Source organism: Lycium barbarum, chromosome 9, assembly GCF_019175385.1.
Source record: "Lycium barbarum isolate Lr01 chromosome 9, ASM1917538v2, whole genome shotgun sequence".
NCBI lineage: Eukaryota > Viridiplantae > Streptophyta > Magnoliopsida > Solanales > Solanaceae > Lycium > Lycium barbarum.
In genome coordinates this window covers 94,499,396-94,571,484 of record NC_083345.1, presented here as the reverse complement: position 1 = coordinate 94,571,484, position 72,089 = coordinate 94,499,396, and the positions used below count along the sequence as shown (strand labels likewise).

The following is a 72,089-nucleotide window of genomic DNA, read 5'->3' as shown; positions in this document are numbered from 1 at the left end:
TCCTAAGGTGTTTTACACATCAAGAAGGCAGCAACCTAAGGGTGTCGAAGTGCGGGAGACGAAGTGGTGCGAATTGAGCAAGTTATTATAGGATCTGTCCTAATCAATTCAAGGTAAGATTTCTTCATCTTGAAATGTAATTGGAGTTAAAGATGTTGTAATGGAGAGATGAATTTGTATTATATGTAATTGTTGAAATATGAATTGGATTAAATGTTCATAAAGTGGTGGGCTGTTCTTGTTGAGCTGAAAGATTAAAAGTGTGGTTTTATGTTCATGTGTTGTTGCTCTTGTTGTTGTCGTGTTGTTGATGATGTGGCTCCTAAATTTGGGGGAAAGAAGTGTATAACGTATCGTATACAAAGCGTATGTTGATCTGTTTGGTGTATAATCTTAAATATTAAGGATTTGGATTGGAAAACGATTAAGAAAGGTTATTGGGTTATTTGAGTTGTTTATGGGCTGGATTGTAAGGATTTGATATGAATATTTCTATTACTATTGTTGTTGGTATTTCTGTGTTAACAGGAGGATAATTGAAAATTCGGGTTAGGCGAATATATAGGGGAAATGCTGCCCGATTTTCGTTAAGTCTTTAACTAATGGAAAACCCTAATCGAGAAAGTATAAGTTATAGAATAAGTTCTATAGGCGATTGGTCATAGATTTATGAGCTAGGAAGTATAGTTTACTAACGATAGCGTTACTTTTATATTAAATAGGTTAAAGGGGCGACGAAGCGAATGAGATTACGATTAATCGTTGACGGGTATGTAAAGCTGTCCCTTCTTTCTTTTGACATGTCTTAGATTTAAGTGACGAATGATATGAACTTTGGGGTAATTCTATTCATAAGTCTCGAGTGTGATTCATGATTCCTATTCACTTCTTGATGTTAAAACTCTTGAAATGATTGAGTCTCTCTCTCAAGTTTTCTATCGTTGGATAGTAGTCAATATATATGAGCTCTTATTCTTAGAAGACTCTTTGATAACTCATGTCCTTGACTTCTCTAACCTATTTCATATTATATTGATACATGTCTATGATTCCTAAGGCTCATTTGATATAATTTATAATGACATTCGAGGGATACTTGATATGATTGTCGCTATTGATACTCAGGTGTTAATCCCTTCTTCTTATTCTGTTTGAGTGTTGATAATGTTTTAAATTGCATATGGTTTCTCACTACTCTACTCGTGCATGCCTCAATATGTCCTTCACCGAGTCCCGGGCCGGGTATGTTATCGTGCATAGTTTCACTGCATTGTTCACCGAGTCCCTCACTAGAGGGCCGGGTACGGTATACAAATATATATATATATATATATATATATATATATATATATATATATATATATATATATATATATATATATATATATATATATATGATGGCGTTATGATGTGTTTATGGAGTTATGCTGTGTTAGGGCGCCAAAGACGGGATGGCGACCATGTTCACCGAGTCCCATAATGGGCCGGGTATGATATATGATATTGACATGCATTATTTATGTTTCAAAGGGAAAGTGTTTTGGTACTATGGACATTGTACTTGTTTTCTGTACCCTCTATTTTACTTATGATCCTTTTACTGTATTTCATGTTTTATATACTCAGTGTATATTCCGTACTGACCCCCTTTCTTCGGGGGGATACTTTTCATGCCCGCAGGTACAGATAGTCGGTTTCGTGACCCTTCAGCATAGGACTTCTACTCAGTTATTTTGGAGAGCTCCGTTGTTCCGGAGTCTAGACTTTTGGTACAGATCTTATGATATATATGTATATGTTTATCCAGGGGTACGGCGGGGCTCCGTTGTCCCGTCATATTTCACTGTTAGTACTCTTAGAGGTCTGTAGACATATGTGTGGGTTGTGTATAAGTTCTGTTCAGCTGTGTCTATACGTTGTGCTATGTATATGTTCGTCTGTATTGGCAGCCTTGTCGGCTTGCATATGACATGATATTGACGTGTAGTGGCAGCCTTGTCGGCTTGCGGATCATTTTATGATTTGATCAGTTGTGACTCCTCAGGAGATAGTTTATCTGGACATATATATATGACGACGTTGTGAACCTTGGAGTTCCTATACAAGTTTCCATATAGTTCTTAGATTCTGTATGACTATATTTAACAGGTACGTATACGGGTGTCCAGGTCGGGCACTAGTCATGGCCCACGGGGTTGGGTCGTGACAAAAGTGGTATCAGAGCAGTTCATCCTCGGAGTGTCTATAGACCGTGTCTAGTACAGTCTTGTTTATCGGTGTGTTGTGCACCACATCTGTAAACAGGAAGCTACAGGACATTTAGGATGTTACCTTTCCTTCTTACTCTAAGATCGTGCGATAGAGCCCAGCCGTAGGAAATGAAATTCCTTATACTAACCTTTGATTTCAGCTGAACAACGACATCGACAGAAAAAAAAATGTCGACTGATGATATTGGAAGCTACACAGTACACAGGTAAGCAATGGTGCGAAAGGGGCATGTCGGATAAGGTAAGAATATTGAAATATGCTTGAAATGTAAAGTTGAAGGATGAATGAGAAGGTAGATAGGAAGGCATAACAGGACAGATCATTAAAGGATCAGGTACGTCTCGAGGTGTGATATGTGAGGTAAGTTCCGACACCTTTATACTTTTTACTGGAAATTGGGAGCCCTGTGTGGCTATGATGCAATATGATATATACCTATATATGTTGGCCCTGTGAGGCATTGTTGGTATTTCCTGCATGTAGGTTTTGGGATAGTAAGAAATACAGAGGATACTCTGCCAAAATTTTCTTAGAAATAAAAAGGGAATGAGATATAAGTTTGTAACATGTCTTGAAAGGTCTTGTCGACAGTAATGATAGGATTTGACCAAGTTGCGAGCCTGACTTCGAGAAATGAAGTTAACTATTGAATTGATAGTAATAGTAAGTATGAGGTCGATATCGATAGGGTAAATTTATCATGTTGGATTAAAGCTTTAAGAGATACCTCCCATGTCATCCGTAAGAGGCATCATTCTTATTTGGGAAATTTTGCTTCAAAGAAGCATATATGAGCAGCAAAGTTTGGAATTCATTTGAACGGACCAGAATACTTTCCAGCCACATTTTTACCTCAGAAAAGCTCATATTGAAGGGCAAAAACGTCCAGCAATTAAGTTTCACTTTTATTTGAAGAGTACAAAGCATACAATAAGTAGTTTGTGAACTAAATTATTAGTTCACGACTCAAGAATAAACTTGGAGGTAAACCATGTGAATCAAGCACTAGAAGTCCTGTGGTGCTTGTCGGATTCTAGTTTTTCTTCTGGTGGTGGTTGGAGAATGCCTCATGGTGACATTTTATTAGTTATTAATAAATTAATTGGAGATGGAATTTGTGGAAGGAAAACTCAAACTTGGGGGTTGTCTAGGATCATGTGTTTCATATGTTGTTGATGAAATGCTAGAATAATTCGGAAGGGCTTGTGGTACTAAGGGATGATGTAGAAAAAGGTGGCAAGTCTTAACTGAACGTTTCATTGAGGTATCGAGTGAACTGATAAGTAGCGATAAATTACGATGAGTTACAGTTAAAAGGAGTAATAGTATGATTGAGATAAACGTACGGAGGAGGAAGAATTATGACAAATTATGAAGGTATTGATAAGGCAGCTTGTGAGATAATAAGGGTATGGTTGATCAGAAAGGATGAAGGGTTAAATACTCCTACTCCACAGAGTGCAATTAAAACATAGTAAGAATCGTGAATAAGGTTAAGAAGTGTTACGTTATAGGATTGGTTACGAACAGGATGTAATGTGAATACCGTAAGGATTGTTATGGAAATGAGTAAAGCCTAGAAAGAAAGTAACTAAAGGATATGATGTGATCAGTGTGAAACGGAAAAGAAAATATAGAACAAAAACAACTGACAAAGTCCTACAGGGAGAGTTCAGAATAGAGGTCAAGTGGTAACGAAAGTGAAAGAGAGCACAGGAAGAGAAAGGAGTTAATAGAAAGAAGAAGATAAGAAGAAAGCGAGTGGAATTACGGTGTAGCGATGTGTTATGATGTGTATAGCTGAGAAAACGAGTAATATAAGCGATAGAATTGTGAAAGACCGAACTAAAGGAAGATGAACAACGGGACAGAATGAATGCCAGAAATAACTGGTATGATAAGAACAAAAAGGGATGAACAAAATATGTTTTGAAAATGAGAAAGGGGTTGCGTAGAAGTAGTGTTTTCCGAAGGATACAAGAGTAGCATGAGATTCCTCGTGCACAAAATAAAAGATGGACATAGACTGGAGAAATGAAAGGAATACTAAAGGAAGCACTCAAGATTGACGTAATTAATTGAGTATGAGTATGGGATAAAAGGGAAATATATAGCTACGAACTTAAGGTGTAGTACGTTGAGAAGGTGATAAGACAAGACCACTATTAAGACGACATTTATATGATTTTGAGTAATTTAGAAGTTAGCGTTGGGTATACAGCAAGAATGAAAGAGCATGAGGCATAAAGGAGCACTGCGTGTATGTGACTTCACCTCGGAAATAGTGAAATCCTTAAAGGACAAGGATTGCGAATTTGCGAAACAACTGATGTATAGTGAATTTATTAAAAGAGACAGATGGTATCCGTTGGGATAAAGATAGTGTTATAAGAAAGCTTGGGACACTTATCATCAGAATATATGTGCTACCTAATTGAAAATTTGAAATGACTATAAGCACTAGCTAATTACTGATCAGAATAAATGGAATGTGGCTTTGGATAAATTGCTATATTAGTTGTATTACTCGAGTACCAACCATCAGATAAGATTTTGTACTATATATTGAGAGTTCTCATCGCCTCGGGATTTGGTTAAGGTTTAACACGTGGGGAATCAAAGTTATAGATGATAAGGAAAAGACCTGGACATGGTATAAATACAACCTCAAAGGGGGGAAGCGGGTGAAAGCAAGGTAAGTACAAATGGAAACAATTGACGCTATAATATATCCAATATGGATACTCAAACTTCAAGTGAGATCCTATGCTGAAAAAAGTTGGTAAGATCTGAAAGCCAGCGATAAACGAATAGTAGCCAAGATGGTATTTGAGACAGTGCTGAGAATTATTGGTCAAGATCTTGGATAATATGACATTAGAAAGTAGATGCTTATAAAAGGAAGAATGCGACAAGAGAATGGTAACGAGTAACTTAAGAGATATTGTGAAAGATAGCGATGCTATGCTAAATTAGAGGCTAAGATATTGGCAATAGAGTTGTTTGCTAATGACATTGTGACTTACAAGTAGCAAAGGAGAAGGGACAGAAAAATCTCCTACAGTAGGATATGAGAAAATCAAAGGGTGAATAAAGGAAGGGAAACGAGCATGACAAGAAACGACATGACATAATATGCTTAAAGTGTTATAAGTTGGATTAAGGGAAATTGTGAAATGGTTTAAGCGAGACAACCAGAACGAGCTGGTTAAGATAGTGAATTCATATGTCAAAAATAAAAAATTCTTTCAGAATTATACCAGTTACTGATAGACAGAGCACAGAGCAGCTATGTAAAGTTATTATAGCTCTACTTGGTAGCGAACTCTAAAGATTGAGATTAAGAGCTAAAAAGTAGAGTGACAGTTAAAGTCTTTTAAAGAAGTCGAGAAGTGATACGTGAGGCTAAATATTCAAGGATAGGGGTGCTATAGGGAAAACTACCTATACAAGTGTTCACTCACGATATGAGACGGGTACTTACCTCAAAAAGAGTGTTCTCGAGGGATTCATTCTGGGACATGACTAACATGAGATTTAAAACCCCTTACGATCATTATGTGTTTTAACCTTTATTCAGATATAAGTTAAGAGAGAAGAGACACCCGGAGAGGATGATAAAGATAAGAAGAAGGTTCCTGATTATTAAGTAATCGCAAAAGGTTAAGAGATGACATGGTATCAGTATGTAACAGATGATTCACATGGTTGACTTAAAAATGTGGGTATAGAGGTAATGACTATGCGATTAAGATTGTGGGAAGGAGTAACGATAAGGACGAAAGGTTCCTAGACGAGTTGAAAAAAAAAAGAGGTCGACGAGTACAAAACGGGACGATCCAAAATAGCACCAAGAAGCAAGCAAAGAAGAGTGTCGTATCTGAACAAGGGAATTTGTTTAATATTAGAGAAGATTGAGAAGCCCATAGCATAATAGCATGGAAATCAGGAACTAAAGGGGATGACAATTTCGAGAAACTAATCAAAGCATCATAAGCTCGCAAGGAACAACATTCGAGGACGAATGTTTCAAAGGGGGGAAGGATGTTATATCCCGTATTTCTGTACGTTGGATTATTCGTAAGCTGAGGTGGGGTCCAAATGTCGAGATTTTTTTTAAAGACATATGACAAGTTATATGGATAATATATGTGAATTTAAACACAACTCAAGAAGGACCCTTGAGCCAAATCAAAGTGGAAGTCCTCCAAAAAAAAATGTGTGTGTTTTTAAGTTACGTTTTTGGGTGGTCTGACTTCGGGAGGCCATAAACCCATCATTATTTGGGAATTTGGCTAAACTCCCAAAATGAAAGTTGTAGATAATTGAAATATCTTTCCAACCATAGGTCGTGGGCCTATATGCGACATCGGGATAAGGAGATATGGACGTTTTAAGCCAGAAAGGTCAAGCTGGGCAGTGGACTCGGCCAAACCCGTATTATTAATTTAAAAAGAAAATATATAAAATGATGACTCATTATGATGGGCACGTGGAAGGCTTAGGGTCAGCATATATATATACATGGTTCATGACTAATTTTAGTCATATAATTCATTTGTAGTTGTCATTGTAATTGAGAAAGAGAGAGAGAGCTTTCATGCCATGGCAACTCAGGGCCATGGCAGATTTGGAGCAGCTCATGGGCAGTTGCTATGGTGAATTTTTTTTTATAATCTCCTAATGTGTTTTACACATCAAGAAGGCAGCAACCTAAGGGTGTCGAAGTGCGGGAGACGAAGTGGTGCGAATTGAGCAAGTTATTATAGGATCTGTCCTAATCAATTCAAGGTAAGATTTCTTCATCTTGAAATGTAATTGGAGTTAAAGATGTTGTAATGGAGAGATGAATTTGTATTATATGTAATTGTTGAAATATGAATTGGATTAAATGTTCATAAAGTGGTGGGTTGTTCTTGTTGAGCTGAAAGATTAAAAGTGTGGTTTTAGGTTCATGTGTTGTTGCTCTTGTTGTTGTCGTGTTGTTGATGATGTGGCTCCTAAATTTGGGGGAAAGAAGTGTATAACGTATTGTATACAAAGCGTATGTTGATCTATTTGGTGTATAATCTTAAATATTAAGGATTTGGATTGGAAAAAGATTAAGAAAGGTTATTGGGTTATTTGAGTTGTTTATGGGCTGGATTGTAAGGATTTGATATGAATATTTCTATTACTATTGTTGTTGGTATTTCTGTGTTAACTGGAGGATAATTGGAAATTCGGGTTAGGCGAATATATAGGGGAAATGCTGCCCGATTTTCGTTAAGTCTTTAACTAATGGAAAACCCTAATCGAGAAAGTATAAGTTAAAGAATAAGTTCTATAGGCGATTGGTCACAGATTTTTGAGCTAGGAAGTATAGTTTACTAACGATAGCGTTACTTTTATATTAAATAGGCTAAAGGGGCGACGAAGCGAACGAGATTACGATTAATCGTTGACAGGTATGTAAAGCTGTCCCTTCTTTCTTTTGGCATGTCTTAGATTTAAGTGACGAATGATATGAGATGTGGGGTAATTCTATTCATAAGTCTCAAGTGTGATTCATGATTCCTATTCACTTCTTGATGTTAAAACTCTTGAAATGATTGAGCCTCTCTCTCAAGTTTTCTATCGTTGGATAGTAGTCGATATATATGAGCTCCTATTCTTAGAAGACTCTACGATAACTCATGTCCTTGACTTCTATAAGCTATTTCATATTATATTGATACATGTCTATGATTCCTAAGGCTCATTTGATATAATTTATAATGACATTCGAGGGATACTTGATATGATTGTCGCTATTGATACTCAGGTGTTAATCCCTTCTTCTTATTCTGTTTGAGTCTTGATAATGTTTTAAATTGCATATGGTTGTTCACTACTCTGCTCGTGCATGCCTTAATATGTCCTTCACCGAGTCCCAGGCCGGGTATGTTATCATGCACAGTTTCACTGCATTGTTCGCCGAGTCCCTCACTAGAGGGCCGGGTACGGTATATATGTTTATATGATGGCGTTATGATGTGTTTATGGAGTTATGTTGTGTTATGGCATAATGATGTGTTTATGGAGTTATGCTGTGTTATGGCGCCAAATACGGGCTGGTGACCATGTTCACCGAGTCCCATAATGGGCCGGGTACGATTTATGATATGGACATGCATGATTTATGTTTCAAAGGGCAAGTGTTTTGGTATTCTGGGCATTGTACTTGTTTTCTGTACCCCCTATTTTAGTTATGATCCTTTTACTGTATTTCATGTTTTATATACTCAGTATATATTCCGTACTGACCCCCTTTCTTTGGGGGGCTGCGTTTCATGCCCGTAGGTATAGATAGTCGGTTTGGTGACCCTTCAGCATAGGACTTCTACTCAGCTGTTTTGGAGAGCTCCGTTGTTCCAGAGTCTAGACTTTTGGTACAGATCTTATGATATATATGTATATGTTTATCCAGGGGTACGGCGGGGCCCTGTCCCGTCATATTTCACTGTTAGTACTCTTAGAGGTCTGTAAACATATGTGTGGGTTGTGTATAAGTTTTGTTCAGCTGTGTCTATACGTTGTGCTATGTATATGTTTGTCTGTAATGGCAGCCTTGTCGGTTAGCATATGACATGATATTGACGTGTAGTGGCAGCCTTGTCGGCTTGCGGATCATTTTATGATTTGATCAGTTGTGACTCCTCAGGAGACAGTTTATCTGGACATATATATATGACGACGTTGTGAACCTTGGAGTTCCTTTACAAGTTTCCATATTGTTCTTAGATTCTGTATGACTATATTTAACAGGTACGTATACGGGTGTCCTGGTCGGGCACTAGTCATGGCCCACAGGGTTGGGTCGTGACAACATGTCCTCGAGTCAGAAGCATTACAGGTATGTTGGGGACCTGTCTCAACTTATGTTATGGTAACTTGGTCCTTGTAGAGGCTTTTGCAGACATTGTCCTGTGAATAGTGCGTCGAAATGTCGACAGTTGTGTAAAGCATCCATGTAGTTAGACGTATTCATATGCATTGTTTTAAATATTGTTTTGTGACCAAAGTCTTCTCTGAATTAACGACAAGGGAGAAGTTCCTGACTTGGTGAATGAGTTTTATTAAAAGGTTTTTCATGTTTTACTTGACGGAAGCGTCTTTTTATAATTTGAAGGTTCACACAAGATTGTGAATTATGAGTATAGTCATAGTAGGGCGCTCAGCTGAGTAGGGTCTTGAGTGTCAGTCGTGGCCCTCTGGTTTGGGTCGTGACAATATATGAGCAATGAAATCACTTTGCAACAACCTTTCCCTTTCACAATGCCTCAGAACGTTCAAAGTCTAGAAATCATAATGTTAAGTAAGCAATGGAGTATTAACTCAATAATAACAATTTGGGGAATACAACCCCTCCACTTCTACCCTTAATTAATGGTTCACTTTTCTTAGGAACATATTCATCCTAATTCTAGTCTCAACAATCATATTAACTCTATTTATGGGTTTTATAATCAATTCAACCCTACAAATCTGATTTTAGCCAAAGTTCTCATTTTTATTGGAACCCTAGGTCTCAACAAGCAATTTGCATCATTGAATATCCTGTTCTCATCCTAGGAAGTGATAATCTCTACTCTTAGATGATTAAAAAAGAATCTAATATGAACATTAAGCGAAGAAAGTTAGTGATTAAGGCTTACCTTTGAGGGAGAATAGTGCCCTAGCCTTAGAAATTCGCCTCTATGCTCTTGGGAACTATTTTTGGGATTATGAGAAGTGTGGGCACGAAATAACTACTTAAACTCATCATTAGACTTAAGTGGGCTTCATTGCAGCGACCAAAGTCTCCCTGTAACGGACTCGTTGCAGCAAACGGGGCCTTCGCCGCAACGAACCCTGGGATTTCCCACCCTTCGTTGCAGCGAACCCAGTCTTCACTGCAAAGATCTCACTGCAACAAAGAATCATCGTTGCAGTGAGGCATTGTGAACCAGTGAGCACGGAAATTTCAACATTTTTATACTTAGTCTCTCAAAATCATTCTACGGCCCTATGAACACAAGCCAACAAACAAACCAAGTTAAAAACACATCACAGAGTCACTTACAAGTCACAAAACACAACATACAACACAACCAAATTATTTAGGTCCACTTAATTTTAGCCTCGGGAAAGAACTAGCATGGATAGAGTGGTTAAATCACGCATAACGACCAAGCGAGTAGTTAAAATAAAGACCTCTTGCAACCATAGTATCTCCTTGAATCATCACTAAGCATGACGTAAACAACTATAATTGTCATAATAACTGATCCTGGTAAAATATCATCAAGTCTAGTCGCAAACCTTGATAAAGTTCGGTAAACCTTTCATACCTTAAATCTAAACAGTAACCCATCGAATCCGTGAAGGTGATTTACTAGGAAACCCATAAGTCCCTCTGGAAAATATATCGAGTCCATCAATCTTAATCCGAACAATTATGACCCTGAATGAGTGCACAACCCTTGAATACGACCAGTAGTCACTCAAACTGACTCCAAACTTTTTGAAACTAATCACAGTCCTATAACCCATATGGGTGACTAATTATAGTCCTTTAATATTCTAAAAATGCTCACTCAAGCTATCCGATTAGTAATACCCACCAGATAACACACTACCACGAATACGGTCTCATCTCGAAAATACAACTCTAACTTTCACATTATAGGGTTCCAGAATTCCTTTCCTTTAACGTCATCCATTGTAGAGTGTTACTAAATTATCCAATTATGTATCACACAAGCCACTTCTGTGGGCCTTAACATGTTGGTTACCTGAAATTTGCTTCTCACTAGTCGCTGATCACGAAACCTCTCGAAACTTTGTCATATCACATAGTCCATTTCTGTAGACTCCCTTCTCTAGGTGTACTCACGATCGCACCTCATCTAAAATATGTAAGGCGACATCTCTACAACCTATACTTGACCTAAGTAATCCTGAAGATGTACCTTATTTTTACCGATTCTCAATCAACTATACCTCTTCCTGACTCTTCAAATCCCCAATTCTAATCAAATCACAATCACCAACACCGTCTAACCATTTCTTTACCCACTCAATAAAATGCCGCATAATTATAAGTCTTGAGCCGAATCAATCCTGGAGATAGTAGCATGTCACACTCTCTACACCCTAGAGTTCCCTTAACTCACTCAACTCTAAAATTGAAAACTTTCTAAATCCAGCATATCACATGCACAATCCTACTACTTCTCTGATATATATATCCATCAAGGTGCCCTTGCTCAAATTCCCTTAGCTCAAATTCTGAAATGTTCTCTACAACTCGAATTAATTCGAACCTCATTATTAATTTTCCACTTCAATGCCTTTAAACGCTACTCACTCGCGAAGAATCACCTCTTGCCTCACTTGTCGAACTGGAAAACCTCTAACCATTCGCGCGATTATCCCTTCCATTCAATCGACTCAATCGAGTAGTAACACCAGTAGTAGTAGGAACTAGCCGAACTTACACAATAGTTACAAGGCTCACAACCCTAATCCAATATTATATGCAACAACCAATAAATAGTTTCTTGAGTACTATAAGCTTCACACTTGACCAACACTAAAGTCATTCTTAGTAGTCAACCATCGACTCCCATTGGCCCACGGCATAACCAAACATACCAACTCGACGTTGAACCCTTATGTCTATTTTACCATGCATGGCTGCAACATAAACCTCAAATCACTAGCTCTCAATTTCACGATATCCTTATCATTCCTCTAAACACAAAGAACCGGTGAACATACCCTTTACTGAAGGACTAGGACCACAGTTGCCGCACATCTTAAGTCTCCACTCGTCACAAGTAACATTGCTTTCCGATCTAAAATCGATAACCACCTTCCTGAAAGAACCCACAAACCACTACCATATAGTCACGTCGAAACCCAACTTAACTTTTCACAACCAAATACAAAATCCACTCTCGTACAAATTGCAACATTAACCTATCGAGCACATCAGATACCAATTATTCCCTTCTTAATGGCGGAGATTAATCTATTCCAATCCTCTTTCTGACAATTCCATCCCATTAACATGAAAGTGCTCATACCCAAATGCCCTAAGAAATCTGAATTTGCTACGCGTTTCCCACAAAAGTCGTCCTTCATGTCCTTATTCTCAACTTCTCTCGTGCCAGGCACACCATTATAATGACCTGACGAAGTTGAAACTTATTCCCAACACTGAAAACATGGAGATCATGTGACCCTTTGTACCATCCCTCCCATTACTCAAGACAGCCCCCACAATGAACGAGTCTTAACCACTGTTGACACCTAATATTTGACCTCCCATAATTTATTCTAATTACTCAAAGGACTTGAATATTAAATGGAGTAATATATGTCTTTCTTTTTAGAAAATCGGGATTATATTATAAACTATGCAGATAATATTTTACCTTTATTGTTTGGTAAAATAATTTCTATAATAAATCATTTGGAAATTATTTCACAGCAATTAATGATGTATTTTACTAATTTCAACCAGAAAAATAGTATAAAATAGCTATTTACTTAACAGTGCAATGATCAAAATTAATCAGCAAATATTTACCCCATTTTAATTCAAGGAAACTTTATTTGATTGAAGTAAATAATCATTTTTTCGCCCAAAATTGTATTTCTGCACACACCATTATAATTAATTTAATGATTAATTATGGTTATATTTGTAAATTGTTTATTATATGTTTAGTTATGGCTGCAATTGAAATAATCAATTAGTTAGTCAAACATGGCTACGATTAAAAATAGCAAATTAATACTTTAATTCAATTAATATCAGGCCTGTAAATTTGATTTTGTGATTTTTTTAAGTTAATTGATTATTTAGTTTAAATTAAAATGCTTGGTAATTAATCCGTTTAAATTTTTTGCCTACTCATTAATTTGCATATTTCGTCCCTAATATATATATACACACTCCATATATATATATATATATATATATATATATATATATATATATATATATATATATATATATATATATATATATCGGGGCCTGCCCCTTCTTTTTTCTAATGGACCAAGTCCAACCCATTAAGGCCGACCCGACCCAAGTTTGCGTTTAAAGAGGTTAAACCCCTTACTCTTTCTCATTTTTCATAGGCCAAAGGATCCTTAGCGTGAGAAGCGTTTCCCTCTTGAGGAAACCCTAGCCGCCATAACAATCCTCGTCTCTCTCCTTGTCATCTATACTGAATCTAGCAAAGATGAGGGTCCACCTAGGTTTTACAGTTTTAAGATAGGTCGAGAATGGCAAGAGCATTAAATGCTCTGCCATTTCTCACCAATCACCACACAAAGGTTCACCTCAAACACGGTATAGTTCCCTTTTCTCTTTGCTTTTTGCGAATCAACGATCAAAAGATCTGAAAATCCGTAATGGTTTTTGTTTGCATGTGTTTTAATATCAAATTTTCATTGGTTCTTAGAGAACCACTTGGATTAACCTCAAGTAGGTCGAATATGGCCGTTAAATCGTGGGTGTATTTGTTTCCTAGTCATTAGATGTGGTGTTGAGAAAACCAAACTTCAGATTTGCTATACTCCCACATCGTTTGGGACTAGGGTTAGAGAATTTGGGAGTCCTATATAAAGAACCCCAATTCTACCGAAAAGGGGAGAGGCCTGAAATCTGAAAAATCTCACTTTTGCAAAGGAACTCAAAATACTTGGGGTTTTGAAATATTCGAGACCCTTAATTTTTTTAGTCAGAGTTTAAGTTTAAAATTTTAGTTTTTATATTCTTGTGCAGTGAATATTGGTTAATTTGAGCTTTTAGGGAGAGCATTAGAAGTCTTCCAAGTTCCATTTCGACCTAAGGCTGCATAAAAAGAATGTAATCTTCCTATCTTAGTATTTCAGTTTCTCTGTATTTTCGTTCTTGTTTAAGTTGTTGTGTGTGTTAGATTAAGTTTTCTAAGGTAATAGATTAGGATTTAATCATGAAATTGCTCTGTCTTTATTGAAGTGATTGCTTAGGGTATATTTGGGTCTGTCTACTGCTGTTTAATTACTAGTCATTATGTTTTAGTAACATTTTTTTGAAGACCCATGTCTGTTAGTGATGAGTGAGTTCATTAAGTAATGTATGATTAGGGTAAGTTAATCTATTTGTTTCACATGATTCTATAAGACTGATGGAAAGCTTTGGAATCCCTTGAACTTGCTTTCTGGTTTAAATCATGATATAAACTTGAAAGCTATAGATTATTGATCATGCACTAGGTTTGATTTTAGCTAATATGTGTCTTGACTGATTGATTATTCTATATTAGCCTATCATAATTCCTCTGTCATCAACTTCTTATTGTATTAACTAGTTGTATGTGGTAGTTTGCTATGAAGTTCTTGATTGATGTCTGTGACTTGATAATTCATGTTAATCCTTAATTGAATATTGATAAAGATTTCAGTTAGATCTCTTAATATGATTGAAACAAATATTTGTTTATGTGAAATTTTTTTTCTTGAATAGTATCATGTTTGGAACACATTAAATGTTAAGTTGGTGTGCGGTCACCAAACGGCTGACAATGGTTCACCCCAAGTAGTCCGCTCGGGTCCAAGGTCAATTAGGATAAACCCACTCTTGCATAAGCCTAGGATAGAGCTAAGCCAAATCTAAATGAGAAGTAGACTGGGTGATTTGGAAATTTTAGACGTATCCAAGCCCGATAAGGAGACTACCCCGTGTCAAGTACGTTCTATGACCCGAAAAACACCGCATATCATATTATGTGCCTAGTGGAGGGGGGGATTAACATTGGGTTTTGTTTTGTAAATTCAATCAATTTGAACTTCGATATGGTCCTGACTACACCCGAGTTGCTGCGGATTTGGCGGGGACAAATGTCCCCTGAAGAGAAAAGAGGAATCTCATGTCATTTAGGAAATTTGACATCCATCATGACTATGACCGGTTGTAAGGATTTGATAGAAGTAATTACCAGATTTTGGGATAAAGACCGGATGGTTTTCATATTTGGGGACGACATCGAAATGACGCCGACACTAGAGGCGTTTAGGGATGTGTTAACTAGCATAGGCTCGGGGTTGAAAAGAAGAAAGAAACCTGACCAAAATGCTTTGATACCAGAAAAACCTACCTACTCCCAAATTTGTAGGATGCTTTCTTTAAACTACGCCAATTGGGCCCATGGCGTCACCATACCCTTTAGAGAATTACACAGACAGTTTGGGAGCCCGAGTGGATTCGCAGAACATCCCGAAGAATTCAAGACTTATGCTGACTTGACGGCTACCAAACCCTGGGCCTTCGCCATTTGCCTTTTGAACTATGGTTTTCCCCAATGATTGGTCCTTAGCCATAGATACCCGAGTCATTTCAGTCACCCATGATATCTTCTACTGCATACCCAAAAAAAAAACTAAATACTTTGATGGAACCCTAATCATATTAGCCGATTTATACCGAGCCCTGAGTCTCTGCCAGAATCATTACAAATATTTCCAAGGTTGTAATTTGCTCCTGCAATGGTGGATCCTCAAGCATATAGTCAAGGTTAGGGGTGAACAATACCTGAGTAGGCCGGTTGAAAGGGATAGTCTTCAGGATTTTCGCCCAAACTTCGGAGAACAAAACAGGCAAAGTTGGATATTCACCTTCTCTAGGTTGAAGGAAAAAAGAATTCAATGGATGTTCCATGACTTCGTGTCCACGAAGATTATAATTAAAGGAAGAAAGTGTCCATTCGTGCCACTTATGGGAATTTGAGGGTTTCGCCCCTATGCTCCTGCCCGGGTTCTAAGACAATTTGGGAGAATCCAGGTCGTACCCAGATTGGAGGCATTGGAGATTTCATCATTGACTACGACATTGACAGACCAACAAGGGCATTGGATTGTGTCCGGGAATGGAAGGGTCGCATGATTTTGGTCCCGAAACTTTAGCCGAAGATTGGTTTCATCCGGGTTGTGTCATAGAGTATAAATATCGGTTGAGGGCCGACTTGCAAGGCACGCTTCCTTCTAGACCTATTCTCTATAGTTGTGTCCAAGGCAAGGATTCGCAGGCCGAGATCTGAGTCCGTTTTATTCAGAGGAGAGCTGATGACAAGGATGCTAAGTATTTGGATAAAATTGAGAATAATAAGGCCGTCATGGAGAGTTTGAGGCATAAGTTGAAGTTTACCAACGATTGTTTGGTTGAGCTAGATGACCGAATGAAGAAGATTCTGGATAACGTTGCTCCACTGACCTTCACATAGAAAGGGTTTCTTAAGGTGGTGACTTTGACGTCAGCCCATCTGCACATCCAGACTACCTTCCGGAAAGCAAAGAAGGCCAAGACTGATAAAGATCGAGCTTCATCATCCACTACTGGAGGACACTTCTGCTGATTTATTTTGTGCACTGTCTTTATCTTTTGTACCCCTGCGGGGTGGAATATTGTTATTAATGATTATGGGGCAGTGGTTTAATTCAACTGGCGCATTTATGTTTCAAACGTTTAGTTGTGCTTAAGAACGCGCGTAGTGTAATCTTATGAACTGCTTTGTGTGACTCTATTTGCTTCCATATGTTTCGTATTAAATTCTCAATTGATCTCGAATACTGTCCACCCAAAGAAAAACAATGAACAAAAATACTTGCACTAAGCCTAATGATTTTCTCAGAATCTGAAGATGAACAACAAGACTGTTCTCGAGCTTGAGATCAGAAAAAGAATAAGGTCTCTCTACGATGAAAGATTCAAGATCTCGAGAAGCAGATCCGGATAGTAAAGGCCAAGATCAAGGAGGCGGATGAACTGTTAGATTCAACGGAAAGCTTGCCCGAAAAAACTGTCGAAGCTCAAGGAGAAAATGTCCTTGACAAGGGAAAAGGAATTCTTCCCGAGTACATCCCGAAAATGGAAGAGTATGAGGAAGATGAAATAGAGTCAAACCCACAGGAGCCCACATGGCCATCAAAGAGGGCTGCCTCCGCTGCCTCTTCAAGCATAAAAAGGGAAGAAACCTCTGCTGCACTATCAAGCCCTAAAGGGGAAAGAGCTTATATTGCGTTATCAAGCCCTGGAGAGGATCCCATAGAGCAAATGGAGTATGCTCGACTAGCTTCACCTGAATGGTGGGCCATTGCGGTCAAAGCGTTGGATTGTCCCTACTGAGTCTCGCCTTAGCAGGTTATGAATGAGGAAATGATGATCAAGTTTCGAAGCAAAGGAATAGTCAGTGTTTGCTTCGACAGGTTGCCATCTTGCCCTCCGGTTTTCACACATAAGAGGTACCCTTATCACCAGGATCAGGCAGGGCACACTATCAATGAGTGCTTAGCCTTCAAAAGGAGACTCTATCAGGCTGATAGTGAGAAAATCATTACGAAGATGTGGGGACCGCATTCATTTTGGGTCCATGACAACGTCATCCCAACTGAAGGGATTACTCAGAACACTCGTATTTGGCATTACGACTTCACAATATTCAGAGACTCTGATGCCAGCATCTTCCAGAAATTGGTTAGTATTGGGAAGATTCGCCCCATCAGAACTAGAAGGGCCCAAACCGAAGGAGTTGGCCGCCGAAAAATGTGTCTGTACCATTCTGGAGATTTAGGGAATGACATAGAAGAATGCGATGCGTTCAAATTTAAGTTGGAAAATTTGGTCCACAAGGGAGTGCTTTGGTCGGTGCTCCCTTCTCAGTATTAGGATTTGGGAGCCTTAGGACCAGGAAAGGTTGAACGAACAAAAACCTTATATTTAACTCAAAAGAAAGGTCACTTTTGGGTAGTTTTAGGGGATCCCATTTTTTGTATTTAACACAGATTTGTCCCCCTATTTTGTGTAAACGAAACAACGTCGGCCTGATGTCCCAAGAAGGGATATGCAGGAAGCCTATATCAGGCCTGGTCACGGGTAGGTTTGGGATTATTTTGATGTAAGCCGAACTACGGAAGGGCCTGACTTCCCGCGGTGGGATACGTAGGCAGTCTACGTAAGACTCGGTCCCTATATATTATAAATATTATATCACCCTCACTCAAAAAAAGCCCAAGTACCCAAAACCCAGTACGAGAGATCAATTGAGCATTTGAATTAAACATATGATCTTTTCTATGCTAAGTGTTTTAAACTGCCATTTATATGTGATATCTTGCTTTTCTTTCCTTTATTCTGACGAAACTAACTTTGTTTACTTTTGAGTTATTCTTTTCTTATAGAAAGAGAAGTTGATTTGTGTTCACACTGGCATACTTCAAAAGGTCTAAAGCTGCAATAGCATCCTTATCCTTACAAGACAAAGTCAAAGAGAAAATGACTGGTACTTTAAGGAACGAAACTACCTTACTGATATCACTCTCAGAGAATAGCCTATGCGAGAGCTGCCTGAGTCATCACCTGCTAAAGACGTCATGAAAATGATGTTTGAAAAGATTACCCACCTTCAAAAGGTCTAAAGCTGCAATAGCATCCTTATCCTTACAAGACAAAGTCAAAGAGAAAATGACTGGTACTTTAAAGAACGAAACTACCCTACTGATATCACTCTCAGAGAATCACCTATGCGAGAGCTGCCTGAGTCATCACCTACTGATGACGTCATGAAAATGATGTTTGAAAAGATCACCCAACTTCAAAAGGATCTGGCACGAAACAAAACTGCTAATGCTGCCCGAGAGGCCTTTGCTAAAGAAAGAAGGCCACCACTATTTTTTCCATCTCTCAATTCACCATTACCTGATTATTTCCCCACTAGATCGGTTGTGACCACCATGCCATTTACCCCGATTGATGGACATATTGGTGTTTCAAGCCAGATCCCACTACCACTGAACACCAACCAAATTCCCGAGACCGCCCACTCTATCCTCTCTTACCCAACACCAAAAAATACCTACCCTGGCATCACTATACAAATAAGTATCACCCCACTACCCACTGACAAAAGCACCCCGATTACCCGAATTCGCCTTGCTGTTTCTTTCCACACGCTTGTCACAACGTGTACCTTCTCCCCTGATAAAGAAATTGACTACTATGAAGAGATGAAAAAGGCTTGGAAGGCCGAACAGGAAAAACAGGAAGAAAGGATTGAGCAGAAATTACTGCAATGAGTACTACCCTCACTGGCACAGGTCTAAACTATTACAATTTGTGCATGAATCCCAATTTGGATTTACCAGAAAGCTTCAAAGTACCCCGATTCGAATTGTTTAACGGGATAGGAAATCCGAAAGCGCAGCTGCGGGCCTACTGCGACCAGTTGGTCGGTGTCCGAGACAATAAAGCGCTCATCATGCGGTTGTTCAACTGGAGTTTGACCGGGGAAGCCTCGGAATGGTTCACGGCACAGGATATACACTGTTGGGTCACATGGGAAGACATGGCTGCGGTTTTCATGGAAAGATTCCATTTTAATATAAAGACAGTACCAGATCGGTATTATTTTGAGAAAGTAAAACAGAAGTCCACCGAGAATTTTCCCAAATACGCAAGTAGGTGGAGAACAGAGGCCGCCCGTGTGCAAACTCCTATGGGCGAAGAAGAACTTGTGTCAATTTTTATCCGTTCATAAGAAACAGACTTCTACAATAGAATGCTTTCAATGGCGGGGAGACCTTTCTCTGAATTGGTCAAAATGGGCGAGGCCATAGAAGACGGTCTTAAAACCGGCCGAATCATAAGCATGGCTTGAAAATCCGCTGGTTCAAGTTCAGCCAGGTTCATGCACAAGAAGAAAGAATACATGGCTAGCATATCCGACACACCTAAGCCCAAAAGAAGGGAAGATTTCCCGATGGAAGTATATGTTTCACCGCCTCCAAATACCTATGTACCCGCCCCTTACAACATGGTGCCCGTATATTACGCGCAACCAACCTTCCAATCACCACCCCAAAACTACCAAGCTCCACCAAAGGCCTTCCAATCATCCCCACCCATTTACCGTACCCCACAAAATAACCAACCCAATACCTACTAGAATTAACTCCCACCAAATGTCTACAATGCGCCACGTCCAAATTTTGAGAAGAAACCCCCTCGGGTATTCACTCCGCTGATAGAATCTCAGACCGATTTGTTCAAAAGGTTAAGTGCGGCTGGAATGATTCAAGTACTTCTGCCAAAGGCCATCGATCCAAAGAACCGATTTTACCGAGCTGACCAAACATGTGCCTATCACTCCAATGGTATAGGGCATAGTACTGAGGATTGCATTAATCTCAAGTACAAGATACAGGATCTGATTGACCGGAAGGAAATTTTACTCCAACCGGCCCCTCCAAATGTGAACAGCAATCCTTTGCTAAACCATGGCAACAGTGTGATTCACATGATTGAGAGAGAACAAGACTGGGTCACAGGAAGGCCCACAATCCGCGACTCTGTGAAACAATTAAACGTACAGTAGTGTCAATGTCCCTACAGGAACGCCCGCAATTCATGGTATTAATCCCTACGCCAGTGACATTACACATTGCCCAGGTGACTGCAGCGCCTCCTCGAAAAGCGTTTATAGTCCAAGTGGCTGCCCTATATGGTATCACAAGATCAGAGAGATGTTATACTCCTCAAAACCTAGCCCAAGGGGCACCCCGAAGGGAGGGTAATCAGAAAAGGATCATCACTGAAGGTGAAGCCGAAGACTTTTGGGGCCGAATGCAGCCGAAAGAATACTCCGTTGTTGAGCATTTAAAGAAGACACCGGCCCAAATATTGGTGCTGGCATTACTGCAAAGTTCACCTCAATACCGCCTGGCTCTAATGAAGGTGTTGGAGAAAGTGTATATCCCAGCTGGAACAAACAGTGAAAACTTGGCCGAAATAGTCGCTCATGTTATGGAGGAATATCTAATTGCCTTCACAGAGAAAGAGTTGCCCAAGGAAGGCATAAATCACAAAAAAGCATTGCACATCACTATCATATGCTGCAATAAAGTGGTAACCCGAGTATTAATTGACAATGGGGCAGGACTTAACATTTTCCCCGAATCCACCTTGACTCAGCTAGGGTATGACCTCTGAAAGATTCGTCAAAGCCACACTAATATAAGAGCATTTGATGGAGGACGTTGTGACACCACTGGAGTAGTTGATTTGGATATTCAAATAGGACATGCTAAGTTCACCACTGAATTTCAATTCATGGAAATACCAACCAATTACAATTTGATTCTAGGAAGACCATGGATCCATATGGCAGGGGCAGTAACATTCTCGCTCCATCAATATGTGTCTGGGAAGGAGAAGAAGTGGTGATCCACGGAGAAGCCAGCATGCACAATTAGCTAGACAATTCCATACCTGTCATTGAAGCCACAGCCAAAGGAACATATTTTCATATCATAGAGTTAGTAAGAGAAACTCACAAGAAAGACTCCCTGGAAACTCCCATGCCAGAGGTTTATAAAATCATTGCTTCCACTATGATCCTGAACGGGTTTGAACCCGGAAAAGGTTTAGGAAAGAATTTGCAGGGCATCACTGAGCCCATTCCTATCCTTTAAGATAATTTTCGCTTTGGGCTTGGCTACATCCCCACAGAGGAAGAGATACCTACCAAGAAGAGACAAGAAGTTGCTGATCTCTGCAAACCCATTCCAAATTTGTACCAGTCATTCCCTCACAAAATGCATTTACCTGACGATGCTGACATTGAAGAAGGGATAATGATCCTATTCCAAGAGGAAGATTTCTTCGTGATTCTAGAAGAATATGCCGAAACACCCAGCATCAGAGAGGCAGAACCAGGCGAGCAGCTGTCCAACTGGACCTCTACCCTGCTACTGGCTCTTAGGTTGAGAAAGATGAATTTATTTTTTGGGCAGAATCGTTCGAGGCCTGCTTACTCACCCTCTTTGTCACTCACATACCTCGTAATATTTTCAAAAATGGAAATGGCTTGACCTAAGCCAGGACCACGGTTTGTACTCCTAATATTTTTAAATTAATGAAAGACTCGATTTATTAAAACTGTTTATTTGTTGCATGTATGTTTTATACTAACATATTTCGCTTTGAATTTTTTTCAGTAATAAAAACAATAAAGCAACCTTAAATGTCATTACATATTGCGAAACGAATAAGCCGGGCAGCATAGATGAAGAAGAATATGAGGAATACGACGAAACCATAATGCTACCCGAGGGTTTCACAAAGGAAGTGGAACAATTGGAGAGTGAGCAGAAGCCAAACCTGGATGAAACAGAAGCCATAAATCTAGGTGATAAAGAGGATGTCAAAGAGACGAGGATAAGTGCACACATAGATACTCCTCTCAAAGAGGAATTGATAAGTTTACTAAGGGAGTACGTGGATGTCTTCGCATGGTCATACATCGACATGCCAGGGCTAAGTACCAGCATAGTGTCTCACAGGTTGCCCATCAATGAGGGTTTTTCTCTAGTAAAGCAGAAAACCTAACAATTCAAATCGGATCTTAGTATCCGAATCAAAGACGAGGTGGAGAAACAGATTGAGTCTGGAGTAGTGGAAGTGACATCCTACCCCACATGGCTAGCCAATATAGTCCCGGTACCCAAAAAAAGATGGCAAGATAAGAATCTGTGTGGATTACCGAGATCTAGACCAGGCTAGCCCCAAGGATAATTTTCCACTCCCCAACATCCATATACTCATAGCTAATTATGCCAAGCATGAGTTACAATTATTTGTAGATTGTTTTGCCGGCTACCACCAGATCTTAATGGATAGAGAGGACGCCGAGAAGACAGCTTTCATCAGCCCATAGGGAGTGTACTATTATAGGGTAATGCCCTTCGTCCTCAAGAACGCTGATGCAACATACATGAGGGCAATGACTACCATTTTCCACGACATGATCCATAGAGAGATTGAAGTATATGTGGACGATGTTATTATCAAGTCAAGAGAAAGTTCGAAGCATACCACACATTTGAGGAAAATTTTCAACAAACTCCGGAAGTTTAATTTGAAATTGAACCGGCCAAATGTGCATTCGGAGTACCAGCTAGAAAGTTACTGGGATTCATAGTCATCCGAAGGAGCATAGAGCTAGACCCAACAAAGATCAAAGAAATCCAAGAGTTTCTGCCTCCCCAAACTAAGAAAGAAGTCATGGGTTTCCTGGGAAGGCTAAATTACATCGGGCGGTTCATAGCCCAATCCACCATCATTGTGGAGCCCATCCTCAAGCTTTTGAAAAAGGACGCTCATACAAAATGGACGGAGGAATGCCAGGAAGCATTCGACACTATCAACAGATACTTGTCTAATCCACCAGTCCTGGTACCACCAAGGCCTCAGAGTCCTTTGCTGTTGTACTTGTCTGTTGCCAAAAAGAAATTCGGGTGCATGGTAGGACAACACAATGAAGAAGGGAAAAAAGAGCGTGCCATTTATTATCTGAGCAAAAAGTTCAAAGCCTGTGAGGCAAGATATACGCTAGTGCAAAAACCTTGCTATGCTCTAACTTGGGTAGCTTAGAAATTGAGGCATTATTTGTCTTCATATACCACTCAACTCATACCCAAGATGGATCCGTTGAGGTACATATTCCATCAGCCTATGCCCATCGGGAAGTTAGCCAAATGGAAGATGCTGTTGAGTGAATTCGACATGGTATAAATAGTCCAGAAAGCCGTCAAAGGACAGGTTTTGGCTGACTTACGAGCCGCAATCCCGGTGGATGAAAAACTTGAACCACTTCGTACACATTTCCTAGACGATGGAGTGTTGGCTATAGATAAAGGAGCAACGAAATCCTACACTGGCTGGAAATTGTTCTTTGACAGAGCGGTGAACTACAAAAGTTCTGGAATCGGAGCGGTTTTGATATCAGAGAATGGGCAACACTACCCCATGGCCGCTAAACTCAAATTTCGTTGTACTAACAACATGGCTAAATACGAAGCATGCATCCTAGGTCTCATAATGGTACTAGACATGGACATCAATGAATTATTGGTCATTGGAGATTCCGACTTGCTGATTCACCAAATACGAGGCGAATGGGCCCCTAAGAATGAAAAGATCTTACCATATGTAAACCTAGCACAGAGATTGTGCAAGAAGTTTAGAAAGATTGAGTTTCAACGTACGCCAAGGGCTCAGAATGAATTTGTTGATGCACTGGCCACACTAGCGTCAATGATCCAACATCCTGAAAGCAGTCACATCGACCCGCTAAGGCTAAGCTTGAAAGAAGAACACGCTCACGGTTGCCTTGTGAAAGCTGAGCCAGATGGCAAGCCATGGTATAGCGACATAAAAATGTATCTGGAAGGACGAGAATACCCCGAAGGCATTACAAATGGACAAAAGAAGACCATCCGAAGAATGACAAACAGTTTCTTCCTAAATAAAGAAGTACTATACAAACGGACGCCGGATTTGGGTCTGCTCAGATGTGTAGATGCCGGCGAAGCCATCAAACATTTAGAAGAAATACATGTGGACCCCATATAAATGGATTCATACTAGCAAAGATGATTCTACGAGCCGGATACTATTGGATGACTATGGAGAGTGACTGCTGCAGATATGTGCAAAGGTGCCATCAGTGCTAGATCCACGGTGATCTGATCAAACTCCTTTCGAGTGAGCTTAATGCTATGAGCTCACCATGGCTTTTCGCCACTTGCGGTATGGATGTTATTGGACTCATTAAATCTACAGCCTCAAATGGCCACCGGTTCATCTTGGTTGCCATTGACTATTTCACCAAGTGGGTGGAAGCAATGTCTCACAAATCAGTAACAAAGAAAGTGATGGCAGACTTTGTGCGAAACCACATCATATGCAGATTCGGTGAGCCCGAGTCTATCATAACAGACAATGGAGCAAATCTGAATAGCCACCTGATGAATGATATCTGCGAGCAATTCAAGATCACCCATCGAAATTCAACAGCTTACTGGTCGCAAATGAATGGAGCCGTAGAAGCAACCAACAAGAATATCAAGAGGATATTGAGAAAAATGAATGATAATCATAAGGGCTGGCACGAGCAGTTTCCTTATGCTCTACTGGGATGCTGTACTTCGGCCAGGACTTTAACAGGAGAAACTCTATACTTGCTGGTCTACAGAACTGAAGCAATCATACCCGCCGAAGTTGAGTACGTTCCCTGAGAATCATTTAAGAAGCAGAATTAGACAATGCTGAATGGGTCTAAGCTTGTTATGAGAAATTTTCTTTAATTGACGAGAAAAGGATGGTGGTTGTATGTCACGAGCAATTGTACCGACAAAGGATGGCAAGTGCTTTCAACAAATGAGTCAGAACCAGACTCTTTCAGATCGGTGCTCAAAAGGATTTTTCCACATTAAGAGGAACATAAAGGGAAGTTCACTCCCAACTGGCAAAGGCCTTACGTAATCCGCAAAGTACTCTCCAGATGAGTGGTAGTATCGGTAGAAATGGACGGTCAAGAGTGTCCGAAACCGATCAACTCAGATGCAATCAAGCGCTACTATGCATGAAGAAGGTGCTTCTTAGTTGTAATAGTACTCTCTGCTTGTAATCATTATTATATTTCCTTGTATTAGTTGCTTTATTTTTCTTGTAACCGTTATGTAATAGATAGGTTAAATAAAACATCTTTTGTAATATGAACTACGTAATGACCTGATTTCCCCACAGTTGGATAAGTAGGCAGTCCATTTAGGACCCGATTACTTCATTAGTAAAAACCAAAAATCCATTGTTTCATTTATGAACTAAGTTCGACCTGAATTCCTGCTGTGATAGGGTACGTAGGCGCTCTTTGAGCTCAGTCGCATTCGAAGAAAAACCAAGAAAACCCCTAGGAGGCCTTAAAGTTAAGACTTCACAAAGAAGTAGGGACTGCAGCACGCCCAATTAGGGAAATTTTTTTGACAGGATCTTAAAAATATGCCTCGTCGATCCACTACAAAAATCAGCCAACCCCGAACTCTAAACTAGGGTAGAAATCCTGGAAGACTCGGCATGAGAATTTGTAGACCGAAATTTAAACTAGGGCAGAATTTTTAAGAAAGGGTCTCAAAAATTTTGCATAAGGAAGCAAAAACCCCAATCACGGAAGAAAGGATCTCTTTCATCCAAAGCGCATGTCATGACAGTTAAAAATGCTTTTATCTTTCCACAAAATAGATACCCTTATTATAGCATTATAAAACGATTTTTTTTGCATAATGAAAATAAGTTTATCTTTTGAAATTCCGGGGCTAAAGGGGTTTCGTGTCCAAAAAGATGAAGATGCGACAGCGCCGGTAACACGAATCAACTTAAAATAGGAGAAAACTAACCCCGTTCTGATGCAGGTCTCCAGGACATCGAAAGACGATTCTTTTTCTAACCTTGCTTCATGTGTAGGAAACATTTCGCTAAAGAAGGTCCAGACCGCTGTTGAGATCCGGCTTTCGAAGTATATGACTAGCCACAAGGGCTGCGAAAGATTTTAAACACCACCAAGGACAAAAGCCACAAAGGTTAAGAAAATCCGAACACCATGAGGGCAAAATAGTTTAGCCACGGGGGTTTTAAGGTTTTGAATGCCAAAAGGGAAAATATTAAGCCACAATGGCTACAAAATGACTGGAAGTTGCCACAATGGCATATGTTTGTCCAGAAGGGTCATAGTAAAACAATACAACATATCTGAATGAGAGGGTCAAAGCCAAAACAAAGGATGGAAGAAAGACGATTCGGCCGAAGGTGCCATATCTGTCACTTGCATCATTTCTTCTCATTTTTCCAAGAGGGCCATTGCACGTTTATTTCATGCTGCCAAGAGGGCCATTCATGCAAACTGCCAAGAGGGCCATTCATACAAACATGCTGAGAGGGCCATTGCACGTTTATTTTCCTGCTACCAAGAGGGTCATTCATACAAACTGCCAAGAGGTCTATTCATACAAAAATACCGAGAGGGCCTATGCACGTTTATTCTCCTACTGCCGAGAGGGCCATTCATACAAACTGCCAAGAGGGTCATTCATAAAAATTACTGAGAGGGCCATTGTACGTTTATCTTCCTACTTCCAAGAAGGCCATTGTATATTTATTTTCCTGCAGCCAAGAGGGCCATTCATACAAACATGCCGAGAAGGCCATTTATTTTAATTGCTAAGGAGGCCATTTATTTCAATCGCCAAGAGGGCCATTGATACAAACATACCGAGAAGGCCATTGATACAAACATACCGAGAAGGCCATTTATTTCAATTGTTGAGTAAGGCCATGCGATATAGCAAGACTACAAAGCAATGTAAAACCGGTCATGAGATCACAGTATTCGCCCCCCCCCCCCCCCCAAAAAAAAGACAAAGCGGTGTAAAATCGGTCAAGAGACCGCAGTGTTCACTTAAAGGACAAGACGATGTAAAATCGGTCATGAGATCGCAGTATTCGCCCCAAAAAGACAAAGCAGTGTAAAACCGGTCAAGAGATCGCAGTGTTCGCTTAAAGGAAAAGATGATGTAAACCCGTCCAAATGACCGCAGTATTTGTCATCCAAAAATCGACGTTACTCAGTAGATGGAAGCAGAGTTTTAGCCGCCAGATAGATCGGGTTGATCAAATCAAATCCAGACAGATTACGGAGCAAACGTGGAACTTTTTCTTACGCAGCCGGTCGAGATAAGGTGCCCATGAGAGTCAAGCTCTCCGGCCAGAACTTGGAAGATCACTCCTTACCATGCTCAGCAACACAAGATTGTTTATTTGCTTATGTGCTTTGTTTGTTTTCATTATTCCATAACCGGGCAGACACACACCGGAACACACAAAGGCATTCCCGCATAAGGGATATCCTTTTCTTCCGATCGAGTCGAACTACAAGTGACTTGATTCCCAAGAATAGGGATATGTAGGCAGACTCAATGCCAGAGAGTCAGTCACACTCCTGCCAATCACACCAGACTTCCCAGTTTGACAGCCGGAGAATTTGCTTTAATCTGCAGTTAGAAGTCATAGTTGAGTCAAAATATAAGTGGGTTGAATTCTCATGAAGCTTGAGATACGTAGGAAACCCAGAAACCAGGGTCTGGCCATATATTTCAAAAAGTGCATAAAAATGAGGGGGAACATGACTTGGGTCAGTCAATAATTAGGGTTGGTCAAATTTCGCTGCTCGAGAATGGACCCGCCATCCCCTCATTTTTGACCTCCCATAATGTATTCTAATTACTCAAAGGACTTGAATATTAAATGGGGTAATATATGTCTTTCTTTTTAGAAAATCAAAATGATTTTATAAACTATGCAGATAATATTTTACCTTTATTGTTTGGTAAACTAATTTCTATAATAAATCATTTGGAAATTATTTGACAGCAGTTAATGATGTATTTTACTAATTTCAACTAGAAAAATAGTATAAAATAGCTATTTACTTAACTGTGCAATGATCAAAATTAATCAGCAAATATTTACCCCATTTTAATTCAAGGAAAATTGACTTGATTGAAGTAAATAATCATTTTGACCCCCAAAATGGTATTTCTACATACACCATTATAATTAATAACTAATTATGGATATATTTGTAAATTATTTATTATATGTTTAATTATGGCTGCAATTGAAATAATCAATTAGTTAGTCAAACAGGGCTACGATTGAAAATAACAAATTCATGCTTTAATTCAATTAAAGCCAGCCCTGTAAATTTGATTTTGTGAAAAAAAATTAAGTTAATTGATTATTTAGTTTAAATTAAAATGCTTAGTAATTAATCCCTTTAAATTTTTTGCCTACTCATTAATTTGCATAATTCGTCCCTTATATATATAATCGGGCCTGCCTCTTCTTTTTTCAAATGGACCGAGTCAATGCCATTAAGGCCGACGGTCCCAAGTCTGCGTTTAAAGTGGTAAAACCCCTTAATCTTTCTCATTTTTCACAGGACAAACGACCCTTAGCGTGAGAAGGGTTTCCCTCTTGAGGAAACCCTAGCCGCCATGGCAATCCTCATCTCTCTCCTTGTCATCTATGTCGAATCTAGCAAAGATGAGGGTCCACCTAGGTTTTACAGTTGTAAGATTGGTCAAGAATGGCAAGAGCATTAAATGCTCTGCCATTTCTCACCTATCACCACCCAAAGATTCACCCTAAACACGGTATAGTTCCTTTTTCTCTTTGCTTTTTGTGAATCAATAGTCAAAAGCTCTGAAAATCCTTAATGATTTTGTTTACATGTGTTTGAATATCGATTTTTCATTGGTTCTTCGAGAACCAGTCGGATTGACCTTCCGTAGGTCGAATCTGACCGTTAAATCGTTGGTGTGTTTGTTTCATAGCCATTAGATGTGGCGGTGAGAAAAGCAAACTTCAGATTTGCTATACTCTCATATCGTTTGGGACTAGGGTTGGATAAATTTAGGAGTCCTATATAAAGAACCCCACTTCTACCGAAAAGGGGAGAGGCCTGCAATCTGAAAAATCTCACTTTTGCAAAGGAACTCGAAATACTTAGGGTTTTGAAGTATTCAACACCCTTAATTTTTTGAGTTCGAGTTTAAGTTTAAAATTTTAGTTTTTATATTCTTGTGCGGTGAATATTGGTTAATTTGAGATTTTGAGGAGAGCATTAGAAGTCTTCCAAGTTCCATTTTGACCTAAGGCTGTATAAAAAGAAGGTAATCTTCCTATCTTAGTATTTTAGTTTCTTTGTATTTTCGTTCTTGTTTAATTTTTTGCTTGTGTTAGATTAAGTTTGTTAAGGTAATAGATTAGGATTTAATAATGAAATTGCTCTGTCTTTATTCAAGTGATTGCTTAGGGTATATTTAGGTCCGTCTATTGCTGTTTAATCACTTGTCATTATGTTTTAGTAAAATTACCTTAAATTTGTCATTTGTTTGACAACCCATGCCTATTAGTGATGGTTGAGTTCATTAAGTAATGTCTGATCAGGGTAAGTTAATCTATTTGGTTCACATGATTCTATAAGACTGATGGAAAGCTTTGGAACCCCTTGAACCTGCTCACTGGTTTAAATCATGATATAAACTTGAAAGCTATAGATTGTTGATCATGCACTAGGTTTGATTTTAGCTAATATGTGTCTTGAATGATTGATTATTCTATATTAGCCTAACATAATTCCTTTGTCATCAACTTCTCATTGTATTAACTGGTTGTATGTGGTAGTTTGCTATGATGTTCTTGATTGATGTCTTTGACTTGATAAGAACCATAGATGGATTTACTCACTATTTGCAAAGTCACTATGTGATAGTAGTAGATTCATGTTAATCCTTAATTGACTATTGATAAAGATTTCAGTTAGATCTCTTAAGTATGATTGAAACAAATATGTGTTTATGTGAATTTTTTTTTCTTGAATAGTATCATGTTATTTTTTTTTAGAGGTACCTAGTCTAAAACTTGTCTAAAAAGAAGAGCGCAAAAAAGTATAAAGATGTGGAGGTTCTTGCCTAAGTCTACAACACATTCTTTTTATTATTTTTTAAAGAAGTCTATTTGGGGCCATATAATTCTGTACAGATTTAAGACTTGTTTAAGTAAGTAGTAAGTACAGATTATGATATCCACATAAGGTTATATCAAGTGTAGTTACAGGTTGGTAATAAACCTTCCCTTTTTAATAGTTTAGGTTGAGTCTATAGTTTGTTTGGGTTTTCTGCACAGCCAGTTGGGACTTGTTGTGATTCATGGCCATACTGGTGCCTCGATTGAAAAATAATGACTTTCAAAAAGAGGTTATTTACACCTATTAACTAAAAAATGGTCCACTTAGGTCCAGAATTTGTTTCAAAAACATAAGTTTCCATTTTTCTCTCACTAAATGATTAATTTGAAAGTTGACTTAGGTATTTTGAATCCGGTACAGTTGAGTCAAATGTAAAACTGTCTAGACCTTTGATGGGCTTGCTACATAAGTAGAATGGGTTAATTTGATTAAGTTCTAATTTGATAAACACTCTGTCTGATCTTTTGTTTGTCTGTGGTAGTGTCACTTGTTCATTCAAGACGTAGTGGATTATTTTGGAGTATCAGCTATAGTCTAGAAATTCATATGAGGATTTGCTATAACTGTTGGTTCATGAAAGCCTTCTATAGCTATACTAGGTCTATTTCTTAAAACCTCTGAAGGGAGAGATATTGATGGTTTTCATTAGTAGTTTTCTACACTTGAAGTTGACTGGGAAAGCCATTTGATAATTTGCCTTAATTAACAATTCAGAAAACTGGTTATATCGTCATGACTGTCTACTTTTTTCTTAATTATCTATAAGAGATTTGCTTAAATATTGATCTAATATGATTGTGCATACTGTTTGTCCCTGTGTAATCATGGATTATGTCTATTTTTCTCTATTGTTTGACAAAGCGTTGTAATAATGTGCCTAATTTTGTTTCAAGTTCTAATATTACTAATGCTTAAACTGCAACCTATTAGATACTTAGTTAATATACTCAAAATTCTGTTAAGAAGCTGTTTGGGGTACTAATTAAGTATACATTACTTTTCCTAGTATACTATAACTAATCACATAAATGAAAAGGTGATTTAGCACTTGGGGATTAAGCTTAAGCTTTCCCTGATATCTACCATGCCTAGGGTTCACAGAAGTCCCTTGGATCTTGTGTGACATCAGGAATAAGAAGGTGAAAGTTTTCCCTTTTTTGTGCTACTTTACCATCTCTATGGGTGTGTATATCCATGGTATATTGGCTGGAAAGTATGTGTATTTTACTTTGTGGGCAAATGATTTTATAAGTTGTTTCATTCTATTTGTATATTTGGGCATGTCTCTTATGTTTGCTTCAGCCCATGAGAGTTGATGTGTCTCTAGTAAAATTTTCTTTAAGTGGGGTGAATAATTTATTTATACGACTTAGTTGTGCTACATGTTTCTTTATTTAAATGCAGCTTTTTTAAGCTACTTTCTAATTCGTGCCTCCTTTTTCTTTGCTTGCATGAAATCTCATTATTTGGGACATTCCTATTGCGTAAACTCGTTGGGCCAAAGGCCCAATATCCCCTTTGATCGAGTCTGTGGAGAAATAATAAAAAGGGAAGCGTATATATATTTGAAGTCCCAGCCAATGGGTGAAAATGGCACTGATGCGCTTGGGTAGGCCCATCAATTTGAAAGAAATACACTTCTCCCTCTCTTAACTTTATTTGTATATGGACGTGTTGTATATTAAACACGTGAAATAGTGGAACCCTTATGTACGTTAGAACTAAGGAAAATACGCCGTATTTTAGGAAAATCGCCTAAAAGTTTCTTTTCAAAACTTATCACTTTAAGATGGCATAAAACAGAATTTTGTAATGTCAAACGGATGGATTTTTAGACGTTAAAGATTTACTAAAGAGCTAAGCGTTTTCAAGATTGGTTAAAATGGTTTTGGACTTTTGGTCCTTAGCAAAATACATTTGGAACCTGATTTGGGCCTTAAGCTCATTAGCAAAATACCAATTGCTTAAATGGACTTTGATGCATAATTGAACTGAGGATTGATAGATGAAATTGATGCAATAACTTTGTTGTTTTTCAAATTTGGGGCTTATCACTTGAAGAAAGACATCAAACGTGGAATATTTTAAAAATGCAAAAGTGGCGAATTTGAGGTTGTTTTCAATGGATATGAGACTATATGAAATTTGGGGCTTGAGGTTTAAGATCCGGGCTTATTTGAAAAAATGAATGTTACACCTCGAAAATTTTCCCGTTAAGCGTACAGTGAATAGGCTAACAAGGATATAGTGTATACGATGTTGTGGAGACGAGTGGTAACATTCATTTGATTGGTATCGAGGTGTTGAAAACCTGTTAAGAAGGTCCCGTAAGGATCGGAGATTAAACGAAGAGACAAAATAAGACTCAGTGAACTGGTGAATTATACGGTAGGTTATACGGACCGTATAATGGTTTTACGGTCGCATAATGAACCGTTAAAGTGTCACAGAAAGAAGTTGAGGAAAAGTGGGTTTTACGGTAGATTATACGGACCGTATAAAATTATACGGCCCGTCAAATGAACCGTCAAGTTGACACAGAAAGGGGTGATCACTGAGCCAGTTTTACGGTCAATTATACGGACCGTATAATGGACCGTATAATGGCATCGGGACTGGTTTTGTATTTATAAAAATATGATCCAAGTTCATTTTTATTATTTCTCCTTTTCACTACACGACCCAATCTCTCTCTAGAAACTTCCAAACACTTCCAAACCAAGAATTCAAGTGAAAATCTAGATCAATAACACCCAAATTCATGAAATCAAGAGTGTGAAACTCCTCATAGTTCATCTAAGTGAAGGAATTCCAAAGAAGGTGGAACTAGGATTTTGTCTAAGTGAAGTATTTCAACTCAAGACTTGTTCAACCATCATCCGAGGTAAGTTTCATGATCGTTTCATGTTGTTTAAGGTATTGGAAGGCTTAGATACTTGAAACGTAGAAGAACATAGAAAGTGGGTCATTACTGAGTGAATAGTGACATAATTGAATGATAGTGGAATTGAATCATGAAAGTTGAAGAGTTGTGATTATGAATACGTTATAATGATGTTCATATCATGAAACAAGTATTAAATGCGTGAAAACACAAAGATGAGTTATAAGGAGAAATATGGGAAAATTGGAGGACAATGGTGGATTTTGCTAAATATACATAAATGATGATTGTTGATTGTGATATTGTGAGTAGTATTGTGAATGTTGGGAGTTGATATAGAACATGGGAAAGGTAGTATAAACAAAGGAAGTGCTGCCCAAGTTTTCCTAGAATTAACGACGCGCTCTTGTAGTCAATCAACTAATGTTAATTCGAATTCTCTCATGAAGGTAACGACGTGATATCGAAGGAGAACAAGTGAGCGATAGCTTAGTTAAACGACCAAGGTATGTGAGGCTAGTCCTTTCCTTCTAATGGCATGAATCCTATAGTGTAAACTCTTTACCCTCTCCATGAGTTCCCATTTTCCGGAAAGTTAAAAGCCTATATTCATAAATGTCTATATACGATAAGCGATACGGTATGATGATGCTATAATGATAATGATGTTATTTATTGCCTACACTCACCTTATGTGCTAGTTCCTTTAAGGTGAGGCAGAATGTCAGTAATTGCTCCATAATGGGATCGGGGGATCACGACCTTAGGTCACCCCGATAGAGTAAAGATGATCTTGAGCCTTATGCACGTACAATGATAAGATAAGCATATGATGATAAGCATATTACTATAAGTATTTTATGATAAGCATGACATGAACATTTCACACCGTGCCTACTTGGCCGGGCAGTCACCGCCAAGGCGGGCAGCTATACGGATACACCATGACCTTTTGGCATGGGCAGACACCACTAGTGGGCGGCATGAGATGGTACCCCGGACGCGGGAGGCCTGGACGCGGGCTAATGTTATTGATTATCACAACGTTCCGACATGGACGAACAGCTTGCATATTATGCATATATGACATGATGATGAGTATGAGGAAGACAACATGCATTACTTCCCTTATGATTGTCAATCAGATCCAGATGTTTCATATTGATATTCTCATTATATTATTGATGTTTTTCTTCATTGTTTATGCCTCTCATACTCAGTACAATATTCGTACTGACGTCCGTTTTCTTTGGACGCTGTGTTCATGCCCACAGGTAGACAGGGAGGTGGGCTTGACCCAGGTCCTCAGTAGCTGTCAGCTGATAGAGAGAGCACTCCATTGTCCGGAGGAGCTTATGGTTATTCTTTTGGTACATATGCATATTTTGGGCATGACGGAGTCTTGTTCCGTCAAAAAATGAGTATGGACTAAATGATTTGGACCAAGTTGGCTTTGGGCCTGATTTAAGGTTGGATGGATCTGGTTATGTGGATTATGGTTCAGGCTTATTGGGCTTCACTAAAATGGACTTAACAAAATGGACTTATATATATATATATATATATATATATATATATATATATATATCAAAACGGAAATATATCCCATATTTTCTTATAAGTATATCAAACCCGTAAATACTAAACACATTTCGTTACGACTAGAATAGTAGCGACTCTACTAGGGAGCTTCCCGGGTGTGTCCTGGTCCTGGAACGAAGTGGGTTGAACGTTTACGCGGATATTTTCTAAACCAAAACCCCTTATTTATAAGGGGCTTTTTGCCGAATTTTTTCTACAAAGGAGATGATGATGTAAACATGAAAATGCTATACCTTTTTGAAGAAAAACTTTAACACATAAACAAATAAATAAACCTTACAGTGAAGCTCGCAGGTTAACCGTATTCTACGGATCCTTAATACCAGGGTGCTTAAAACCTTCCCTGGGGGATCACCAGTACCCTTACCTCAAACTCTGGTCCAAAAGACTTTTCCTCGGTCTGAAAAACTCTTTAATCCCGATTTTTCCTAATTATCCTTTTGAATAAATTAGGTGGCGACTCCAAAACACTAAATATCCAATTTAGGGCACCAACAACCACAAATTACTTTTATACCTTAACCCGCGTAAAAGCGAACAGTAACAACCACCATCCCACACAACGTAAACCTCAAGTTGTAGCTGGATACTGAACTTAGTCACGCGTCCGAATCAGGAAGACACATCTAGTACCATACCAAGCCATGTCATAACAAAACCGCTCGTATAAGAGTTTAGGAAATGAGTTTCCATTATTCGTGGGAGAATAAGACAAAGAAATTCATATACTAATTGGAATCGACTAGATACCAATTTGAATGAAGCAGCATGAAAGAAAGAAAGAATTAGAAGTTTTCTAAATGTCCTATAGCTTCTCACAGATATACGTAGCTCATCGCACCGATTCACAAAACTGTACTAGAAATGCTCTTGTACTTGTAAGACCGATAACATAGGGCTCTGATACCGACTTGTGATGATCCAAAATCGCTTAGTCATGCGGGCACCTACCATTTCCCAACTTGGTAGGTGAACCCTTCCCTTACCCAAGATGCAATCTATCAAAGCGGAAGAACAATGTAATAATATTAAATCTTAATATCAATTAAAAGAGAATAAGTGCGGAATACATCTTCTACCCGAGGCATCTGGTCTAAGTCAGCACAAGAGCTACTAATAAACACATATGTCTGCATATATAACAAGAACTATCTAAATGTTCCCATACAAGGCTCATAACACCAAAAGGAATATTGTCTGGAAATAGATGACAAGTATACAAAGAATAGAAACTCGGGCTGCAGATCTGGCAGTAGCTCACCCTAAGTCTCTAACAATGCCATCTCGGGAAACACTCTCGAGGATCAGAAATAGAACCTGTAATAGACTCTGCACTCAAAAGAAGAGTACAACAAGAGTTGTATCAGTACAAACAACAGTTACTGAGTAAGCATCATAGGGCGACTAAGATTAGTTCACAGATATAAGCATAAAATCAACAAGATAAGCAGATAGGAACATAGTACCCAAACCAAGGTCACATAATATCCCATAACCGAATAATAACCTAAGATGAAACTTCTAAACCACATGTCTGTCGAATCTCAATAATCTCAAACGATAATCACAAAATCAAGTTCTGAACCTAGGCAGAGTCACTACTTTGCAATCTGACCTACTCCATAATCCAATCTATGCCACCACAATGATACGAACAGACCATACCAAATCAGACGTGAAGAGCCATATGATGATGCAGAATAAAATACAATGTTGTGCAATGCAATGCAATACATTGGCCAAATACCTCAAACCTGTACACATATTCTAAAGGCATTGTTCGCTGAATAGTCATGACCCATAGGGGACCCAAAAAGTCCATGTACCCCTTGCTCCTGAATATACCTTGGATCACGAGTTCATAAATAGGCCACATCCTCACCCCCTGTCAAATGTGCCTCATGTATCATCATCAGTACCAAGTCATAATTCGAAATTATTATACATGTGAAATGAGAATGTATGCCATGTATGATTTCATCATAATTATACAACACGATTATAATCTCATTATCCTTCCTTTCTTCGATGATAAATGAAATAACAAGAGAGAAATGAGTGCAAAACGTATCACAACATAGAAATTAAAGCAACAAGCCTAATCACAATAACAGGTCAACAAGCCACAATCAACCAGCCTAATAGAATACAATCCCAGATCACCATAGTACAAATAAAAATACACCATCACAATGCGTAAATAGCGGCGACAAGCCTAAATAGTCATAAGTCATACCAACCTAGGTAATATCCAACCAGACATCATGTCCGAAGACCTAATCATGCTTTGTCCCGACAATTCTACACAATATATACGTTTCGCTAATCAAAGTCTAACTAAGGTAAGCCGTAACCTACCTTAACTATTGAACAGGAGCCACAAACTATTCCACACGAGCCTTTTATTTTTGAAGCTCTTAAGAATGATGGTAGTCTAGTAAATAACATCGCAAGTAAGTAAATGACCGCGACAACCAACTAATCGAACAAGAAATCAATTCGGAAAACGTTACTCAAAATACCCAGAATACCCCTAATGAGTCACTAGGGAAAAATGGGAAATTAAGGGTGAAATTACCTTGCCCATGGTTCTCAACAATCATAATCCTTAAATTCATGGGTTTCTAATCACATTAGGCCCTTCAATTTCATCAATTTGTCAAAACCCCCAAATTTGGGTAAAACCCTGAGTCTTATAAATAGATTCTTTGACTATCAAGCACTTCAACCCTAGAGTGTGTTAATTTACACTTCTAGATGATATAAATAGTAAGTTAATCAACAATAATCAATTTATACTAAGGGTTTCATGATTAGAAGCCTAGGTCTCATCACCCACCACCATAGGACCTTAAACCACCATGGAAACTCAAAGAAGAAAGGTAAATAAGCAAGATAATAGGTTGGAACTTACCCCTAAAGATGATACCACCAAGTTTCTTCAATATTCGCCTCCCCAAGCTCTTCGAATTAAGTTTTCGAAGGTTTGGAATAATGATTCGAACTTGGGCATTACAAATAGTGGACTGGTCCCATCGATCAACTAAGGTGGTATAAAGGATCAGAATGGCGGTCCCGGCCTAGCAATCAAGCCATCCGCCATGGTGGAATTTCATTAACTGCAGGTCCTCGCCATAGCGGGCTAGGATCCATCATGGCGGTCACGCTATGGCTGTACTGGGCTCGCCATGGCGAGAAGATCAGCAACCAAAAAATCTTTTTTTTTTCACAAGTCACTCCCAAAATCCCGACATCAATTCGAGGCCTACCGGACACAAAACAAATATGGATACACATATAAAAATACGCTACGAACTCACCTGTAGCCTCAAAATTCCCAACAGAAGTCTAATTCACCAAGTCAACCGCTAAACGGAACAAATAAAGTTTCCAACCAAGTGCCCAAAACGCAACCAAATTCCTTGAGAACCAAACCATCCACCCCACCAAGTCATAATCGACCCTCCAGACCTCACCGAATTGACGAAATTTCGAAAAAGGTCCGTTTACCCAAAAGTTAACTATTGGTCAAACACTATCACTTAAAGATTTTAAATCCTTAAGTTTTCACAAGAAACGCTTTATAATATCGGGAATTGGTCAATAGGGACAAAATGGTCAAAAGGCACATAATTGACCGCCAAGTTCTTTCCATAATTCTGTAAATCCTAGTTGTTGTTGGAATTGCCCTAGAACATGTTCACAAACCTGTTTCATGCACCAAGTTGATCTGCCTCTGAATCACTGCAGTGCTTGAGATAGAACATGTTCATGTACCTGATCCACCAATCTCTTTCATTCTTCATCTGCCGTTGAACTGCTCCTGATATCTTGGCTGGAACATGTTGACATACCTGTTTCATATAACTGTAAGCTCTGTGTCTGCAACTGGTCTTCTCTACTTCTTTACCACTCTACCATTGATCACTTTTTGACTCTGATATGTTCTTGCTCTGCATTGGAACATGTTTTCAGACCCAGTTCATCTGTTTAACCTCATTTATGTGCTTTTTCTGCAAACCCTTTAGTTGACAATTTCTTCTGAACCTTGTCTTATGATAGCTTAAGTCACCTTCACCTGCTCTTCTCATGATCTTCTCGTGTCTAGGTCATTCATCCACTGCATTTGTTGAATCTGATGGAACATGTATTTGCACCATTCATTCTCTCTCTGATCTACTTCATTGCACTTGTCTTTGTATTGACTCATATACTTGCATTTTAGGTTCATGTATATGCTCCTTTGTAATGAAACATATCTATGGACTTGTTCTAACCATCCTGTGATGCTTGCCTTTTCAGACCTTTTACATTACTAAAGCCTCTGCTTTTTCTCAATCAACTGTCTAGCTTTGTTCAGTTGTAACATGTATCTGGACCTGATTAATTCACTGTACTTTCTTGCTTGGAACATTATTGTCATTTGCATTTGCTTTAGCATGTTCGTAAGCTAGTTTTATGGTTCCAAGTCTTGCTTGGTCAATCATCAAAACTTCACCTATGGCTTTATGTCAATAAATTCCCCCTTTTTTATGATGACAAACACTAACTGTGTAACCCGTTCTATCCATCTTATATTCCAGATTTTCTCAACGTAAACCATGTTAGCATGAGTCGAAAAATATAAATGCACAGTTAATTAATCTTCCCCCTTGTGACATCATTAAAAAGATAATCTCAGAGTGATTAGGCGATTTTCAATATTAAACCCATGGCACTGGGGCTATCACATATGCACAAAATAAGAATAGTCACTCATTTTAGTCAAAACATTCGAGTCACATATACGAGGCACGGATATGTACAATATGCAATGATTAGTCAAAAATATCCTTTTATTAGTATCAACGAGTACAATTCTAGTCCCTTGATTTCAATTACATTCATCAGATCATTTGACTTAACTGGGAGCTTAGATGCTAAGAATTTTTCTGGGGCACATTTTAGAAGGTCCTAACTAAAGGGTGTTTAGAGGCTTTGGCTACAAGGGTAGTTTCATTGGCAGAACAAGAGCTCATCTTGCTTAATTTATTCCCCTCATAATACCTTCTGGCAGTTGCAGCTCAATATTCCGATCATGCTCCATTCCTTACCCCAGGAAGATCTACCATTTTCTTCACATGGTTTTTCTTTATTTTATCATTCCTTATTTCTCCACGAAACCCTACGCCTTCATCACTCATTTTTCCCATTAAATTGAAAATGTCAATCTGAGCTAATCTTGGAACTTCAACTAGTTCTTTTTCTGGAATAGTCGTTGCTTTACTTATTCTTCACTCTCTCTCCCCTATTTCAGAGATTTTAACACATTTACCCTTTCTATATGCTCCAACTAATTTCCTTTTATCTTTCCCTTGCTCTGTAGTTATATTCATGTATATAATAGGAAGGAGTGGTTTAGGGAAAGATAACTGGAGAGTATATACTAAAATTGAGAGTTTTTATGAGTGTATAGGAAAAAGGTTACTCCAAGAATGTAGACATTTTAAGATTTTCGATTTGGTTTCAAGGTGAAGTCTTGGTGTGAGTGAGACATTTTCCCTATTCCTTTAATTTTTTCTCTTTTTATACTCCTAGACCCCTTTGTTAGCCTGGCAATGGTCCCAAGTAGCTTAGCTCTTTCATTGATCATGTTTTGACACTCCTCACTTAACTTTATTACTAGTGTCATGAGCTTGTCTCTAGGAATATCATCAACTGTCTAAGATCAAGATCACCTTCCCAGATATCTTTCTCAATGTCAGAGTCTGAATCTTCAATGGCTATGAGAGCTTTGTAATTTTCTTTCACCAATTCTTTCTTGGACCTTGATCTCTGTAGCACTCCGTAAATCTGAATTAAGTGTGGATATGTTAAATGAGTATTAATATGACATTTTAGACATGTGAAGTCCTATCGAGATGAATATGGGTGGCAATAGTTGCTTCAGAATCAAGACAAATAGTGAGGTGCTTCAGATTCAATAGAATGAGCTAAGTTTATGGAAGGTCTGCCTTCCAGCCTGCTTAAGTGAAAATCCATTATACCTTTCCATCCATATATTGTGGAACCCTAATGGATCTCTTTGCAAAAAGTTATGAGCGTTTTACTAGACATTGCGGAGTCTGCACGGCCAGCTGCGCGAAGACCCTTCAGGTGTGCGACCGCGTACCAGAGATAGTGTTACTGCCCTTGATGTGTAGTCAGCTCTATGGTTGGGCTTCCATTGTACGGCCGCTCACTGGGTAAGTAGTTTTAAAAGCCCTACTTCGTTCCCTACACCCCAAACACAAAAATTTCCTCTAGAAAGGGAAGCTCTTAACAACCAACTTCCTCCAAGGTCCCTCCATCATCCAAGGTAAGTTCTAATGATAATTTTAAGTTAATTTAAATTCTCCAACACCTTATTAACATGGTTAAACCCTTCAAATCAAGAGATAATCGATTGAGACTTCATTTTGGACGAAAGAACCCTAGAATCCAAATTCAAGAGAATTGATCGTCAAAAGGGTACCACCTTCATCCTTTAATTGACTATAGCTTTGTATTGATGACTATAGACTATAAGTTCATGAGATATGAGTTGATGGGTTCCATAGAAAAGCATGAACGGTTATTTGTTTGGGTTGTTGATTGTTTATTATTGATTAATGGAGTTGTTTATCTTTTGAGTGATGAAACATGATATTGATTATAGAAATATGAGATTGTGGAATTATCTAGGAGAAAAAGAATGGGTTGTTGGGTGTAGAAACACCATTGATGAGAGTTGTGGAGCTTTTTGCCCACCAAGTGTTTGATAAAATGCGTAGATGACCAAAACATGAGGATTCTTACTAATATTGAATCCCTTTGACTTGTACTGTTATGATTAAGGTTGAAAGGGTTGACGAACTTTGTATTGCACTCAACGGTTGTAATTAAGGTATGTGAGATTACCTCTCTCTAGATTTGGGAATGTTGATTATTCTCCCTACAATACGGTTTATTGACTATTACGATTTGCCTCAGAGTTATAGTTGTTCTTTAGTTCCATGAATAGTTGCAGAACCTCTATTCTCTAGTTTTGTATTTCATTCATGACTTTTATTCCGAACATTGTGAACTCAGAACGTAATCTAAATAGACTCGGGTTTTATACCGATGAGTCTCAGTCTAGAAACTCTGTATGCTTAGAAACAGTTAAGGCTTCAGGTCTCATAATCAGTTCTAGAATACATGTTGCAATTCAGTAATGTTCATTATTCCAGGGATCTCAGTTCTTTAATAATGATTGTTGTATATTGAACTCGTGCATTTTACCCGAGGGCCACCTTTGTGTTTTGCCTAAGGGCAAATCTTGTATTTTTTTCCCAAAGGCACAGTCTCATGTATACATATACTCGGCAAAGGCTATGGACTGTCGCACTTACTTGGCCAGGGCCATAGTTTTGTGCATTTATTATTGGGTCAAGGCCCCGCATATAAATAAAGGAAGACAGGGGATTCAGATTTAGAACAGGAAGTACTCATAACTCTACTTCTCTTGTTCATTTCAATTTACAGTTTCAGTTTCCGTTTCAACATTTATTACCTGTTTATTTATTGGGCTGCCCTTTCTTGAGCACCCCACTTACAGTTCTTTCTTTTATTTGCTTTACATACCAGTGCAATTCAAATGTATTGACGTCTTTTTTACCCAGGGCCTTTATTTCACGATGTAGGTAATGATTTATGGGATGACGTATCTACTCGCTAGGATCTCCTGTATCAGCTGATTGGTGAGCCCCGTTTCTTTCGGGGCCTTATAATTTATTTATAGTCTCTATAGCAGTTATAGACAGTCAGGTATGCTGGGGGCCTTGTCTCGGTAAACTGTCAGTTTGTAGTACTCTTCATTAGAGGCTTCATAGAATAGAGTAGTAGTCAGTCAGAGTCACAGGCTTGTATGTTAGCCATGTTGGCAACTTTGTTATACTTCAGACTTTGTTTAGTACCTCCACACTTCATGATTTATTCAATAAGTCTTTTAGTAGATCAGTATGTGTTAGTTTTATTTCCGCATTCAGTTTGTTTTGATATCAAATATTGATTCAACCAGCCAGCTGGTTCCCTCTATCACATATAGTCAGGCACCGGGTGCCGCATTACGTCCATGCCCAGGTTCGGGGTGAAACATAGCTTGGTATCAGAGCACTAGGTTCAAATGCCCTATGGAGTCTATGAAGCCGTGTCCAGTGGAGTTTCCTTTATATTAGTCTGCTAGCCACACATATAAATGCTTAACTACCAAGATATTCAGGATTGTCTCACTTCTTTCATACTCTAGATTGTGCAATTAGAGCTATACCTTCAGGAATTCTTCTAACTCATGCGTATTTCATTCCTTCCAGAAATGTCTACTAAGAGAAAGGCAACTATGAGCCAAAGGGCTGCCACTAATGCTACCCTAGAGGTAGACTCTCAGACTCAGGGAGTTCGCTCCAAAGACCAGGGATTTGCGAGTAACTTTAACCCTGAAGGACCGCAAAGAGATAGAATTAGACAGTTCTTTGACAGTAGGTCATCAGGGCCTGCTCTGTTTACCACTGGTGTTCCAGCTCAGGACGGTATGAGAAAAAAGGGCTTTCAGAATCCTATCTACAGCAAGTGCACATCATGTGTGGTAAGAGACACAAAGGGGTGTGCCGCTTAGGAATTTATGGGTGCTTTGGGTGTAGCCAACAGGGTCCCCGTCTGAAGGATTGCTCATCAGCGAAATAGGTTACCGAAGGTAATGAGGACAGAATTCAAGAAGAGGAGAAACTGCAGAAAGAGAAAGACAAGGAATTTAGCAAGAGAGCTAAGTCCATAGGCAACTTCAACCATGGGGAATCGCATGAAGGTGGAAACAAGCAGTTCTTTAAGAATGGGTCGTCAGGACCTGCTCTTTCTACATCCAATGCACTTGTTCCGAGGTCCAAGTTTAATCAGAAGAATCTAGATTTTAGAGCAGCAGACTCACAACCACAGGCCGGTGTGGGCTACAAAGGCCCTAAACACCCTACGTACAACAAGTGTGGTAGAAGGCACCCAAGAGTGTGTCGTTCAGGCTTGGATGGTTGCTTTGGATGCGATCAACAAGGTCATTACCTAAAGGGTTATCCTTCAACAAGACAGGATACTGGAGGCAGAGGTCGGAACCGCTTATATGTTTTAGCAGGTTGTCAGGATTCAAGGGCATCCTCAGACGTAGCCACAGGTATAATAATGATAGCTCTAATGTAAAGCCCAATAAGTCAACATGTTATATTTTTAGCCACAGGGGAGCATAAATTGATCACCACGGTTTTGAATAGAAAAGAGTCTATGTGCGAGTCATCTATGGTTCTGAAATGTTTTGGTATTGCAAAGTAAGGATATGTCCACACGGCCTAAGCACATGATTAAAAGAGATGGTGTACGACATGAAATCCATGAGCAGACGCTATCAAATTTCTAGGAATGGTTTTAGTTGTTTAAGTTTATTCAGAGCAGAACCAGAGAGTACGATGTTAGTAAGTTACTACAAGAAGTAGATACTACTATGAGATAAGAAGATGTGACATCTCCCTCTAGGAATTTGTGATTAAGTATTTACCCTACATGTGTATAGTCTAGCGTAAATTTGGAAGTGTATGGGAAGTTTGGGGTTAGGCACTTTAATCGTTCATTTAAGAGAGACATAACTGTCCTAAGTGTGATTCATGGCTGTAGTTCAGAAAAGATAGTATACAACCTCAAAATAGGATCAGATGATGAGGGAAAGCTAGAAATAACGTAGGCTATTCATAGCAGAATAGGAGAACATGAGGCTACCAAGTGGTTAGTTGAAGAATAGTAGGTAAGTCTTACGCAAATACAGTGACTTAGCAACTTCAGCAGAGCTAGTAGGGATATGATTAATTTCCTTAGTCAGGATAACACTAGTGAAGTGGGTAACAGTTTGAATCAATCCAAATGTGTGTTAGAATCCAAAGGGTTTACGTTAAATTCGAGGTATAGAAATTAGTGAAAAAACAAATCATCTAAGTAGTAAGAGAGCAAGCTACAGAAGAATAGCCTTTAAGAGTTATCAAAAAAAGGTTTCCCTATGATTGACAGTGTGAGAGAAACAAAGTCATTAAGATTGGGTATGACACTGATGAATACACTAGACCCCCGTTTATGCAAGTAATTCAGTTTTCCAGTAAGGGAGATCTACTTAGAAGTGAGTCAAAATTTAGAGTCGTCAATGTTATAAGATATGTAAACTGCAAAAGATCGGGAAAGTTAGATGGATCCCAAAAAGAGAGATAGATCTGCAAGTATAAGACCTTGCCCTTTGGTATAAGAGAGAGATGCGTAAATCGTCAGTAAGTTCAGTTGGACATTTGAAATCCTGTAGGGTTAGCATTAGATATGAAGAACCTCAGTTCAGTAATAAGGGCAAAATAAGACAATCTCCATAAGGAATGTGCCTCGCGTGTATAAGAAAATACGAAGTGAGTAGAATGATCGTCGATTGACTTGTGTCAAGTTCAGTTATTATCGATTAGGCAATCACAGAAAAGCTATAAGATCATGCCCAGTTATATGTCATGAGGGTAGTGCCATTACACGAGACTCTAATCTTTAAAGTACTAGTCAAGGACTTAGTGCACAACAATACTATGAGTATTTTCAGGAAGTACCTCAGAAATAAATCAAGTATTGGGAAGTTTAGCTCATGATTGAGGCATACAAGAGAACTATGGTGAGAGAAGTTCATTGTTTAGCAAAACCTAGGAGTTCAACTTTTGGGCCACAAAGATAGTGGTGTTGTTTTTCAGAACAGGGATGAACCCTCCTTAGTGGTCAAAGTAAAGGAGAAATAGTTTAATGATCCCTCCTTATTGAAGTTTAAAGAGGGGATTCACAAGAATAAATCCATGACTTTAGAGCAAGGGGAAGATGATGGTACTTTGAGGTACCAAGGCAGATTATGTGTTCCAGATGTAGATGAACTTAGAGAGAGGATCATGTCAGAAGCCTACAATTCTAGGTATGCCATTCACTCAGGTTCCCCTAAGATGTATCATAACCTTAAGGAGAATTACTGGTGGAACGATATGAAGAAGAATGTAACAGAGTAAGTGACTAAGTGTCCAAATTGTAAGTAAGTGAAATTTGAGCATCAGGAAGCCTGGTGTTTTACCACATAATACACATTCCTGAGTGGAGATGGTAAATATGAACTTTATAACAGGATTATCTTGCTCAATTCAAAAGCATGTTCAGATTAGGTAATTATAGATCTACTTACCAAGTCAACACGCTTCTTGCCAAAAACAAAATACAGATTCAACATAGGACTATGCTAAGTTATATATTCAGGAAATCGTCAGACTGCATGGGGTTCCAGTGCCCATTATTTCCGACCATAGTTCCCAGTTTACAATGAATCTTTGGAAATCCTTTCAGAAAAGACTAGGCACAAGGGTAAACCTCAGAACACTCCTTCATCCTCAGACAGATCGTCAAACAAAATACACTATTCAAACTCTTGAGGCCATTTAAGGGCATGTGTCCTAAATTTCAAAGTTATTTGGGATTATCACTTGCCTCTCATTGAATTTGCCTATAATAATAATTATCACTCCAGTATCAAGATGGCACCATTTGAATCCCGGTATGGGCGAAATTGTAGATTCACCTATTGGTTGGTATAAAGCTGGGAAATTAGAATTTGCTTGGGCCAGACTTGGTCCATCAGGCTATGCAGAAAGTTAAGTTGATTCAGGAGCGTTGAAAACAACTAAGAGTAGCCAGAAATCCTATTCGTATGTACGACGCAAAGATTCAGAGTTTTTTGTTAACGATTGAGCGGTTCTTAAAAGATTTGTCTATGAAAGGCATCAAGTGATTTAAGAAGAGAGGGAAACTAACCCCAAATATATTTGGACCATACCAGATCCTGTGAAGGATTGGCCTAGTGACTTACAAGCTAAAATTAGTGTCATGTTATAACCTTCATGTTTTCGATATTTAGACATTCATCTCAGCTCAGTGCTCAGACATTCATGTCAGCTCAGTATTCAGGCCTCATACGATAAGCTCCATGTTTTCAGTATTCAGTATTCAGTTAGTTCATTAGTATTTCAGTTCAGTATATATTCAGTTCGGTACTTATTCAGATCAGTATCTCATCAGTTCAATATTCACGTGTTCATGACCAGTTCAGCATTCACGTATTTTCGTAAAGTCTCAGAGTCAACTATAATTATAATCAGGACATGTAAAGGATCCCTAAGGGGAGATAATGTAACACTCCGTAAATTCAAATTAGGTGTGGATATGTTAAATGAGTATTAATTTGACATTTTAGACATGTAAAGTCCTATCAGGATGAGTATAGGTTGAAATAGTTGCTTCGGAATCAAGATAAATAGTGAGGTGCTTAAGATTCGATAGAATCGGCTAAGTTTATGGAAGGTCTTCCTTCCAGCCTTTTTAAGTGAAACTCCTTTGGGAATTTGAGAAAACTTCAAACATGAAAGTTGTATCACTTTGAAATACCTTTCAATCCATAAATGGTGGAGCCCGAATGGTTCTCTGTGCAAAAGTTATGAGCGTTTTACTAGACACCGCGCAGTCTGCGCAAAGACCCTTCAGGTACTAGACATTAATACCCTTGCTGCGGGGTCAGCTGTGCGGTCAGGCTTTCAGCTGCTCGGCTGTGCACCGGATAAGTCGTTTTAAAAGCCGTACTTCGTTCTCTACATCCCAAACACAAAAATTTGCTCTAGAAAGGGAAGCTCTCAAGAACCCAACTTCCTCCAAGATCCCTCCACCATCCAAGGTAAGTTCTAATGATGATTCTAAGTTAATTTCAATTCTCCAACTCCTTATTAACATGAGTAAATCCTTCAAATTCATAGATAATCAATTGAGACTTAGTTCTGGACGAAATAACCCTAAAATCCGAATTCAAGAGAATTGATCGTCAAAAAGGTAACACCTACATCCTTTAATTGACTATAGCTTTGTATTGATGACAATATACTATAAGTTCATGAGATATCAGTTGATGGATTTTATGGAAAAGCATGAACGGTTATAGGTTTAGGTTGTTGATTTTTGATTATTGATTAATAGTGTTTTTTATCGTATGGGTGATGAAGAATGATATTGATTATAGCAATATGAGATTTTAGAATCATCTAGGAGCAAGAGAATGGGTATTTGGGTGTAGAAACACCATTGATGAGAGTTGTGGAGCTTTATATCCACCAAGTGTTTGATCAAAATGCTTAGATGACCAAAATATGAAGATTCTTACTAATATTGAATCCTTTTGACTTGTATTGTTATAGATTAAGGTTGAAAGGGTTGACGAACGTTGTATTATGCTCAAAGGCTGGGATTAAGGTATGTGAGGCTAACTCTCTCTACGTTTGGGAATGTTGATAATTCTCCCTACGATATGATTTATTGACTATTACGATTTGCCTCAGAGTTATAGTTGTGCTTTTCTTCCATGAATAGTTGCAGAACCTCTATTCTCTAGTTTTGTATTTCGTTTATGATTTTCATTCTGAACGTTGTGAACTCAGAACTTAATCTAAATAGGCTCGTGTTTTATACCCATGAGTCTCAGTCTCGAAACTCAATATGCTTAGAAACGGTTAAGGCTTCAGGTCATATAATTAGTTCTAGAATACATGTCTAAGTTCAGTAATGTTCATTATTCATGGGGTCTTAGTTCTTTAATAATGATTGTTGAATATTGAACTCTTGCATTTTTCCCGAGGGCCACCCTTTATTTTCCCCAAGGGCAACTCTTGTATTTTTGCACAAGGGCATAGTCTCATGTATACGTATACTTGGCCAAGGCCATAGACTAACACACATACTAGGCCAAGGCCATAGTTTTGTGCATTTATTATTGGGCCGAGGCCTCACATTTAAATACAGGAGCAAGGGGATTGAGATGCAAAATAGGAAGTACTCCTGACTCCACTCCTCTTATTCATTTCAGTTTACAGTTTTAGTTTCAGTTTCAGCATCTATTACCTTTTTATTTATTGGGCTGCCTTTCCCGAGCACCCCACTTACAGTTCTTTCTTTCAGTTGCTTTATATACCAGTGTAATTCAAATGTACAGACCTTCTTTTTTCCTAGGGCCTGCATCTCCTGATGCAGGTAACTATTTATAGGACGACGCATCTGCTCGCTAGGATCTCCAGCATCAGCTGATTAGTGAGCTCAGTTCTTTTGAGGCCTTATCATTTATTTTAAGTCTTTATAACAGTTATAGACAGTCAGGTATGCTGGGGGCATTGTCCCGAAAAAACAGTCAGTCTTTAGTACTTCATTAAAGGCTTTGTAGACTAAAGTAGTTGTTACACCTCGGAATATTTTATGCCGTTGCATGGTAAATAGACTAATGTAGGGTAAGAAGTATATGATGTCCCTACAAGTAAGAAAGGTTACTTGGCGATTTTAATTAAGACTCCAAAGACATTCGAGACAAGAGAAGAAAGTTCGTTGAAGAATGTAAAGTATAAGTCGTGCTTTGGATGGGGTTTGTAAGTACCGAGCTAATGTTGATTTAATAATGTTTTGAGGAAAAGTTATAACGCTCCTTAGATTGTTAATGAAGTGTTAAACAAGTACTAAGAATGTTCCATAAGGATTGGAGATCAAACAAAACGACGAGATTAACTTCAGAAAAAATGGGGTTATACGACCACTTATACGGTCCGTATAAGGGGTTCGTATAACCTTACAGAAAAGGGGATTTCCCTGATGGTGAAATACGATCACTTATACGGACCGTATAGTGGTCCGTATAACTCCCGTCGGGCTGAATATTTTCCAAGTATAAATATATGTTCCCACTTCTAATTTCTCATTTTTCCAACTTCTCCACTTCTCTGAAGACCTCTAGATGGTTCCACATATGTCACTAACATAAATTCAAGGGAAATCAAAGATCAATACCAAAACTAGTGTAATCAAGTGCAAGAATGCTAATGAGGATTGACGGAAGCTAGAAATTTCTTTGGAAGTGGAGCTAGGGTTTTCTCCAAGTCAAGCAAATCCATCCAAAACCCATTTCTTCACAATCAAAGGTGAGTTTTATGTTCATTTCATGCTATTAAGAGTATTGAATGGTTGAAAGACTTGGATTATGGAAGAAAGTAGGAAATGGGTTACAAATATAAGAATAGTGGTATTATTGAATAGTAGTTTGATAGGAATCATGATTCTTGAGATGTTATGAGAGAAATCTTGTTGTAAACGATACAAATGATGTTAGAGAGGTATTATATGAGAACAAATACGATGTTATGGAATAGCTATAGTTATGAATCATTTTGGTAGGGAATTGTGGGAATTGGATAATATCGAACTCGACAAAGTTATTGATATGATATTATGAATATTGTTATTGATGTTGGGAGTTGTTATAGCACATGGAGGAAGTTCTAAAAACAAAGAAGATGCTGCCCCATTTTTGTTAGCTTTAGCTTAAGCTTAAGTATGTTTCCATTATCTAATCTTAGTACGAATTCTCTTGAATGTAGAATCGTGAGCATTGGAGGAAAGCATTTAATTGATAAAGTTGGAGAGACGTAAAGGTATGTAAGGCTAGTCCCTTCTTTTTCTAAGGCATGATTCCTATAACATGACTTCCTTTATATTTTCATGACCTTCTTATATTCCAGAACTATGAGTCTATGACTATAAAGAGCTTCTCATGAAATAAAGATAAGAGATGCGTTGTGAATATGACAATGATGCTGATGAGTCTAAGTGTAGAGATCCCAAAGCTTATGATATGATATTCTTATGAAGCTAATGATTCCTTGATGTTATTCATTGTTGCTAGACTCACCTTATAATGTTAGTCCCTTCAAGGTGAGGCATGATGATCATGGCTACTCCATAATAGAATTAGGGGTTCTCGACTTTACGTTACCTCAATAGAGTTATAGCTTGTCCTTAAGTTCTTATGCAGGCTTTATGATAAGTATATGGTAATGAGATTACACCGTGCCGATATGGCCAGGCAGACACCGCTAAGGCGGGCGGCATATACACCATGTCTAGATAACATGAGCAGACACCACTAGTGGGCGACATGAGATGGTTACCCCGGATGTAGGAGGCCTGGACGCGGGCTAATGATGATCACACCATACCTACATGGTCGGGCAGCTTATATATGCATACTCGATATGATGTTGTTTATGATGTGAGTTAGCATGCATGGTTCCGTCTTAAGAGATATTCAGTTGCAGGTTGTTTCCTTATTGAGGTTTCTCTATCTTTTCGACATGTTATTACTGTTCATGCCTTACATACTCAGTACATTATTCGTACTGACGTCTTTTTCTTTTTGGACGTTATGTTCATGCCTACAGGTAGACAGTGAGGTGGCCCAGATTCCTAGGAGCTACTCACCAGATTTATAGGAGCACTCCACTATTCCGGAGGTGCCATTTTTGTTACATTATTTTGTGTACATATTTGGGGCACGATGGGGTCCTGTCCCGTCCTTATGTCTTAGTACTCTAGTAGAGGCTCGTAGATACGTACGCGTGGGTAGCAGTTGTCTCATGGATATACCAGTGTATATTTTTGTATATCATTTTTGTAGCCGTGAGAGCTTATATGTATATATATATATCTATATATGTATGTGTTGCCTTGGAGATTGTGTATGTTCGGGTTGGGTAAGATGATTAGCATAATGAGAGGTGCTCGGTAGTCAGCTCCGGGTACCCGTCATGGCCCCCTAGTCGGGTCGGGACAGTAGTAGTCAGTCAAAGTCGTAGGCTTGTATGTTAGCCATTTTGGCAACTTTTTTATACTTAAGACTATTTTTAGTACTTACGTAGTTCATGATTTATTCAATAAGTTTTTTAGAAGATCAGCATGTGTTAGTTTTATTTCCACATTCAGGATGTTTTGATATTACATGTTGATTCAGCCAGCCAGTTGGTTCGCTTGGTCAATTATAGTCAGGCACCGAGTGCCGTGTTACGTCCAGGCCCAGGTTCGGGGTGTGATAATCTCGATTTTCTGTCATGTGCTCCTTTTTTTTTGCTCTCCATGAAAAAATCTCATTCTTGAAGTTTGATTTTCCATAGAATGAACACCCTCTGTGTTGATCATTGTATAAGCAAGGAATTCTACCTTTGATTCTTTCATGTCGTTGTCTGATTCATCAGATATGGCCCTTAGTTTTGAATGGTCTTCTTTCGCTTCGTGTTTTAGCAAGTACTTATATAGATCTACTATCAACATGGCACTTATTTCATAGGCTAGTCTTATGGCCAGGACCTTCAGATCCCAAGAAGGAGAAAGGCTCCTTAGGATTTTTTTGACGAAATCTTCGTTTGAGAATGTCTTGCCAAGTGCTGTGGGATTCCTGACAATGGTTAAAAGTCTATCAAATACATCTCTGATTGATTCCCTCCTTCTCATAGCAAATAGTTTTTATCTTCTCATAAGTGTATTCAATCTGATCTGCTTGTCTTTAGTCATATCCTCGTAAATTTGAGTTAGCAGATCCCAGATTTCTTTGGCACTCAAGCATCCTGAGACACTGATTCTTTCCTATGCTGCAATGCATAATGTTTAGTGCTCTATTATTTAGCTCTAATATTACAACATCTTCAGCCGTGAATTTCTCCTTAGTCTTGTGTCCTCTAGTTCCATCATGCGCGATCTTTACGGGAATTAGTGGTCCGTTCATCGTAATTAACCATAACCTGTAGTCCAGAACCTTTAGATAAGTATGCATGTGACATATTTCTCACCATTAAAGAGAGGAAGCTTAGAGATTGATTCCCTTCTATTTTTTCTGGAAGGTTATGCATCCATTCTGATCTTCTCTTAATCTTTTAACCTCCGTAGAGAGAACCTCGCTCTGATACCACTTGTTAGGTTGCACGACCTACTGCCTATCCTCTGCGTATCCATTTCTCCCTTACGTGGAAATTACCCAGCTCAAAAGGTGATAAAAAACACGACCTACAGACCTGTAGGATTCCCCAACAACTTCACTACAACAATGAGCTAACTGTAAATTAAGTTACAAACTTTGCAGCCTAATTCCTACAATAGCCTTGCTACCTACACTCTGACTAGTAAGCTATCATCAAGCTAGACTCTAACTTGAAGTTACAATGCTTGTATCTACCTTAATGCTTCTATGTGAGCAGATAAAAATACAACTCGGTAAACTAACTTAATACAAGATATCTAGACTTGTGAACTGGAGAACATTGTGCAGTACAATAGTTCCTTCAATCCTTCCTCTGGTACTAGGGACGTAACCCTGAATTCATGAATATTCTTGGATATAACTTCTTTGCTTAATATTCTGAATTCTCTCTTTGTGGGTGTGCAAACTTGTTCTTGGAAAGACCTGGGTATTTATAACAATATGCTCCGCAGGTCAGTGAATATAAAACCCTTTCCTAGTCGGTCAATGACATGCACGTAGGGTTTGTGTAGTACTTGGATTCTTACCTTGTTCAGTCTGGTTCTAATACGTGTAGAGAGCTTACTAATCCCAACAAATATGGCAAGGAATCTTTCATACTCTACTGCCAAGTTATTTCCATAACTCTGCAAATCCTAGTTGTTGTAGGACTTGCCCTGGAATATGATCACGTGCTTGTTTCATCCACCTTGTTCGTCTGCCTCTGAATCTCTGCACTGTTTGAGATAGAACTTTTTCATGTACCTGTTCCACCAATCTCTTTCATTTTTCATCTGCCGTTGAACTACTCTTGAGATCTTGACTGGAATATGTTGACAGAACTGTTTCATATAACTATAAGCTCTGTGTCTGCAACTGGTCTTCTCCCCTTTTTCACCACTCTACCACATATCACTTTTTACTCTGATGTGTCATTACTCTGTATTGGAACATGTTTCCAGACTCATTTTATCTGTTTAACCTGATTCATGTGCCTTGTCTAAAACCATTTGGTTGACAATTTCTTTTAAACCTTGTCTTCTGATAGCCTGAGTCACCTTCACCTTCTCTTCTCATGATCTCCTCGTTTCTAGGTCATTCATCCACTGCATTTGTTGACTCTGATGGAACATGTATTTGGACAATTCACTCTCTCTCTGATCTACTTCATTGCACTTGTCTTTGTATTGACCCACATGTTTTTATTGTAGGCTCATGTATATGCTCCGGTGCAATGGAAAGGGTCTATGGACCTATTCTAACCATCCTGTGCGACCTTCCTTTTTACACCTTTTACATTACTGAAGCCTCTGCTTTTTCACAAACAACTGTCTAGCTTTGTTCAATTGTAACGTGTATCTTGACCTAATTAATTCACTGTGCTTTCTTGCTTGGAACATTACTGTCATTTTTCATCTGCTTTACCGTGTTTGTATGCTGGTTTTCTTGTTCTAAGTCTTGCTTTGTCAATCATCAAAACTTCACATATGGCTGTATGCCAACAAATTCCCCCTTTTTGATGATGACAAACACTAACTGTGTAACCTGTTCTGTCCATCATTTATTCCAGATTTTCTCAACATAAACAAATTTAGCATGAGTCAAAAAGCATTAATGCATAGTTAATTAATCTTCCTCCTTTTGACATCATTAAAAAGATAATCTCAAAGTGATTAGGTGATTTTCAATATTAAACCCATAGCCACTGGGCTATGGCAAATGCACAAAATAAGAACAGTCACTCATTTTAGTCAAAACATTTGAGTTGCATAGATGAGGCATGGATATGTACGATATGTAATGATTAGTCAAAATATCTTTTTATTAGTATCAACGAGTACAATTTTAGTCCCTTGATTTCAATTACATTCATCAGATCATTTTGACTTAACTGGGAGCTTAGATGCTAAGAATTTTTCTTGGGCACATTCCAGGAGGTCCTAACTAATGGGTGTTTAGAGGTTTTGTCTACAAGGTTAGTGTCATTGGCCGAACAAGAGCTCATCTTGCATAATATATTCCTCTCAGAATACCTTCTGGCACTTGTAGCTCAATATTCAAATCATGCTCCATTCCTTACCCCAGGAAGATCCACCATTTTCTTTAGATGGTTCTTCTTTGTTTTATCCTTCCTTATTTCTCAACGAAGCCTTACGTCTTCATCACTCATTTTTCCCATTAAATTGACAATGTCAATCTAAACCAATCTTGCAACCTCAACCAATTCTTTTTCTTGAAGAGTCGTTGCTTTACTCATTCTTCTCTCACTCTCCCCTATTTCAGAGATTTTAACACATTCCCCTTTTTTATGTGCTCCAACTAATTTCCTTTCTTCTTTCACCTGCACTATAGGTATATTCATTTATATAATCAGAAGAGGTGGTTTAGGGAAAGATAGCTGGAGAGTATACATTAAGATTGAGTGGTTTTGTGAGTGTATGGGAAAAAGGTTACTCCGAGAATGTAGACATTTTAAAATTTTTTATTTGGTTTCAAGGTGAAGTCTTGGTGAGAGTAAGGAAATTTGTGGCTGGTTTTAAATAGCCGTGATAGCAGAACGAAGGTTGTGTGAACTGTCACTTAAAGAGTCTTCTTGGGAAAGGCTAATAATTTGACCGTGATAGGTTTTCAAGAAGGTCATCATGACCAATTTTTCACTTCTCAACACACACTTAATGACAACTATAGTTGGCTTCGATAATGACAACAGGTTGTTTGAGTTGTTCCATGATCTGATTTGTTAATTGACTGCAAGAGACAGAAAGTAGACCTAATATGTAAATGGCTAACCATATACAATCTTTAATAATAATTCTAGTTCTGTGACAGTCACTATGTTCGACTTTAAAGAGATCATGAACCTATTAGGGAATAGGACATACAACTAAATGTACAAGACTGAGTAAAATATTTTAATTGCATTTAAACTGACAGAGTCAGAGACATCATTTCTAGCCAATTTTAAGGAACAATGTGTAGCTTTAATTATTCTCAATACTAATCATAATTATTCCTCTTCACCCTTTTTAGTCACTACTTCAATATAATCAACAAAGAAACTTTTCAGCATATTATTATTGTTTGTGTATATTATGTAACCTGTTGTAGTCATCTAATGTCCTTATTTGTTGATGTTCTAGTGAGAATTTGATCACTTTAGCACTTCGCTGGATTAGGTTGAACTACTTGTTCCAGTTGATTATCCTTGTTCTATATGATGGAACAAGTTTTTTGATCTGTTTCATGGTCACCTAAGTACCTCCCATTTTGAGTATGTTCTTCTCTTTTAGGCCGTTGCTCTCCTCTTTTCTCCTCTTCTTCTTATCACTTATCTCTGCTCTTTCATCATCCTTTAGTAAATCTCATCTTTCTTCAAAGTTCTGCAATTTTTCCCTCTCATATTAAGCCCTGTGTGATTCCTTGATTTTATCCTTCCCATTTCTATCATAAGGGTGAACACAATTTCTGATTTATTTCGGCTATAATATCTTAAGAAATCCTTTGCATGTATCGTTGTTTTGCTTGTTTTCTGTCACTCTTCCCTTCATAGATGATCAGAGGTTAGTCTTCCAACCCTTACCTGGCTTGGGTCCCTTTCTTTTACCATTCTTTGTTGGGTGTCTTTTCTACATCTTCCAGCTTTATCCCTCTTAGAATAAGTTCGACATCTGCGGTCAGCTTTAGAGCTTCAGCTTGGAAGGCTGCGATGGTTGAGCCAAGTTAAGCAACCAGTTCCTTCAGTGAGAAATTTTCCATATTCGTTTAATTTTGGCTCTTATTTATACTCCTAGACCCTTTTGTTAGCCTGACAATTGTCCCAGGAAACTCAGCTCTTTCACTGCTCATGTTTCAATACTCCTCACTTAATGTTACATCCCGTACTTTTATATGTAAAGTTTCGTCGTGAGTTAGTTGACGAAGACTTAAAAGGCGAGGTTGTCGTCAAGGTCATAAGGAATTATTCATGTTCATTCTTCATACAGGAGAGCTTGGTATCATGTTTAGTAAGTATCGGGAAGGTTGGATGTTAAGCGGATCGAAGAAATTAAATTTTGTTGAAACTTTGGGAAAATTTGGAAGAATTCCTGACAGAAATTTTGGGTCATATTGTGAGGGCCATATCTCCTAGAATATAAGGAGTTACGGAACCCATAACCATGCATTCATAAGGTCAGCGAGTCGACTTTCCAACGCAACTGACAGATCTGAATTTTCATATCGACGGTGGGAGTTATGGGCCGTCGAAGTGTCGACGACCCGTCGATGCACATCGACGACCCATCAGATTTCAGGCGTTGTAGCTGTTCTATATAAGCACCCATTTCGTGATTTTTTCATTCTAACCCACACCAACAGACCCTAAACACTCTCTAATATTCATCTATCCTCTCCAAGCCTTTCTTTATCATCCAAGTAAGATCCGTGCCCCGAAAACCCGCGCTAGTGAAAGGAAAGTTGCCCCTAGGGTTTCTATTTGAAGTTGTTGAGTTTAGGAGTGGATTTGGAGTTTGGTTCTTGGAATTTCAGCCCCTTTAAGGTATGAATACTATTCTTATCTTTGCTATTAAGTTGATTACCGAGAGTTTTAGTGATTTAAAGTAAAGAAAATATAGTTATGGAAGCGGTGAGTTATTTGAATGAAACTAAGAGTTGGGGTTGTTTTGGGAGACGTTTTAGCATGGATTTGATTATGTTGTGATATGAAAGTATTGACATAAGTTGTTTGTGAAGGAATTCCTTAGTTTAAAAGTAAAGGAAAACATGATATAAAGGACCTAAACTAGTTTGTTGATGTGATTGCCTTAATGGCTGTTTCGATTGGAATTTTGGAGAGATTTCTACTTTTTTATATTGTTGTTGTTGTTGTTGATGATGATGATGATGTTTTGGGTGTTGTGCCCTGTTTGGGAGTTGGATAGGAGTAAGAATTACAGGGGAAGTGCTGCCCGAATTTCGTTAAGTTTCATTTGTACTTGGAATGGGTAGTAAGGGACGTATATGGCCTATTTGCAATTCGTGTTATCTTGGTTGTAGTGTTGCAAGCTCGGGAAGTACGCATCGGACATTAGGTAGACTCCAAGGTATGTTAAGGCTATCCCTTTTATTCTTTTGGCATGATCCTTATTATTTGAACGAACAAGTAAGCGAGCGAGTTCCAAAGACTCTACTCTTAGATGGTACATGATTCATCATACCCTTGATTTCTTATATCCATGTTCATGACTTCAATAGATCTTTGCATTTAGGGTAATCTTGAGTATGTCTTTCTTGAGTCTTTTAAGTATTATATATATATATATATATATATACACACACACACAGATAAACACAGCTATTTTCTCGTACCGTGCCTAGATGGCCAGACATGTCACCGCTAATGCGGGCTGCATACGATTCTACAGCGCCTAGATGGCCGGACATGTCACCGCTAATGCGGGCTGCTTAACGATATATGAACCAAGCCGTACGGTCCACAGCACTATGAGTTATATTATTTTTACAGAGTGCATACATATCATATACCGCATAAGTATCTTCAATCATACAGATGCATTCAGACAGTCAGTTTGTTATGAGTTTTAGATCCCTTTTATGATTCTTATATATATATGTTATTCTTATGCCTTACATACTCGGTACATTATCCGTACTGACTCCCCTGTTGTTCGGGGGGCTGCGTTCATGCCCGCTGGTACTGATAGACAGGGAGACAATCCGGCTCAGTAGGACTTCCCCTCAGCCATAGTTGGCGCGCTTCACTTGATCTGGAGCTGCGGTTCATTTTGGTATGCTGTTTTGAGATGTATATACATGTATATGGGTATGGCGGGGCCCTGTCCCGTCCTTTCTACAGCTTTCTGTTCCATTAGAGGTCTATAGACAGTGGTATGTAGTTGGTACATGATGTAGCATTGTCGGCTCTCATTCTTTTGTGTATAGTATCTATATAGCAGCCTAGTCGGCTTGCACTCTTATTTTGCATATATATATATATACAGTTGGATATGAATCACATTTGGGCCACCTTGTTGTTATGTGATAGTTAAGCAGGTATATGGGTGTCTTGTCATTAGAGGTCAGCTACTCGTCATGACTCATCGGCTTGGGTCATGACACTTAACTTTATTACCAGTGTCATGAGCTTGTCTCTAGGAATATCATCAAGCCTTCTAAGATCAAGAGTACCTTCACAGATATCTTTCTCAATGCTAGAGTCTGAATCTTTAATGTCTATGAGAGCTTTGTAATATTCTTCAACCAATTCTTTCTTGGACCCTTTATCTCAATGTTGTTGTTATGTGCTCCTTTTTTTTTTTTTTTTGCTCTCCATGAAAAATTCCCATTCTTTGAGTTTGATTTTCCGTAGACTGAACACCCTTTGTGTCGATCATTATAAGTAAGGAATTCTACTTTTGATTCCTCCATGTTGCTGTTTGATATATCAGATATGGCCCTTAGATTTGAATGGTCTTCTTTCGCCTCCTGTGTTAGCAAGTACTTATATAGATCTACTATCAACATGGTATTTATTTCACAGGCTACTCTTATGGCCATGACTTTTAGATCCCAAGAAGGAGAAAGGCTTCTTAGGTTTTTTTCGACTAAATCTTGGTTTGAGAAGGTCTTGCCAAGTGTTGTAAGATTCTGACAATGTTGGCAAGTCTGTCAAACATATCTCTGATTGATTCCCTCCTTTTCATGGCAAATAGTTTGTATCTTCTCACAAGCGTATTCAATCTGATTTTCTTGTCTTTAGTCATATCCTCGTGAATTTGAGTTAGTAGATCCAAAATTTCTTTGGCACTCAAGCATCCTGAGACTTGATAGAACTGATTCTTTCCTATGCTGCAATGTAGAATATTTATTGCTCTATTGTTTATCTCTATTATTGCAGCATCTTCAGTCGTGAATTCCTCCTTAGTCTTGTGTCCTCTAGTTCCATCATGCATGATCTTCATGGAAATTAGTGGTCCGTTCATCGTAATTAACTACAACCTGTAGTCCAGAACCTTTAAATAGGTATGCATCTGATTCTTCCATGTGACATAGTGCTCGCCATTAAACAGAGGAGGCTTAGAGATCGATTTCCGTCGGTTTTGTCCTGTAGGTTATGCATCTATTCTGATCATCTCTCAATCTGTTAACCTTTTTAGAGAGAACCTCGCTCTGATGCCACTTGTTAGGTTGCACGACCTACTACCTATCCTATGCGTATCATATTCTCCCTTACGTGGAAATCACCTGGCTCAAAAGGTGATAAAAAACATGACCTACAGACGTGTATGATTCCCTAACAACTTCACTACAATAATGAGCCCATTGTAAATTAAGTTACAATCTCTCCAACCTATTTCCTACAACAGCCTTGCTACCCACAGTCTGACTACTAAGCTATCATCAAGCTAGACTCTAACTTGAAATTACAACGCTGGTATGTACCTTAATGCTTTTATGTAAGCAGATAAAAATACAACTCGATAAACTAACCTAATACAAGACATCCAGACTTGTGAACTGGAGAACATTATATAGTAAAACAGTTCATTCATCCTTCCTCTGGTACAAGGGATGCAACCCCGAATTCTTGAATATTCTTGGATATAACTTCTTCGCTTAATATTCTAAATTCACTACAAGAGATTAGACTTTTAACAACCACTTTTAAACGACGGTATATGAATCCGGTCGCTATAAGTATATTTGTAACGACTAAATTCTTCCGGTCGTTGACGTCAATTTTTAGTTTAACAATTACGAGAGGAAAATATCCGGTCAATAAAAGTTAGAATAACCGGTCGTTATTCATAACAATTAAGCGGGAAACGGAAAGCGCTATAATTTTCCCATTAAATTTCACGGATCCAAAATAATAAACTGCTTTTGTAGAATTTTCTTTTTGCTACTTTTTATTCTATTCAGACTGAGAGCCGCCCCCTCCAAGTCTGCCCTAACACTTACCTCTCAATCTCGGATGCCGAGGATGAAAGCAACACTTGAAGCGGTAAGTTTCCTTTTCTTCAGATATACTACTCATTTTCTAATTTCTCGAAATGTCTTTAAAATCTGAGTGGAAGATTCAGATTCTTATTCTTTCGCAAGAGAACCTTCTCGAAGTGTTACAATGATGAAAATCCTTTAATTCTTAACTGCAGCGGTCCTTTATGGGGCTTTTCGACCATTAGCTATCTCATAGAGGATTAAGTATTTAATAATTGTTTCATTCATGTTTATGATTACATGTACTTGTATCACCACAGCCAACACATTTAAATCTATGTTAATGTAATATTTTCAAAGGCGGAGATATGATTTTGAGTTTATGGATTCTGAATTTTAGGAAAGACAGTTTATTAGGTTTTGAATAAATTATTTTTACATATTAAGTGAATTATCAATATACATACAGGCTGGACTAAAATTATTGAATTTTATCGAACTCGTAAGTGGAATTGTATCTCCGCCCCTGTATATTCTCCATATCAGAACTAAATTATGGTGTTGCCTTAACCAACACCATAAAATATGCCCCATTAGAGCAAAAAATTGAGTATGAAGTTACATTAATTTATAAAATCAAAACTGTGGCATGCCGCATGCAGATCCTAAATCTTTTTTTTTTTTTTTTGAAACTGAAATGCAGATCCTAAATTCCTAAGGAAAGTAAATTGCAGTACACATTATTGTATATTTTTGTGTTGTTATGTGGGGTGAGATTATTAGACCTATTAAAGACATGCTTGTTGTATAATCGTTAGTTCTCTTATTTTCAATCTTATTATTACAAATTGTTTTTAGTTATTTTTAGCATTGGGAGTGGGTGTGGTTTTGGGAGATGGTGAGGGAGGCCATCAAAAAATTTGTGAATACCTAAGGGGAAAAGGATTGGTTTGTTCTTATTGTGGTAATAAATGATCGATTTGATTAAATTTGATACAATTGGACAAACCTATTAAAAAAGTGTAGTATTCCTTTAGATATGTTTACCTTATGCATTCATCTTCTTATTAACCTTTGAGATTTAAGTGCCCCTACTTTTCTGCAGAGCAATTCTAATTTAGTATTCTATAGGGTTATGTTATAAAAATTGTATTTCTAGCAAGATATAAAGTGATAAACTTCTATTCTATTTATCCCTTTATTTTAGAAGAAAAATGAGCTAACAGAGGATGATACTTGGGGGTTTCAGCAGGGTCTACAGGCAACACTAGGTTCCAATCAGCCGTGTATATGATTTAGAGAATCCATTTGTACCTCCACTTGGTGAATCAGAACCAGCAGAAAACACACGGGAGGAACAATATTAGCTGAGCTGAAGCAGCAGTATCTTCAAATAAATAGGTTTAAATCATGGTTCAGTGACTAATTTTCTTTTTCTGTTGCTCGTCTTTATACTTTGACTTGTTGTCGACTGTGTATTTCTCTATTTTCGAGGATTAGAGTGGCTATTAATGAGTTTATTTTCCTTTTGATGTCTTTATTTTCAACTTGGTGTTTTCATGTCTACCTCATCCAACATATAAATTCTTGTGGCGGACACTTGGAGTTGTCAAGCATATAGATAGCTATGGGCACTTCAAATGCTAAAATATGATGATGGTATATCAGTTTATCAGTTCTAGATTAGACTGATTATCCTGGTATCAAAAGACACTTTTTTCTCCATTCAATTAATTCATCTAGACGATCTGCTTAACTGAAATTATTGCCATTAATTCAATGTTATATTAATTTGTTTAATTTTTTTTATTGGTGCACCATTTATATATTTGGATTTAATGCTCATAATGTTTTGAATGGTTTACCATTCATTTAATTGGGTTTAATGGGCATACAGTTCCGACAAAGTGTATGATAGAAATGTTACATGTTGGAATGCTGTGGTTTCATATTGTTATCAAAGTAGGAATTTGCTGACAGGATGGAATTCATTTACATGCTTTAAATTTGCTTTCTACACATATCTTACCTCAGTTTCCTGTCATTCTGTCTTGATGTAGTGTTTAGTCCATAGTCACTCTGAATCTTCCTAGCTATGGCCTATGGAGGGGAAACAACCTATGGGGACATTTAAAGCCAGAGTACTTGGAGAAGGTATCTTTTTTTGTGTTAGCTGTGTAGGACTTTGGCATATTGCACTTCTATTTTACATCAGTCTTTTTTCATTCACTCTAGTCTACACTGTTTATATAGAGAACAATGTGAAATTTATTGGACTTGAATTTGACCACAGGTAGTTAATGTAATTTAGGGAAATAAACTTTCCTGGACCTTGCTAACGGGGGATGTTTTGTACACCGGGCTGCCTTTTTAGATTTCTTATAAGAGGTAAAACTCATGCTTGAGTAATTAATTGATGATTTATATATTGGTTATCGTACTCTACATTCCCTTGGAGCGAATTCTTTTTTCTGTAAGAAATTAATTTAGTCATTTCTGAAACCAATGATGAGGTGGGATTATTTCGTTGGGAATTGTTAAAACATTTTAAATATAATGTACTTATTGTTCTATTTATGTTGTCAAACAAGTATCTTTCTTTTTAAGATTAGTGTGCAAATGTTCTGGGTATGGTCCATATCTAAAAATTAGCTTCTAGCTTCTAGTAAACTTTAAACTCTAGGCATCGTTGATTGTATAATTCAGTGATATGAGAAAATAATTGGGCTTCTAGTCTCTTTTAGTTTTAGTTTCTCCATGTCGTGTAGTGTCTGCACTTGCAGCAAATGATTTGAGCTATTATTTAATGTTGTAATTTATAGACAATATCTATATATCACTGAAAATTCGCCTTACCATACTAACTCCGGCTAAGTTTCCTCACCATTTGTCTAAGCTTAGGCCATTGCATTTGGCAATTGACTTAAAGACTATTTCAATCAAAAGCACTGCTCTATTGCTCAAACACCTCGGTTACATACGTTTTTAAAGTGTTAATGGTAGGAAAACGTTTCAAGTTGCTATGTTGAAGAAATCGTGTTTGCTTTCGTTGTGGTTAGTCTTGATTTTCACTTTTCTTCTGGTGGTTCTATGTTCACTATTCCTCCAGCTCTCTTTTGAATTAGTTGGGTTTGCTTTTAATTTTGCTCTCTCAGCAAATAAATTTGTTTGGACTATTCCTGCAAATATGTTTGCATTGTTTGTGGTTAATCTTTAATTTTGCAAAACGAGAAAGAAAAAATAGTAGCTATTAGAAGCGTTGTTAATAAACTGACACGAACTTCTTGTTATACTTGTCTTTTAGCAGATCTTGAAGTTTGAAGAACCCATCCATAGAGAAAGTGTAAAGAAGTATAATCAACGGAAAATGTTGAGGCACGAGAGGAATGGGTTTCGAGTTTTAGGAGTTGTTTAAAGATATTCTCCTTTCAACATGCTACAATTCTAGTTTTTCTTTGTCCAAGAGTTAACAAATATAATGTGGTCATACAATTTGGATAATATACTTTTGATAATGTGATGCATCATTCTTTGTAATTAACTTTGGAATTTATATGAATTTGATCAATTTGTAAGGTTTCAGATGTGAGTGTGTGTTATAGATTATTATATATCTTTACCAGAATAATCATACAAAGATACTGACAATTAGCAAAGGTGAAATTTGATCGCTAAAAGCACTTTTGCTGTATCAGATTTTTGGTTGTAATTAAGGGTTTAACGACCGAAAGAGCAATTATTAGTGAAGGGAAATTTGTCGCCAAATGAAGGTGTAACGACCGGATTTCGTGTTGTCGCTAAAAGTTATTAACGACCGGTTTGAAAATCCGGTCATTAACCTTTAACGACAGAGCTTTTAATGACCGGTGATGACGGGATATTTGTTGGTCGTTATCGACTAATAGCGACCGGATTTGAGCTTTTAGCGACTGGATTTCCCCTCGTTATAAACCTCTTTTCTTGTAGTGATTCTCTCTTTGTGAGCGTGCAAACTTCTTCTTGGAAAGACCTAGGTATTTATAATAATATGCTCTGCAATTCGGTGAACATAAAACCCTTTCCTAGTCGGTCAGTGACACACACGTAGGCTTTGTGTAGTACTTGGATTCTTGCCTTGTTGAGTCTGGTTCTAATATTTGTAAAAAGCTTACTAATCCCTACAAATATGGCAAGGAATCTTTCATACTTCACCGCCAAGTTCTTTCCATAATTTTTCAAATCCCAGTTCTTGTCGGACATGCCCTGGAATATGTTCACGTGTTACACCTCGTAGTTTTTGTATGTTGAGATTCGCTAGGTGTTAGTTGTTCAATTATGGACACTGGAGTTATTGTCCAAGATATATGAGATTATATGTGCTTATCTTGTGGTTATTAGGATTTAAGCTCATGCAATAGGTTATGGAAGAATTTGAGAACAAGTGAATCAAGGAGATTATGTTTCTGGAACTTTGGGGAAAGGTTGGGCAAGATTTCGTATGATAATTTTGGTCTAACTTGGGGGTAGAATATCGTTTAGTATATTAGGAGTTTTGAGATAAAATAAAAGCCTAAAATGAAGTTCAAGAAGTCTAGTTTCCAACCCAACAAACCGCGCATCGATCCGACATCGGAATCAAATGTAATGAGCATTTTAAGACAAACTGCCAGAGTAGGGATTAACTCTGCACGAACGTGGCTAGAGGTGGCGCGAATGCGTAGAGAAGCAAGGGATAACTCACCGTGAACGTGCCCCAAGGTGGCGCGAACGCGCTGAGTAAATTCTAGGTCGGTGAAACCCGACTCTAGAACATTATAAAATGGGGCTTACCCCCTCATTTTTCATCCAAACACCTCTCAAAACTTCCCAAATTCTCTGGAACTTTCCCCCAACTTTCGATTATAAAATTTTAGTGCGAATTAAGTGGAATCTCCGGATTTAGGTTCAGACAGCGTATAGTTGTGATTATAATATCGTATTGCAAGGGATCTTGGCTTGGACTCAAGGCAGATATTAAATATATTGTGGTTCTAACGGGAGCAAGATATGAATTTTTCCTTATTGATATTGATTTAGGTTTATTTATGGAGATAAAGCTATTGAATAATCGTATAACGAATTTGTGGGTTGAGAAATTGGATAAACATCGTGTGAGATATTTTATGGAATATTTTGGTATGGATGATGTTGTTGACTTTAAAGTTGTTGTTGTTGTATTGGTTGTTGGTATTGTGATTTCGGGCTAGGGATATAAATAGGGGAGATGCTGCCTGAATTTTGGTAGATTCTAAAGCGGTTTAATTTGAGAGCTTAAGACAAGCATACAACGATAAGCCTAATGATAGTATGAATACTCTTTAATGTAGTTATACGAGCTCAGGAGGATAAACGTTAAGTAGTTAATGAGACAAAAGGTATGTAAGGCTAGTCCCTTTGTATCTAAAGGCATGATTGTTTTCTTATGAACCCATACATATTTTCCATAATATCCATATTTCCCAAAAGCTAGAAGTTCATGATTCTCAAGGTTTTTATGTGCTAAAGATAGATGTTTCCTATGATGATAATGAGGATGATGATGATCCCATTTTGAGAAATTCCAAAGCTTATGGATTTGATGATATTATGAGAATATTGATCTTATTTCATGATTTTCTTGATTCCATTCATTATTGTCGGTCTCACCTTATGTTACTTGTTCCTTCAAGGTGGGATATAACGATGATGATTATTCCATAAGATAATCGGGGATTGCTGACCTTACGTCACTCTGATAAAGTAGTAGCTTTTATTTGGGCTCTCATGCATGCTACTTATATTATATATGTATATATATATATATATATATATATATATATATATATATATATATATATATATATATATATATATATATGGGATATGGGAAAAAGGGCGAGGCGTTATATACGCATGACTACCTGATCAGTTGGTATACTATGATATCGTCCAGCACGCGGGATGCCTGGACGCGAGATATATGGGTATAGATCGGGCCGTTCGTTCCGCGGCAACACATATATATTGATGATATGATATATGGATCGGGCTACACGTTCCGCAACAATACAATATATATATATAAATATATATATATATATATGGATCGGGCTGCACGTTTCGTAGCAATACAATATATATATATATATATATATATATATATATATATATATATATATATATGGATGAAAAATGTTTTCTTTAAAGGGCTAAGCATGCATGGTATCCGCCTTAAGAGGCGATCAGATGTACAACTTATTTCCTTATTCCATATTATGCTCTATATCTCTTGTTATGTTGTTATTCATCCGTTACATACTCGATACACTGTTCGTACTGATGTCCCTTCTTGTGGACGTTGTGTTCATGCCCGCAGGTAGATAGGTAGAAGGATATGATCCTTAGGAACTTCATCAGCGAGTCTCCGAAACGCTCCAGTTGTTCCGGAGCTGCAGTCTTTTGGTACTACTCTTTTGTATATACATACTTGGGCATGGCGGAGTCCTGCCCCATCTTTATGTATTCCTATACTCTATACAGAGGCTCGTAGACAGATGTATGTAGCTAGACGTCCCATATCGTTATTAGTTCATATTATATTGTTGTATTATATTTTGGCAGCCTTGTTGGCCTATGCTTATGGACATAGTTGTTGATGATTATATAGAAATGTGCCATTGTCTGGTGATGCATGCTTTTAAGACTATGATACCCATGCGGTCCACCTAGGAAAGATTATGAGATGTATGTTCTTAGGTGCTCGATAGGTTAGCTTCGGGTGCCTATCATGGCCCTCTGGTTAGGTCGTGTCAAAAGTGATCTCAGAGCAGTTCGTCCTAGGCCGTGTCTGCGAGCCGTGTCTGGTAGAGTCTTGTTTATGGGTGTGAAGCGTGCCACACTTATAAGCAGGAGGCTGCGGGGAATTTAGGAATGATTGACCTTTCTTTTTCATCTTAGATCGTGCGATAGAGCAATGTTATCAGGATCCCCTTTTTCCTAATCGTGTGTTATGATTTTAGTAATGCCTATGAAGAGCCAAGCTACAGCGGCCCAGAAGGGTAGGACAGTGGCCCGAAGAAGGACTGAACGGGAGCCACCGGCGGATATAGAAGAGGGTGAGTCTCATAATGAGGTTCCATGTCAGACCTCTCTAACTCCACCCCTACCAGAGGAGTATGAAGGGGCTTCAACTACAGCTCCAGTACCCCCAATTCCTCCACCATGTGCCTTAGGCCCGCAGATGACTGAGGCTATTCAGTTGCTGACCCAGTTAGTTGCCGCTCAGGCTCAGCGGTAGGGTGCAGGCCAGGGTGATAGAGCGGTCAGTGCGAGGGCCCGTGATTTCATTAGTCTGAACCCTCCAAAATTTCACGGGTTAAAGCCGGATGAAGACCCGCAGGGCTTTATAGATGAGATGCTGAGGACACTACGGATAATACATGCTTCTAATACTGAGTCAATACAATTAACATTTTATAGACTGCAGGATGTGGCCATCCACTGGTACAATACTTTGATGTTTTCGCGAGGGGAAAATGCACCTCCCCTAGTATGGCACGAGTTCGTGGATGCCTTCGTTCGACATTATTTACCACCGGAGGTTCGACAGGCTCGATCCGACAAGTTCTTGAATCTCCGACAGGGGAATATGAGTGCTCTAGAGTACAGTCTTCGATTTAATTCCTTGGCTAGGTATGCTCCAGCCATGGTAGCTAATATGAGGGACCGTGTACATCGATTCGTGAGTGGTTTGGGGCCGCATTTGATTAAGGAGTGCTTGACGGCCTCGCTTCAGGACGGGATGGATATTGCTCGTATTTAGGCCCATGCTCAAAATTTGGAGAAACAGTAACAGCCGCAAAAGGGCGAGCGTGATTCTGATAGAAGTTATAGTAAGAGGGCCGGATCTTCCGGTGCCGCTAGCGAGTTTAGAGGGCGTCAAAGGCAGCAGTAATCAAGTCATACAGGCCAATCAGTGGCCAGTGCACCTCTTCGTTTTGCGGGCAAAAGATTTAATCATCCTATTTATTCTGGACCGGGTCAGAGCTCCAAGAGTTTGGGCTCCCAGTATAGAGGTGATTCTAGACAGATGAGACCGTCATTACCACAATCGCGATGCAATCAATGTGGTAAGACACATTCGGGATAGTGCCGCCAAGGTTTAGACGCTTGTTATGCCTGTGGTTAGATTGGTCATATCATGCGTGATTGTCCATTGGGGGCGGCAGAGATAGGGTCCAGTTCACAGGATCAGTATTCGATTCCTCATCATCCATACGCCCTGTGGGTTAAGGTTTGCAGGTACCAGCTGGTCGTGGTAGAGGCAGAGGAGGAGCATCCAGTTCAAGTGGCCCTTAGAACCGTATATATGCACGAGCTGGATAGCAGGATCTTGAGTCTTCCCTTGATGTTGTCACAGGTATATTATCAGTATACTCCTATGATGTGTATGGATTGATTGATCCGGGTTCTACTCTGTCATATATTTCTCCTTACGTTGCAAATCATATTGGGGTGAAACCTGAGCCAATCAAACATTTTGAGGTATCTACACCTGTAGGGGACCCAGTGGTAGCTAGGTGGGTATATAGGAGTTGTGTGATTGTAGTTTGCGACCGTCATATATGGCTGATCTACATGAGTTGGAAATGTTTGATTTTGATATTATTATGGGTATGGATTGGCTAGCCTCCTGTTACGCTAATGTGGATTGTATAACAAAGACGGTTCATTTTTAGTTTCCTTGAGAACCTATTTTAGAATGGAAAGGTAATACAGCATCCTCGAGAGGTAGGTTCATTTCCTACCTCAAAGCAAGGAAGATGATTGCTAAGGTTTATATCTATCATTTAGTCCTGGTTCAAGACACAGAAGAAAAACTGCCAACTCTCTAATCTGTCCCAGTAGTGAATGAGTTTCCAGACATGTTTTCGGATAAGCTTCCAGGCCTTTCTCCAGAACGGGAGATTGAATTTACCATTGATGTGTTACCGGATACTAAGCCCATATTTATTCCTCTCTATCGAATGGCCCCTGCCGAATTAAAGGATTTAAAGGCGCAACTGAAAGATCTACTTTAGCAATTCTTTATTAGGCCTAGTTAATCGCCATGGGGAGCGCCAGACTATAGACAATTGAATAAGTCAACTATAAAGAATAAGTATCCACTTCCACGGATCGATAATTTATTCGATCAATTGAAGGGTGCCAATTGGTTCTCAAAAATAGATCTAAGATCGGGATACCACCATGTGAGGGTTAAAGAAGAGGACATCCCAAAGACAACCTTCAGAACTAGATATGGCCATTATGAGTTTCGGGTAATGTCGTTTGGATTAACTAACGCCCCAGCGGTATTCATGAATTTCATGACTAATGTATTCAGGCCTTTCCTAGATTTATTCGTGATTTTGTTCATCGATGATATTTTGGTATATTCCCGAACGGAGGCAGAGCATGTAGATTATCTACGTACTGTTCTTGGAATTCTTCGGGCTCGGGAGTTATATGCTAAATTTTTAAAATGTGAATTTTGGCTGAATTCTGTAACTTTTCTGGGGCATATTATTTCAGATGAAAGTATTCGAGTAGATACCCAGAAGATTGAAGCTATGAAGAATTGGCCACGACCTACAATGCCTACGAAGGTTCGTCGTTTTCTGGGATTCGCCAGTTACTATAGAAGATTTGTAGAAGGATTTTCTTCTATCTCTGTACCACTGATGAAGCTAACCCAGAAATCAGCTAAATTTCAGTGGACAGACGTTTGTGAATGCAACTTTCAGGAGCTAAAGGATAGATTGACTTCGGTTCCAATCCTAACACTTCCGGAAGGATCAGAGGGCTATGTTATTTATTGTGATGCTTCAGGTGTTGGGCTAGGTTGTGTGTTGATGTAGCATGGCAAGATTATTGCTTATGCCTCAAGGCAGTTGTGGAAATACGAGAAAAACTACCCGACTCCTGACCTAGAGTTGGCTGCAGTTATTCATGCACTAAAGATGTGGAGACATTATTTATATGGAATTCATATGGATATTTATACAGATCACAAGAGTCTCCAATATACTTTCAAACTGAAGGAATTGAATATGCGGCAAAGGCGGTGGTTAGAGCTATTAAAAGACTATGATGTGAGTATCGTATGTCATCCTGGGAAGGCGAATGTAGTAGCCGATGCTCTAGCCGCAAGTCCATGGGTAGTTTATGTGATGTTCAACCGGAGAAGAGGGAGTTATCTTGAGAGCTACGACAACTAGCTAGCTTAGGAGTTCGTGTAATAGACTCGGGCAGTGCGGGAGTTACTGTCCAGAAACTAGTTGTGTCATCTTTAGTAGAAGAGGTAAAGAAGTTCCAATATGAGGACCCCATGTTTGTTCACTATAGGGATGCACTTCCTCAGAAGAAGAAGAAGTCACTATTTGAGGTCCCTGCAGATGGAGTTCTCAAGTATCAAGGCAGATTATGCGTTCTTAATGTTACAGGATTATGTGGACAGATTTTGGAAGAAGACCATCATTCCCGTTATTCTATCCATCCAGGAGCGACAAAGATGTATCATGATCTTAAATCTATATATTGGTGAGATGGAATGAAGTAAGACATATCGGAGTTTGTAGCCCAATGTCCTAATTGTCAACAGGTGAAAACTGAGCATCAAAAGCTTAGAGGATTACTACAAGCTATAGAGATTCCAACTTGGAAATGGAAAGTGATTAATATGGATTTCATTACAGGCTTGCCTCGTTCCCAGCGTAAGTACGATTCTATATGGGTAGTTGTGGATTGACTTACAAAGTCAGCTCATTTTTTACCAGTCAGAACTACGTATTCGGCAGAAGATTATGCAAAGCTGTATATTAAGGAGATTGTGCGACTTCATGGTGTTCCAGTATCCATTATCACTGATAGAGGTGCACAATTCATAGCTACGTTTTGGAGGTCCTTCCAAGAAGGCTTGGGAACGTAGGTGAGACTTAGCACAACA

General features: G+C 38.5%; 1 long non-coding RNA gene across 1 annotated transcript; it reads left to right on the top strand.

Moving 5' to 3' along the window:
• Positions 1–29,073: 29,073 nt before the first annotated feature.
• On the top strand, positions 29,074–64,766 carry LOC132609086 (uncharacterized). The gene is made up of 6 exons (XR_009570679.1): positions 29,074–29,370; positions 51,600–61,169; positions 62,355–62,506; positions 63,166–63,259; positions 63,399–63,493; positions 64,413–64,766. It is a non-coding gene; the product is annotated as an uncharacterized LOC132609086 (long non-coding RNA).
• Positions 64,767–72,089: the final 7,323 nt, after the last annotated feature.